Genomic DNA, 65,536 nt, shown 5'->3' with positions numbered 1-65,536 from the left:
CCCCACCAGAGGTGTCCCCAGACCACAACTGACAGTGGTGACATGTGAAGATATAAGGCTGCTGCACTCACCTGTGCTCTGCAGGACACCATGGCTACACAGAACCACTGAAGCTCTCCACACAAGCCCCTTCAGAGTCCCTCTTCCCCCAGCATACAGCACTAGTACCTCAGCCCTCCCCTCCAATTGTCTCCAGACCCTCCTCAGCTGCAGGGTAATTACCCCTCCTCCTCATGAACCCTCCCCAGCCAGACCACCTTTCTCATCAGCAACACCCAAAACACCTGGGGAAGGCTCTTCCACCCTTCCAACAGAGTCAAACCTTCTTTCTGCATCAGCAACACCCAAAACACCTGGGGAAGGCTCTTCCACCCTTCCAACAGAGTCAAACCTTCTCTCTGCCCTGCTCTCCCTGGCTGCCGGGGGTCACCACCCTGCCATTTGCCTAATTGATGGGTTGTAATCACAGCCACCTGCCCTCACCAGCCTCCCAGAGCAGGAAGCCTTCCCCCAAGAGATGTCACACACACCCTGGCTGCCCCTCTGCTGGCTCTGTGTGGAACTCAGGCTTAGGCTCTGCTTTGGACTGGTTGTTTTCTCACTGGTGTGTAAACAACCCCATGACCCAAACTGGAAAGCTGAAAGGAGAAGATTCACGTGGGGGGGGAAGAGGGGCTGATGCCTTGAGGTGATGTCTTGCTCCTCAAATCATCCTCTGACTTCTGCAAAGGCTGTGTGTAGCCCCAGATGCTCAGAGGAAAACACAATGACTTGCAGTGAATTGGTTCAAGAGAGCCTGGAGAAAAGGAGGGAGGAGAAAAAAAAAAGTAAAAGAGAGAGAGGAAAAAAAAGGAGTAGGGAAAGAGGGAGAGCAGCCTCCACCCCCCTGAGCCATCCCTCTCTTGCGCTGCCTGGGACACAGTTCCTGGCCAGATTGAACCCCCCCCACGCACACCCTGCAGGCAGCTGGAGCTTACCTGCAGCAGGCTAATTGCTCCCAGGTCATCAGCCAAAAGTCTCCAGACAGGTGAAGTAATGGAAAAGCTGAACCATTTCAGAGTCATTCCTCCCAGGGAGCAAGGGTGGGGGCATGGGAGGCTTCACAGTGCTGTGGTTAAAACATCAGTGATGCAAAACCTTATTCCACGGAGTTCAAGCACGTGAACTGCTGCTTCCCAAGCTCACAGAATCACAGAATCAATGAGGTTGGAAAAGACCTCATGACTACTAAACCATGGCACCAAGTGCCACATCCAATCCCCTCTTGAACACCTCCAGGGATGGGGACTCCACCACCTCCCTGGGCAGCACATTCCAATGGCTAACAACTCTCTCAGGGAAGAACTTTCTCCTCACCTCCAGCCTAAACCTCCCCTGGTGCAGCTTGAGACTGTGTCCTCTCCTTCTGGTGCTGCTTGCCTGATACAACCAAGAGTGGTGCAGGGACCTCTGAAGAGCTTCTAGTCCAACCCTCCCTGCTAGAGGAGAGTAAACCAGCCAGGAACATGTCCAAGTAGGTCTGGAATGCCTCCAGAGAAGGAGACTTCACAGCCTCTCTGGACAGCCTGCTCCAGGGCTCCAAGCACCCTCAAAGCAAAGAAGTTTTCTTTCCTTATGTTCACATGGAACCTCCTGTGTTCCAGTTTGTGACCATTGCCCCTCATTCTGTTACTGGACACCACTGACTCTCAGTCTGGCTTCATCCTCCTCACACTTGCCCTTTAGCTATTGATCAGCATTGAGAAGATCCCTCCTCAGTCTCCTCTTCTCCAGGCTAAACAGCCCCAGGTCTCCCAGCCTTCCTCACAAGGTGGATGTTCCAGTCCCCTCAGCATCTTAGTAGCACTCTGCTGGACTCTCTCCTTGATTCTTCCTATCAGTGTGGTTTGGGATCATATTCCTGCATGGCAGTGAGGGATTAAATCACTGCTGGGGGGGCATCAGTGGATTTGCCTCCACCAGTGCTGTGCAAATCTCAAAGGATGAAGTAGAGAGTTCAGAGGATGAAGGAGGGAGCTCAAAGTGTCAAGTGGAGAGCTCAAAGGGTCAAGGAGGGAGCTCAAAGGATGAAGGAGGGAGCTCAAACGATCAAGGAGGGAGCTCAAAGGATGAAGGAAGGAGCTCAAAGGATGGAGCTCAAAGGGTCAAATAGAGTGTTCAAAGGATGAAGGAGGGAGTTCAAAGGATGAAGGAGGGAACTCAAAGGATGAAAGAGGGAGCTCAAAGGGTCAAGGAGGGAGCTCAAAGGGTCAAGGAGGGAGTTCAAAGTATGAAGGAGGGAGCTCAAAGGGTCAAGGAGGGAGTTCAAAGTATGAAGGAGGGAGCTCAAAGGGTCAAGGAGGAAGTTCAAAGGATGAAGGAGGGAGTTCTCCTGAATCTAGAGGGCAAAACTGTAAGACACAAAAAGAGGACTGTGGTGGTGTTGGGTGCCAAGCACAAAGCTACTCAGCATTCCAGCATCTAGCGTTGAAACAAGTCAGTGGCACAGCCCCACAATGCCCTCAGCAGACCTGGATCGAGGGCTCAAGAGACCTGAATAAAGCACACAACCCCCTGCTGAAGGTCCAGTATCAGATAAGCCTGTGAGTAATCACAGGGACTGTGTTATTTGAGGCATCACCACTCAGACTTTCCTGAGTGACCCCAGAATCTGCACATGAGAGAGGTTCCAGCAAGCAGCTGCAGGGGTGGCTCAGCTATCAGACGAAGAGGAACAGCCGTGTCAAGCCCTCTTTGGCAGGGGTCAGAATGCTTCTCCCGGTACAAGCTGCTCCTTCTGTGCCTGGAAAGTTACAGAGGTGACTCCCATTTATAAAAGATGATGTACCAGGGCCCCTGCTACAAGCAGGGACCCAGCTGGTGGCTCTCCAGCCCCGGCGGGGCTATGGGTTCGAAAAGGCAACAGAAACGAAGGGTTCCAACCAGCGCTCCAGCAGCAAGCTAAGCCTGCAAGGAACGTTGGCAGCCCCCACAGCCACTTCTCTGCAGCCTGGGGTGGGGCTGGTCAAACCCATCAGGTTTGCTGCCAAGGGCAGGGCTGGAGGTTTTGTGCTCCGTGGTCATCTGAACCTCAGCATTTCCGTCCCCATCCACGTGCTGCTTCCCAGTGCTGCTTCTGCTGCCTGTTGGATCCCAAACAGATGTGGGGGCAGGAGGCAGCTTGAGGTCTCAGGGCTCTCTGCCTCTCCTCTCAAGGCATATGCTCCAGTTTCTTCATCATCCCTGTAGCCCTCCCTTGGACTCTCTCCAGCAGATCCCTGTCCCTCCTGAACCTGGGAGCCCAGAACTGGATGCAATATTCCAGGTGTGGCCTCACCAGGGCAGAGTAGAGGGGGAGGAGAACCTCCCCGGATCTGCTGGCCACACTCCTCTGCATGCCCCCAGGATCCCAGTGGCCTTCTTGGCCACCAGGGCACATTGCTGTCCCATGCAGAACTTGTTGTCCACCAGGACTCCAAGGTCTTTATCCATGGAGCTGCTTCCCAGCAGGTCAGGCTCTAATCTGTACTGGTGCATGGTGCTGCTCCTCCCCAGGTGCAGGACTCTACACTTAGAATCACAGAATTGTCAGGGTTGGAAGGGACTTCAAGGCTCAGCCAGTTCCAACCCCCCTGCCATGGCCAGGGACACCTCACACTACAGCAGGTTGCTCACAGCCACCTCCAGCCTGGCTGCAAACACCTCCAGGCAGGAGGCTTCCACCACCTCCCTGGGCAGCCTGTGCCAGGCTCTCACCACCCTCATGGGCAACAGCTTCTTCCTCACATCCAATCTCAATCTCCCCACTTCTAGTTTAGCTCCATTCCCCCCAGTCCTATCACTCCCTGACACCCTCAAAAGTCCCTCCCCAGCTTTCTTGTAGCCCCCTTCAGATCCTGGAAGGCCACAATTAGGTCTCCTTGGAGCCTTCTCTTCTCCATTTGGCAGCAGCTCAAGGGACCAAAATTGAATTCCTCATCCTGCTACAAACTTCTTGCTTGACTTTGGCTGGGTCAGAGAACATCAGTCCCTCAGGCACTGCCTGGCTCCAGGGCTGCTGCCTACGCTGTGGAGGTGCTCCAGAGAGGAGCAGTTGTGCTCAGTGCCTGCAGCCCCTTGCTCAGCCAGGCTGTGTGTGTCATTGCCATCTCAGAATCACAGAACCATCGAACTGTTGAGGTTGGAAGAGACCTTTCAGATCATCAAGTTCACTGTTCCCCTAGAGCTCACAATCTCACCACTGCTGCTAAGCCACCATCACTGAACCACATCCTTCAGCACCACATCCACCAGTCTTTTAAATACCTCCAGGGATGGTGACTCCTCCACCTCCCTGGGCAGCCTGTTCCACTGCCTGAGAACTCTTCTGTGGAGATCTTTTTTATTCCTAATATCCAAACTGGACTCCTCTGGCACAGCTTGAGGCCATTTCCTTTTGTCCTATCACTAGCTGCTTGGGAGAAGAGGCCAACCACCACCTCTCTCCAGCTTCCTTTCAGGGAGCTTTAGAGAGCAATGAGGTCTCCCTTCAGCCTCCCCTTCTGCAGGCTAAACAACCCCTGCTCACTCAGCTGCTCCTCACCAGCCCTGTTCTCCAGACCCTTCACCACCTTCATTGCCCTTCTCTGGACCTGCTCCACCACCTCAGTGTTCTTCTTGCAGTGAGGGGCCCAAAAACTGAGCCCAGTATTCAAGGTGTGACCTCACCAGTGCTGATTCCACGGGCACAATCGCTGCCCTGCTCCTCTTGATCAAGCTGCTCCTGATCCAGGCCAGGATGCTGGTGGCTGCCTTGGCCACCTGGGCACACCCTGGCTCATGTCCAGGCCAGGATGCTGGTGGCTGCCTTGGCCACCTGGGCACACCCTGGCTCATGTCCAGGCCAGGATGCTGGTGGCTGCCTTGGCCACCTGGGCACACCCTGGCTCATGTCCAGGCCAGGATGCTGGTGGCTGCCTTGGCCACCTGGGCACACCCTGGCTCATGTTCAGGCCAGGATGCTGGTGGCCTCCTTGGCCACCTGGGCACACCCTGGCTCATGTTCAGGCCAGGATGCTGGTGGCTACCTTGGCCACCTGGGCACACCCTGGCTCCTGATCCAGGCCAGGATGCTGGTGGCTGCCTTGGCCACCTGAGCACACTCTGGCTCATGTTCAGCCAGCTGCCAGCCAGCACCCCCAGGTCCTTCTCTGCCAAGCAGCTTCCCAGACACTCTGCCCTGGTAGGGGTTGGAGATGGGGATCCTCTCACCACCTTTCTGCCTGTGCTGCTCCTTCCTCATCTCCAGCAGCACTGGCTGCACCAACATGTTCACTTCCTCTGCCAGATGAGTTTTCCCTTTGCTACAAAAGACCACAGTGAAATGATGAGGCTGTTGCAGCAGTCACAAATCAGGCTGGGGAGGGTGTTTTCATTCCCTGCTGTCAAACAAACCAAGTGAGCAGTAATAATCTTAAACAAGATGCTTCATGGTAGCCTCGTGGGTAGGCAAGAAGTCAACCTCTTTGTGTGCCTCTCCCAGGCTTTTATTTCACAAACAGCAGCAGCAAAGAAAACCCCCAACCCACAGCAGCAGCATAAGAAATAGGCATGGGAAAGTGTCAGCCTGTTTGGCACTGAGGAAATTATGAATGCAATTTCCTGAGCTCAGTGTGCTGAAGGAGCTGCAGTAAATAGCCCTCAGGCAGCTTGCCTCACCAAACAAGATTCGAGGCAGGATATTGAGCTGTGAAGGAGCTTTGCCTGTGCTGGACTTCTGCTCCCCTTCCCAGGTCAGATGGGGCTGGGAACAGAGGTTAAGTGCAGCTGGCAGGGGGGAAAAGCACGGGTGTGGTCTCTTTGGTGTGAACCATGCTGCTGGGAATGGTCTCATGTGAGAATGGAATGGAATGGAATGGAATGGAATAGGATAGGATAGGATAGGATAGGATAGGATAGGATAGGATAGGATAGGATAGGATAGGATAGGATAGGATAGAATTAACCAGGTTGGAAGAGACCTTCGAGATCATCGAGTCCAACCGATCACCCAACACCATCTGATCAACTAAACCATGGCACCAAGTGCCTCATCCAGGCTCTTCCTAAACACCTTCAGGGATGGGGACTCCACCACCTCCCTGGGCAGCACATTCCAATGGCCAATCTCTCCTAACATCCAGCATAAACCTCCCCTGGCACAGCTTGAGACTGTGTCCTCTTGTTCTGGTGCTGGGTGCCTGGGAGAAGAGACCAACCCCCACCTGGCTACAACCTCCCTTCAGGGAGTTGGAGAGAGCAAGGTGGTCTCCCCTGAGCCTCCTCTTCTCCAGGCTAAGCAACCCCAGCTCCCTCAGCCTCTCCTCACAGGGCTGTGCTCCAGACCCCTCCCCAGCTTTGTTGCCCTTCTCTGGACACCTTCCAGCCTCCTGTCCCCCTTGCCAGAGCTGCTGGGTGGGTGCTGCTGTGACGTGGCACCACAGCCAGAAGCAGCTCCCAGTGGTTGCCCTGGGTGCTGCCAGGCTAGCCAGGCTGCCACAGCAGTGCCCTGGCTCCTTTCAGAGAGGTCCCTGCCCCTTGAGCAGCCCTGTGAGTGTCCTTGGCAACTCAGAGCCACAAACACCAAGCAGCAGGAGCCAAGAGGGACTGGCCAAACATGAAACCTGGTAACTGGGCTATAAATATTTACACACTGTGCCTCAGCTTTACTCACTGGGCTGCATCAGGAGCACAGAAGTCCAGGTACTAACTGTCCTGCTTGCTGTGGTCCAGGATGAGAGGAGGCTGAGAGAGCTGGGGCTCTTTAGAAGGAGGAAGAGCAGCCTGAGCGGGGATCTGATCATTGCTGATCAATAGCTAAAGGGTGGAGTCCAGAGGATGGGGCTGGGCTCTTTTCAGTGGTGCCCAGTGACAGCACAAGGGGCAGAGGGCACAAACTGGAACCCAGGAGGCTTCACTCAAGCTTAAGGAGCTTTGCTGTGAGAGTGCCTGAGCCCAGGAGCAGGTTGCCTGGAGAGGCTGTGGAACCTCCTCCTCTGGAGGCTTTCAAAACCTGCCTGGATATTGTGATCCTGAGTAGCCTGCTCTGGCAGTGGGGTTGGACTGGATCACAGAATCAACCAGGTTGGGAAAGACCTCAGAGATCATCAACTCCAACCTATCACCCAACACCTCCTGACAACTAAACCACGGCTCCAAGTGCCACATCCAATCCCCTCTTGAACCCCTTCAGGGATGGGGACTCCACCACCTCCCTGGGCAGCACATTCCAGTGGCAAATTACTCTTGCAGGGAAGAACTTTCTCCTCACCTCGAGTCCCTTCCCAGCTCGGGCTGATGCATCATGGAATCAACAAGGTTGGAAAAGACCTCAAAGATCATCAAGTCCAACCTGTCACCCAACACCTCCTGACTATTAAACCATGGATGGTCTTCAGAGGCTCTTCCAGCCCCCGCCATCCTGTGATTCCATCACCACAACTGCTGCAATGCCATCAGGGCAGGACTGCCTGACCCCCAGCTGGGCTGTCCTCCTCACAGCCACCAAACTCCGCAGGCGGTGCTGGCTGTGGAATCCCACATGCAACACCCTGCAGAGCCAGGCTGATGCAAGCCTTTTTATTTTCCAGGGGAATTTTTCACTCAACCCTTCCACCCATTTCAGGTGTGCCATCAGACTCCTACCAGCTCTGTCATCAGAGCCCAGACAGATTGCAGCTGAAGCAACGAGTCAGCGATGGGGCTGGGTTTGAGATGTAACCGTGCCAAGTGGTGAGGACTTCTCTCCAGCAGGCCAGCATCTGACCCGGAGTTCAGGCATTTTATTGACAGCAAATATCTCAGCCACAAGGCTGCAGCTGGCAAACCAGCCCATGCAGAGCAGAAGGAATGTCATGAAGGACATTCTTTAGCCTATTGTAGTCATTTGGGCATTCTCATGTGAGCAGGAGGCACAGTTCTGAAGACCCAGGCTGGAAAACAAAGCCTGGACACAGCTTGTGCATTTGCAGTGGTGGTATCACTTGAGGAGAAAGGTCTTCACAGAGAGAGTTGTTAGCCATTGGAATGTGCTGCCCAGGGAGGTGGTGGAGTCACCATCCCTGGAGGGGTTCAAGAGGGGATTGGATGTGGCACTTGGTGCCATGGTTTAGTCATGAGGTCTGTGGTGACAGGTTGGACTCGATGATCTTTGAGGTCTCTTCCAACCTTAGTGATACTGTGATTTCTTAGAGGAGGAGGAAGGGCAGGGGGAAATGTGGCTGCTGCTGTCTCAGCCTAAGCACATCTCCTCTGTGAGCTGCTTTGCTGCTCAGCTGGTTGGGCTTTCCCTGCTCACAAAGCATCCCCTGCACCGCGCTGCCTTCCCTGCGCAGCCCGTGCGAGCAGGCTGGAATCAGGAGCCCTGCAGCTGCAGGTAGCAACGCTGGCAGGCTGGCTAAAGCTGACAGCTTGAATTGAGGCACTTTTCCCCTCTTTGTCCACATTCCTGGGAGCTGATGCCTTAAGGATAAGGGAGCACTGTTCACACATAACCTTAAAAGTAGCGATGACCACACTATTCTGTGAAACACGAAGGGTTAGGAGATTGCAGCCATATATGGAGCCCCTGGGGCTGGAGCATCGCTGGCACCCAGCGAGGGACAACAGCTGGAGGCATTTCCTATGAAAGGCCAATGAATAAAGACCAAATCCTTTTGTATATACAAGTGTCTAAATGTTGAGCAACAACATCAAGCCTCTGCTACCCCACAGTCCTGAACCTTGCAGAGTCTCCTGCACTCATTAAAGGACCTTGTAGCCTCTGACCAAGGCTCTAAGCACCAGAATGAGAGGACACAGTCTCAAGCTGTGCCAGGGGAGATTTAGGCTGAATGTTAGGAAGAAGCTCTTCACAGAAAGGATGACTAGCCATTGGAATGTGCTGCCCAGGGAGGTGGTGGAGTCATCATCACTGGAGGTGTTTAGGAAGAGACTGGCTGGGGTGCTTGGTGCCATGGTTTAGTTGATCAGATGGTGTTGGGTGATAGGTTGGACTTGATGATCTTGAAGGTCTTTTCCCACCTGGCTTATTCTATTCTATTCTATTATTCTATTCTATTCTATTCTACCCTACCCTATCCTACCCTACCCTATCCTATACTATCCTAACCTAACCTAAAGTGCCCAGCATGGAGTCTAAGACCTGGAGTAAGGAAGAGCCTTGAGACAGGCTGTGCAAGTAAGATGCTTTAGAGCCCCTGGTTCCCAAACGCCATTCTGGGAGCAGACCTTTGCACACCTTTGGTATCATCCTGCAACACCGAGTGGTGACAAACTAGAGTTCTGCTTTCCCCAGCCTTGGGCTTTCCAGTCACAGCCTCACCCCTGACATCCCAGGATTTTAGGGGTTGGAAGGGACCAGAATACAGAATTAACCAGGTTGGAAAAGACCTCACAGATCATCAAGTCCAACCTATCACCCAACACCATCTAATCAACTAAACCATGGCACCAAGTGCCTCAGCCAGGCTCCTCTTAAACACCTCCAGGGATGGTGACTCCACCACCTCCCTGGGCAGCACATTCCAATGGCCAAGCTCTCTTGCTGGGAAGAATTTCTTCCTAACCTCCAGCCTGAACCTCCCCTGGTGCAGCTTGAGACTGTGTCCTCTTGTTCTGGTGCTGGCTGCCTGGGAGAAGAGACCAACCCCCACCTGGCTACAACCTCCTTTCAGGTCATAGAGTCCAACCCTCCTGCCAGAGCAGGACCAGAGAATCCAGCACAGGTCACACAGGAACACATCCAGATGGGACTTGAAAGTCTCCAGAGAAGGAGACTCCATCTCACCTCTGCAGTGGCCAACCCATGAAGGCTTTGCCTTGCTTCTTGTCAGGCTTGCCCAAGGGCCAGGAGCCTTCAGGATCATCAGCCCCACCGCACTGCTGTGCTGCTCCCTTTTTAGCTGTGGGAGTCAGGGCGCTGGGAGCCAGACTGCCTCGAGGGCTGCTCCTGCCAGCAGGGTGCAAAGTAGCCTCTGATGTTGATATGGCTGAAGGCACCAGGAGGGCTGTCAATGCCTGTGCACAGTGACACCCCCAGGGCCCCTGGCTCAGAGGAGAGCAGGGGAGCTGGAAGGCAGCAGGGGCAGGTGGTGTTCATGCTGGGCAGTGTTGCTACGCTCCCACTGGACACACAGAGTACACAAACACTGCCTCTGGGTTCTCTCACCAGCCTGGCAGCTCTTCTTCTGATTGTCAGCAAGGACATCACTTCTTCATCTCCCTTTTACTTGCCTGGCCTTCCAGTCATTCCCCAGTCCCAGATACACATGGCCAAAAGATGCTTTGGCCATTTAGTGTTCCAAGAACGCATCGGGGCCCACAGGCATCCCAAAGCCGCTTTCACCCCCAACTCCTCGCTTAATCATAGAATCATGGGATGATGGTGGTGGGAAGGGACCTCTAGAGATCATCCAGTCCAACCCCCTGCCAAAGCAGCATCACCCAGACCAGGTCACACATGAACACATCCAGATGGCTCTTGGAAGTCTCCAGAGAAGGAGACTCCACAACCTCTCTGGGCAGCCTGCTCCAGGGCTCCAGCACCCTCACAGGAAAGAATTCTTTCTTCATGTTGAGATGGAGCTTCCTGTATTCCAGTTTGTGTCCATTGCCCCTTGTCAGGACACCACTGAAAAGAGCCTGGTCCCTTCTCCTTGACACCCACCCTGCAGAGATTTGTAAACACCTCACCATAGACATCTTGCCAAGATGCTTCCTCCACACACCTGGTGACAAGCACTGTGCTGGGGCTGTGAGGAACGAGAGCCAAGCAGAGGCAAAAGCCCTCTTGCCAAGAGTGCAAACCACCATCATGACCACAAATCCACTGCAGATGTCAGCAGCTTCTGCTGCTAGGAAAGGCTTAAAGGCCATGTGAGAGCTGGGGAGCCTGGAAGGAGAAGCACTGCAGAGGAAGGTGCCCTTGCAGGCTCACAGAACAGTGGGGGTTTGGAAGGGACCTCTGAGTCCAGCACCCTGATGAATCAGGGTCGCCCAGACAAGGTCAGACAGGAATGTGTCCAGGTGGGTTTTAAAAGCCTCCAGAGAAGGAGACTCCACAATCCCTCTGGGCAGCCTGCTGCAGGACTACCCTCACAGCAGCTTCTCCTCAAGTTCAAGTGAAGCCTCCTGTGTTCTAGTTTGTGCCTAGCCTGATGCTGCGTGCAGGGTTTGAACCAGCTCTCACACTTGTCACCAGCTCCTGCAAGGTCTGCAGCGAACTCTGAGGGTCTAAAACTGATCCTGAAAGCAGCTTGCGGCCACCAGCCTTAAACTTCCTGATTATAAAACCCTAAGAGGGGAAGAAAAAAAGGAGTAAAGCCAACAAGCAGCTGGCCTTGAGGGGGAAGCAAGATGCAGGGCAGCTGGACAGCCTCTGAGCACAGGCTCACCTCAAGTGCCTCCAGACTGTGGGGTGTTCCAGAAGGTGGGCAAAGGGGCTCGAGGGTGTGAGAGCAGTCAGTGCTGCACTGAGGTGGCACCAGGGGAGGGTTAGGTTGGATATTAGGTGACAATTTCTCACAGAAAGGGTTCTCAAAGCCTGGCACAGGCTGCCCAAGGAGGTGGTTGAAGCCCCATCCCTGGAGGTGTTTAGAAGAGGCAGAGCTATGGCGCTGAGGGACGTGGTTCAGCACCAGGCTTGGTAGAGCTAGAGAATGGTTGGGCTTGATCTGAAAGGGCTTTTCCAGCTCAAACCATTCCACGAGGGTCTCTTCTTTCTGCAGATAAAGACTAGAGCTGGATGGTGCCTAAGGCATTGCAAAGGTGGCAAGGGATGGAGAGAGTCTCCGGAGCAGGGGTGAGCTGTCAGCCTCTGCAGTGCCCGGGCCTGCAAGGGCATGGAGGTGCTGGACAATTACTTTCCAATATTGCCATCTAGAGGACCCAGCAAGGACAGGAGCTCCTTGCAGGCCAGAATAAGGAAGGAGAATCAAAAGGGGGCTTGGTTAGGTTTAGTTTGTTGGGGTTTTTTTACATTTAGGCTCAGACAAATGAGGCTTCCCCAGCCTGATATGGAGTCAAGAGAGCCACACAGAATCATAGAATCACTCATGTTGGAAGGGACCTCCAAAGGTCATCTAGTCCAACCTCCCTGCAGTGAGCAGGGGCATCCTCAACTGGATCAGGTTGCCCAGAGCCCTGTCAAGCCTCACCTTGAATATCTCCAGAGAAGGGACCTCAACCACCTTCCTGGGCAACCTGTGCCAGTGCTCAACCACCCTCAGTGTAAAGAACTCCTTCCTAACATCCAGTCTAAATCATCTCCTCCCTAATTTCAAACCACTGCTCCTCAGCCATTCCTTGGCCAGGAGAAGACAGGATTGCTCTAGAAACAGCCCTGTCACTTCTCTGAGGCTGTGGATACCTCGTGCTGGCCCACATCCCAGCGCCAAGAGAAGATGTCCTGGTGGTATGACAGCTTGACTGAAAGCTGCCCTTCATCAGCCCCAAATGAACCAAAATAATCAGAGGGGCACTACTTGGCAAGTCATGACTCTAGGCACCTACCTGTGGTGCAAGTGCCTCCCCTCAGACTATGCAGGGACCTGCCCTGTCCCTTCTTCGAATCATAGATAGAGTCACAGGTGGGAAAAGACCTCTAAGACCAAGTCCAATTGTCAACCCAACACCACCATGCCCCCTGAACCATGTCCCCAGGTGCCATGTCTACACATTTTTTAACACCTCCAGGGATGGTGGTGAGCCTACTTGTTGCAGTGCCTCTGAGCAGCACCTATCCAAACTCTGTCTGCACAGCACAGTGAGCCCATCCCAGGGGATGCCTGCCTGCAGCCACCCACGCTGGAGAGGGTGGTTGCACCCTGGGATGATCCCACCTGTGTTCTAGGCACCAATGGTGAGCCCAAGGGCCTGAATCAAAGCTTATTGCAACAAAACAATTCATTTGTGAGGGCTGTGATGCACTTCTGTGGAGGCTTTGTGAGGGTAAGGAGCTGCCACATGCAATTGTTCTTGCATGAGTCTGACACAAGGCTGGGCTGGAGGGTGTGCAGACAGTCGGGTCAGAGGTGTTTATTCCAACTGTCAGGGCACTGAGGAGGCTGAGAGGAGACCTTGTTGCTCTCTGTAACTCCCTGAAGGGAGGCTGGAGTGAGGCTGGTGCTGGCCTCTTCTCCCTGGGAACTAATGACAGGATAGTAATGGCCTCAAGCTGTACCAGGGGAGGTTTAGGTTGGGTATCAGGAAGAATTTCTTTGCTGATAGAGTGGTCATTGAGACTGGGCATTAGGAAACCTTTTTCCCAGCAAGAGTGGTCAGGGATTGGAATGTGCTGCCCAGGGAGGTGGTGGAGTCCCCAGGCTTGGATATGTTTAAAGGTGGTTTGGATGTGGTGCCTGGGGCTATGGTTTAGGGGTGAACCTTGTAGAGTAGGGGTCTGGGTTGGACTGGGTTGGACCTGAGGGTCTCTTCCAGCCTGAATGTTTCTGTGATTCTGTGGTCAGGCACTGGAGCAGGCTGGCAGGGAGGTGGTGGAGTCACCATCCCTGGAGGTGTTCAAGAAACAAGTGGCACTTTGAGACATGGTCATCGAGGTGTTGGGTAGAAGGATGGACTTGATGACCTTAGGGTCTTTTCCAACTTGAATGACTCTGATTCTGTGCTGCTGAGGTGTGAGAGTGCACTGTGGAATGAGCATCATTTCAGTAAGAACACCAGGCTGGACGTTAGGAAGAGTGATTGCCCTTTGGAATGGGCTGCCTGGGGAGGTGGTGGAGTCACCATCACTGGAGGTGTTTAGGAGGAGACTTGATGGGGTGCTTGGTGCCATGGGTTAGTTGATTAGATGGTGTTGGGTGATAGGTTGGACACAATCTCGAAGGTCTCTTCCAACCTGATCTATTCTATTCTATTCCTATTCTATTCTATTCTATTCTATTCTATTCTATTCTATTCTATTCTATTCTATTCTATTCTATTCTATTCTATTCTATTCTATTCTATTCTATTCTATTCCACTGTTTCTTGTCCTGCTCCTGTGACTTCTAGTAGCACAGGCCACCCACCACCAGCATCGCCCTGGGCAAGCCCTTCTTGCTCACAGCACCTCTGTGGGCTGCAGGCAATGCTTTGATGAAGGCCAGGGTGAGAGCTCAGGTCTCACCACCCTACCTCAGGTCCACAGCCCTTTCAGAAAGCAGAACAGATGTCCCTTTGGTCACTGCTGAGTGGGAGACAAGTGTGTTCACCAAGCTTTCAGAGGCTGTCCTCCTGCAGCCATACAGAGCTACCAAGAATGGGTTTCTATACCAAGGGCAAGGTGAAGGTTGCCCTTTGTGAATCAAATCTCTCCAGAAGCAGATCCCTGATGTTTCCAAGGTGCCCTCTGCATTGGAGGACTGTAAAGCATGTGAACAACAAACCTCTTCAGCTGCTCCAACAGCACACAGCACCAAAACTCCAGGTGCAGCCAGCAGAGATGGAGGGCAGGATCACCTCCAGAGGATGGCAGCTGCCACCAGCCCAACTGCAACTGCCACAAAAGCACAGGACATAGAAGCTCAGCAGCCTTGACTTTGAACAGCCCCTAGAGATGCCACCCATGCAGGTCCACCCCACAGAATCACAGAATGTTAGGGGTTGGAAAGGACCTCTAGAGATCATCCAGTCCAACCCCCCTGCCAAAGCAGGATCATCTAGGGCAGGTCACACAGGAACACATCCAGACAGGTTTGGAAAGGCTCCAGAGAAGGAGACTCCACAACCCCTCTGGGCAGCCTGCTCCAGGGCTCCATCTCCCTCGCCCTAAAGAAGTTTCTCCCCATGTTGAGGTGGAACCTCCTGTGTTCTAGTCTGTACCCACTGTTCCTTATCCTATCACTGGGCACCACCAAAGAGAGCCTGGCACCTTCATCCTGACACCCACCCCTCAGCTATTGATAGACATTGATCAGATCCCCTCTCAGCCTTCTCTTCTCCAGACTCAAGAGCCCCAGGGCTCTCAGTCTTTCTACACAGGAGAGATGTTCAAGTCCCCCAGTCATCCTTGCAGCTCTTTGCTGGACTCCCTCCAGCAGATCCCTGTCTCCCTTGAAGGAATGTGGCAGTCAGCACTGCTGCCCCAGCTGGGTTTTGCTGGTCGTGGAGGAGCCCAGGAGGTGCAGCTGCAGCTTTCAGTCGACATCCACGTCTCCAGTGCCAGATCCTCCAAGGGCCAGGTCGTGTCCCAGGAGCTGGAGTGAAGGCAGGAGTGTGCACCCCAGCCTGGCTGCCCTCCACCCACCAGGCTGAACAGCCTTTACCCCCTGGAACAAAGTGGTCTGAGAAGGTCAAGCAGCAGGGTGTCACTTTGCTACAGATTTATTTCTGTGTGAATGAACGAAAACGGTGCACACAGGAATTCCAGAGGGAAAACAGGAGGAGAAGAAGAAATCTTTTGACAGGCCCAGAATCCTTCTTTCACAGTACAATGCAACAGTAAAGGATTTAGCCAGTGTAAACAGAAGGTCCAACAGTGATCTTCAGCTATCACAGATCAGCTGCACAAACACCACAACTACAGAGTTAATGCCATTGCCACACAAATTGACAGTACCAGGACAAGTCAGAGCTTTAACCTAACGAGGCTTTTTCATGTGCAAAGCCCATGGAAACTCAATTTACAGGAGAAGGGCACCTTCTCTGCATCATGGTGGGAGCTGTGAACTGCTTCCTTGGGGCTCTCTTACCTATTTGGCAGAAGGTCTCAGGGTACCCTTCCCTCCATCAACAACATGGGAGCCATGGGGGCTCTGCACCCGAAACCCAGGCACCCCTGTGCTCTTCTGCTACAGCAGGATGGAGGAAATAATCAACTGAGAAGGAATCTGAGCCATTTGTTAAATCACTCCTGAACTTCATTCATTCATTCATTCATTCATCCCCCCAAGATTACTCCAAACAGTCCTGGTTCTGTGCTGGATCAATCACAAAAGGTGACAGGTAACCTATAAAAATCAACGTCGGTTAACTTGGCTTTTATTTCTTTAGTGTACTGAGCTGTCACTGGCCTCAAAAGCTGAGGCTCAGGGTAATGTGCTGGCAAGCTTAAAGAGAGTGGAGAAATCATCCTAGGCCAAAGAGTCAGAGAAAGAGAGGAATGCCACCAAGGCTGGGGGGAAACCTCAGGCTGCGGGCCATCTCCCAGCGCTCAGCCGCTGAGCTGCGCCACAGCTGGGAGGGAACCCTGCGCCCAGTGCCTGCTGATGGGACCTTGGGCTGGCGGGGGGGGAGCAGAGCCAACTCTGCACCTCCAGCTGCACCAGTGCCAGCTTTGTAAACTGAATTCATAGATCAGACAGGAAAAAGAACCCAAGAGGCAGGCAGTTCCCATACCTCTTCCAGAAGGCAAAACAAAACCCAGGATGCTGAAGTGATGCAGCACAGCTAAAGTCGACAGGTACCTAAGTTGGGGGGGTGGGGGGAAGGGAGTTACCTTGTTTTGGGGGGGGGGGGGTAGTTTTTTGGTTGCTTTTTTGTGTGTTTTTTTTCTTTTGACACATGAAGTTAAGTTACAGACATCATATAAAATGCACACTTTATGGAATTCCTGCATAGCAGGAAACAAAGAAGCTAATGCTAATCCAACAGCTACATGAACAGCAAGACTGCCACTTACCGGTGCAAGGAAGATGCCCTGCCTGAATTAAAACACAGCCTGACACCCCCCCCCACCCACCCCCTCCTTCCACTTCCAGAGGAGTCCTATGGCAACACTTAAGACATTTTGTTCAGAAAGGAAACAAAAACCAAACCCAACCCAAACCCAAACCACAAACAAACCCAAACATTTCCTCGGGGGTAAACTGCCCAAAGCATTAAGTTTCACGACTGGTAAATTTAAGGCAACAGTTACTTTAGACCTGAGAAAATGAAACAACAACAAAGAAGTGTGAATTTCTTTTCTCAAATGTACACACGTCCTTGAAATTTCCCTATTGGTGGTGGTTTTTTTTCTTCCCCTGGCTCCTTCCAGCTCTCCAGTGGTGCTGAGGAGAACAGCCACGGGGATGCTGCTCCGAGGTCTCAAGGGTTGGATGCTGAGAGAGGCAGAGTCGTTTGCAAGGGAAGCTAACAGCAGCTGGGAGTGCCTGGCCTCACCCACCTTTTCCCCACCCCCCCATGTATTCTCTTTTCCAACACCTCTGCCTCAGCCCTCTAGGAGAGGGTTAAACCAACCCCCTCCAGGACAAGCCTGTAGTGCACCAGCAACACTCAAAGGTTTGGATAGCAAAACTGCAGCTAAAACAGGCAACAGAGCTACAAACAGCAAATTCCTGGGATTCCCTCCCCCCCTTTTCAGGCCCAACCTCACAAACCCAGAAGGTTAACGATTTCATTGCACCTTTAACCATGCCTGTAACTACAGAGTAAATCCTTTCAGACTAGCAGGGGGGAACTGCTAATTGTTCTGTGCTCTTCCTTGCCCTGTGCTCCCCTCCTTGCCACGGGGATGCTGCTCCGAGGTCTCAAGGGTTGGGTGCTGAGAGAGGCAGAGTCCTTTGCAAGGGAAGTTAACAGCAGCTGGGAGCTGCTGGCCTCACCCAGCTTTTCCCACCCCCCATTTATTCTCTTTTCCAACACCTCTGCCTCAGCCCTCTAGGAGAGGGTTAACCCCCTCCCAGGACAAGCACCAGTAACCCTGAAAGGTTTGGATAGCAAAACTGCAGCTAAAACAGGCAACAGAGCTACAAACAGTAAATTCCTGGGATTCCCTCCCCCCCTTTTCAGGTCCAACCCCACAAACCCAGAAGGTTAATGATTTCACTGCACCTTTAACCATGCCTGTAACTACAGAGCAAATCATTTCAGACTAGCAGGGGGGGTGGGGAAATTGTTCTGTGCTCTTCCTTGGAAAATGAGGAAAAAAGAGGAAGAAAATCGACACTAAAATAACACAAAAGAACAGAACATCAAATAAAATGAAACCAGCAACTTGCAAACGTTTCTCCTTAAATGATCAGAGGGATGAGAGAGGGGTGGGGGGGTGGAGGTTTGACACACACAGCATGCTGAGGAGCTATTAAACAAAAGTGCAATGACTTTCTGACTGTACAGGAGGAGGGATGGACGGACAGACAACTCCCCCTTAAGTCCCTCCCCAACCCAGATGGCTCAGTCCCTCTGGAGAGGTCCGTGTCCAGCTGTAAAGCTTTGTGTTGGAGGTTGGCTGGGCTCCACGGCCCCACATTCAGCTGTGGCAGCAGTGCCTGTGAGCACAGGAGATGAGATGGGCTCACGCCGGGCCGCAGGCGCTCCCCGAAGCTGGAACTCAAGTCGCCAAGCTGAGGGTTTGATGGCTGCTTCTGGAAAAGCTGGCATGATGGACTCGACCCTAAAAACCTGTGCATACCTGCTGCAGTTGCTGTGGGATCTCACCTCCTTCTCCTGAACGTGACTCCAGGTACAAACCATCCCCTTCCTCCAGCTCCCACCCCAGCGGCCAGGCAGCCGCAGTCCTGGCTCGCAGCTTTGGCCGGTGCCTGCCGTCGGCCAGGCTGGGGCAGGAGGGTCACTGAAAAGCACAAAGTCTCCAGCTCCTGGCTCAGCTTCCCACGGAAGTCAAGGAGTTGATCACTGTCCACCGCCCTGCGAAGAGGCTCTGGCAGGCAGATCTCTTGCTGCCAATTCAAACGTGGCTATCCAAAAACCACAGGAAAGAACAAAACCAAAGCAAGGGCACAAGCCTCACCCGGCCAGGAAGCGACTCCCACCGCTCCTACCCTCCTCTCCCAGGCTCCAGGGGCGATCAGGGCAATCATCTCCTTTGCTTAAGCCCGCTGGGAACTCCACCCTCCAGCAAATCCCACGTTTCAAAGAGAAGCTCACCGTGTGCAAAAGACTCTTTAGGCTAAAAACAGTTCCACCCTAACACAGTGCAGTCCACAACGGTTTGGTAACTGGGGGGGGGGGGGGGGAGGAGGGGGCAAAAAATAAACCAACCCACTTTGCAGCTTGTTCTTTTACAAGTGCCTGGCAGAGAATATTGAGATTCTTCTGACACCATATAAATAATAATCGATACAGCTTTTAGACATTTGTGGGGGGGCGACATGCATTAAAGACTTTTAGGTAGCACATACTTCTGGATCATAGATGCAAATACCGAGCGTCGAGAGTCAGAGCCGGCAGCGCCCTTAGGCGGGGCCGTGCCTGGCGTTGTCCAGGATGCTGGAGGGCGGCTCCGAATCGTCCATGGGCAGGACCAGGCGTGTCCCCCGGATTACGAGTTCGTGGTCCCCGAACGCCAGCTCCCGGTCCAGGGCGTCCTCGGAGGAGCTGTTCCCCGCCAGGCGCCGCGAGGTGCCGCCCGGCACCGCCGAGTCGGGGCCGCCGGTGGAGTCCCCGTAGGTCAGGCTGATGTCTCCGTCGTTCAGAATGAGGTCGGAGTCGTCGTCCTTCAGCTGCTCCTGGTTCTGGGCAACGGGCGGGAGGAAAGCGCCGGGCGCTAGGTTAAGCCCAGCCCAGGAGGGGGCGGGCTGGAAAGAACCCAGCCTCGGATGGGCAGAGACCTGGCCCCGTCCCGGAGGAAAGGGGTTCCCAGCTCAAAGTCTATTCCACTCCCACACCCTGTCCATGACCCTAATTAAGGGGAAATCATTTCCTGCCTCCCTCTCTTCTCCTGCCCCTCGGCTTGCCAATAACCTCCTGCTGCTGCTAACCACATGGCTGGGCCTGTTCCACACACTTCCAGACTCCTAAGGGGACTGCATCTAAAGAGAATCCATCTTCCATCTAAAGAGAATCCATCTTGCATCTAAAGAGAATCCATCTTGCATCTAAAGAGAATCCTTTGCCAGCTGCATCTGGTTTTGCATATATTTGTAGTTACCTTTTTTCCTTATACCTTTGTAACCCTCCTTCTCCTCAAATGCCTTTTCTATTTTGCCAAACTTGTTACTTCCAAATCACTTCAAGGCTGTTCTTTCATAGATTTAGAAGCACAGAATCAATAAGGTTGGAAAAGACCTCAAAGATCATCAACCTATCACCCAACACCTCATGACTAACTAAACCATGGCTCCAAGTGCCAAGTCCAATCCCCTCTTGAACACTTCCAGGGATGGGGACTCCACCACCTCCCTGGGCAGCACATTCCAACGGCTAACAACTCTCTCTGGGAAGAACTTTCTCCTCACCTCCAGCCTAAACCTCCCCTGGCACAGCTTGAGACTGTGTCCTCTTGTTCTGGTGCTGGGTTCCTGGGAGAAGAGACCAACCTCCACCTGGCTACAACCTCCCTTCAGGGAGTTGTACACAGCAAGAAGGTCTCCCCTGAGCCTCCTCTTCTCCAGGCTAAACAACCCCAGCTCCCTCAGCCTCTCCTCACAGGGCTGTGCTCAAGGCCTCTCCCCAGCTTTGTTGCCCTTCTCTGGACACCTTCAAGTGTCTCAATGTCCTTCCTGAACTGAGGAGCCCAGAACTGGACACAGGACTCAAGGTGTGGCCTAACCAGTGCTGAGCACAGGGCAGAATGACCTCCCTGCTCCTGCTGGCCACACTGTTCCTGATGCAGGCCAGGATGCCATTGGCCTTCTTGGCCCCCTGGGCACACTGCTGGCTTCTGTTCATCTGCTTTCAACCAGTACCCCCAGGTCTCTCTCTGCCTGGCTGCTCTTCAGCCACTCTGTCCCCAGCCTGTAGCACTGCCTGGGGTTGCTGCCAGCAAAGACAAAATGCCCCTTCCTAGCAAGCTGCCCTCTCTCTTCTCCTCCTGCCTAATTTTGCTTTCCCTAACAGGAAAAGGGGAGAGGGAAGGCAACCTAAACCTGTTCCACTTTGGGCTCTGGGAAAAGCTTAAATCACAACACTGCATTAGACACTCCCTGAGGAGCTCCAGGGAGGCTGTGGAGTCTTCCTTCTCTGGAGTGATTCCAAACCCACCTGGACATGTTCCTGTGCAACCCGCTCTGGGTGGCCCTGCCTTAGGAGGGGGGTTGGCCTAGATGATTTCCAGAGGTCCCTTCCAACCCCACAGATGCTGTGATTCTGTAAACACTCCAAACTGCACCGACACCAGGACAGAAAGGACCCTGATGGACTCACTTCATACGCCTGTGGACTCGTCAGGCACCGGGCGATAGGTCCACAGCACCCCGGGAGGGTGGTCGTCAGAGGAGGACCACTGTGTGTCAACAGAGGCTTTAGATAGCTGCAGAGAGGGTTAAGGAAGAAAGGGGAATAGGGTGATGCTGGCCAGACAAGGGGTGGGATGCAGAGGCAGCAGCTGAGGGACTCAGTGTCTTGAGGAAATCACAGAGAGGAAAGAAACACAAATCCCTGGAAGCACAAAACTTACAGGGATGAGCAAGGCATGAATGGAACCAAACAGTGGGAAATGAGTCAGGACACAGGCCCAGTGAGAAAAGGCTTAGGAGCATCACTTGTCCCATCATCCTGCACTGACTCATGGCAAAGCACTTGCAAGGGAAGGGAGGCATGCACCTAGCAAGAGGGCTTCAAATGACAAGACCCCCTGCCCTTCCTGCCCACCCACCACCAGAATCAAGGGACCCCTGGGCTTCCCACCACCAGAATCAAGGGACCCCTGTGCTTCCCATCACCAGAATCAAGGGACCCCTGGGCTTCCCATCACCAGAATCAAGGGACCCCTGGGCTTCCCACCACCAGAATCAAGGAACCCCTGGGCTTCCAGCCTCGGAGAACCCAGCTTTGAGCTGAGCTACTGCTGCATTCCCAGCTCACAGCAGGTGAAAATGGCAATTTCCTATAACCCCAGACATGAAGAGGTGCAAATCCAAACTCAGCAGTGTGACTGGAAAGCAAACTGGGTCAGTGGAGCTGCAGACAGGCTGTGGCACCAGCTGCCACTCAAGGATACTTGTGATCAAAGTTGTACCACATGCGGAAGAGCCAGGCGCTTTCTGCCTTCGTGCTCCTCCTCTCGCTCTCAGGGACACCCTGGGGGAGAGAAACACATTCAACAGCAGCACAGCAACCTGCCACAGCCTGGATTGGGGCAGCACAGCAACCTGCCACAACCTGGATTGGAGCTGCAGAGCAACCTGGATTGGGGCTGCAGAGCAACCTGCCACAACCTGGATTGGGGCAGCAGAGCAACCTGCCACAACCTGGATTGGGGCAGCACAGCAACCTGGATTGGGGCAGCAGAGCAACCTGCCACAACCTGGATTGGGGCAGCACAGCAACCTGCCACAGCCTGGACTGGGGCAGCACAGCAACCTGCCACAGCCTGGACTGGGGCAGCACAGCAACCTGCCACAACCTGGATTGGGGCAGCAGAGCAACCTGCCACAACCTGGATTGGGGCAGCAGAGCAACCTGGACTGGGGCAGCAGAGCAACCTGCCACAACCTGGATTGGGGCTGCAGAGCAACCTGGACTGGGGCAGCACAGCAATCTGGATTGGGGCTGCAGACCAACCTGCCACAACCTGGATTGGGGCAGCAGAGCAACCTGGATTGGGGCAGCACAGCAATCTGGATTGGGGCTGCAGACCAACCTGCCACAACCTGGATTGGGGCAGCACAGCAACCTGCCACAGCCTGGATTGGGACAGCAGAGCAACCTGGATTGGGGCTGCAGAGCAACCTGCCACAACCTGGATTGGGGCTGCAGACAAACCTGCCACAACCTGGATTGGGGCTGCAGACAAACCTGCCACAACCTGGATTGGGGCAGCACAGCAACCTGGATTGGGGCAGCACAGCAACCTGCCACAGCCTGGATTGGGACAGCAGAGCAACCTGGATTGGGGCTGCAGAGCAACCTGCCACAACCTGGATTAGTGCATGGAGCCCCCATGGGGCACCAGGTTATCTCCAGGGGACATTAGGGCACACACCTTCCCTCTGCCCCTCCAGAAGTTTCTGGATTGCAGCAAGCACAAGGACACCCACACCATGAGAAGCTGCAGGTGCTTCCAGCACCACACTCTGCCTCTAGCAGCCTACAACAGCCTTATGGAGGTGGTACCAAAGCACAGCCTGATCGCTTCTCTGCTACAAGCTTCCAGGTTTAAAGTGCCTCAGGGCCTGCTGCTGCATCCAGACATCACATTTAACAGTGACTGACAGGTCCAACCTCCATCAGAGCTCACCTGAGCTTTCTGTTTGCCACTGATCAGGTGTTGTGGGGACTCCTGTCTTCTTTTAAATTGGGAGAGGAAAATATGACTGTTTGGAGGTGACTGTGAACACAATCACACATTTGGCTTTCCTATTTATGGCTCTGGGTTGCCTTGAGCACAGGAGGCTTTCTCTCCAGGAGGTGAGCAGCCCAATAAATGGCTCTGAATGAAATGAGGCTCCAAAGTGCAGAACCCACACTGAAATCAAGGGGAGCCACAGTACGACTGGGCTGCAGAAGCATGAGTGAGGCAGCCTGGGGCTACTGGGCAGGAAAACTCCTGATGCTGCAGGGCTTCAGCATTTATCTCAGCATGGGCAATGGTGCATGGGCTGCTAAATAACTACCCACAGGAAACACAGGGGCGAAGGAGAGGTTGAAGGCACCCGCAGGTTAAAAGAGGATGGAGGGTGCCACCTAAAATGGGGCAGTAAATGGCACATCTGTGCTGCCCTGGGCACTGGGATGGGCAGAAAGCCTCCAGGTCATGCCCATTCTGGTCTTTACGTCAGGCTCAGCAAGGGACAGGCTGAAGCTGCTGCAGCAGCAACGTGGGCTGACTCAACAGCCCAGAGCTGCATCTCCCCCAGGGAACAAAAGCGAGGCTCATTGTGACCACAGAGGGCAGAGAGAAGCCACGGCTCCCACTGACTGCAGAGGCTTTCACCAGGGCAGATGAAAAGCCTCCCACAGCTGGAAGGGAGCAGAGCACAGAGAGGCATTCAGAGGGTCACCGTGCCAGCAAGCACAGCACTCACCACGTTCTCCTGATCTGCATCCACACCCACCCTGCAGAGGAGAAAACAAGCAGAGGGTTAGCACAGGCAGGGCCAGGCAGCCACACCCCAGGGCCCGGGTGAGGGGAACCAGCTCCCCCTCCTGCTTCTTCAAATCATCAGAGAGCTGTCCAGGTTGGCAGACACCTCTGAGATCAGCAGGTCCAACTGCTCACCTAGAGCTCACCATGCCACCACTGCAGCTGAGCCACTGCCACTGCACCACATCCCTCACCACCACATCCCTCAGCACCACACCCCTCAGCACCACATCCCTCACCACCACACCCCTCAGCACCACACCCCTCACCACCACACCCCTCCCGTTTTCAAATCACAGGAGCACAGTTCACAGGGTGTCAGGGATTGCAAGGGACCCAAAGATCATCAAGTCCAACCACCCTGCCAGAGCAGGACCATAGCATCCAGCACAGGTCACACAGCAACACATCCAGATGGGGCTGGAAAGTCTCCACAGAAGGAGACTGCACAATCTCTCTGGGCAGCCTGCTCCAGGGCTCTGGGACCCTCACAGGTAAGAAGCTCCTCCTCATGTTGAGGTGGAACCTACTGTGCTGGAGTTTCCATCCATTGCCCATTGTCCTATCCCAGGGTGCAACTGAGCAGAGCCTGTCCCCTCCCTCCTGACCCCCAGCCCTCAGATATTTATAGACATTTATTAGATCCCCTCTCAGTCTTCTCCTCTCCAGACTAAACGGCCCCAGGGCTCTCTGCCTCTCCTCACAGGGCACATGCTCCAGTCGTTTCAGCATCCCTTGGACTCTCTCTAGCAGATTCCTGTCCCTCCTGAACTAGGGAGCCCAGAACTGGATGCAATATTCCAGGTGAGGCCTCACCAGGACACAGTAGAGGGGGAGGAGAACCTCCCTGGCTCTGCTGGCCACACTATTCTGAATGTCCCCAGGATCCCATTGGCCTTCTTGGCCCCCAGGGCACATTGCTGTCCCATGCAGAACTTGTGGTCCACCAGGGCTCCCAGGTCCTTCCCCCCAGGGCTGCTCTCCAGCAGATCCCCTCCCAGCCTGTGCTGCTGCAGTTTATTCTTCCTTCCCAGGTGCAGGACTCTGCACTTGTCCTTGTTGAACCTCATTAGGTTCCTCTCTGCCCAGCTCTCAGTCTGTCCAAGTCTCTGTGAATGGCTGCACAGCCATCAGGCATCTCAGCCAAGCCTCCCAGTTTGGTATCATCAGCAAACTTGCTGAGCAGACTCTGTCTGTGACCTCATCAATGTTATTGATGAAGATGTTGAACAGGACTGGACCCGGCACTGATCCCTGGGGGATGTCCACTGGTGACAGCTCTCCAGCTGGATTCAGCACCATTGATCACCACTCTTTGCACTCTATTGTGTAGCCAGTTCCTAATCCACAGAATCACAGAATCATAGAATTGTCAGGGTTGGAAGGGACCTCAAGGCTCAGCCAGTTCCAACCCCCCTGCCATGGGCAGAGACACCTCACACTACAGCAGGTTGCTCACAGCCACAGCCAGCCTGGCTGCAAACACATCCAGGCAGGAGGCTTCCACCACCTCCCTGGGCAACCTGTGCCAGTCTCTCACCACCCTCATGGGGAACAACTTCTTCCTAACATCCAATCTCAATCTACCCACTTCTAGTTCTGCTCCATCCCCCCCAGTCCTATCACTCCCTGACACCCTCAAAAGTCCCTCCCCAGCTTTCTTGGAGCCCCCTTCAGATACTGGAAGGCCACAATTAGGTCTCCTCAGAGCCTTCTCTTCTCCAGACTGCACAACCCCAACTCCCTCAGTCTGTCCTCACAGCAGAGCAGCTCCAGCCCTCTGCTCATCCTTGTGGCTCTTCTCTGGGTACCATCCAGCACCTCCAGAGCCTTCCTGTGCTAGGGCTCCAGAACTGGACACAGAGCTCCAGCTGTGGTCTCACTGGAGCAGAGGGGGAGAATCCCCTCCCTGGCCCTGCTGGCCAGGCTCCCCTCGATGCCCTCTCACCATCTGCTCTCCATGCCACAGTTCCTGCCGGGGCGGTGAGTCCCCCCGGCAGCCGGCGGCGGGAGGGGCAGCGGCGGCGCCGGGCGGCAGGCCGCGGGCGGGCAGCACTCACCGGACGTTGAGGCAGGAGAGCATGGCCGTGGTGCCCCCGCCGAACACCCACACCGTGAAGAAGACGATGAGCAGGGTGGTGCTGAACATCATCTGCCGGGCGTAGGTGGCCGTGTCACGGATGGCCAAGGCGAAGGCCATGGCTCCTCGCAGCCCTGCCGGGGAGCCACGCGGGCAGAGTCATTCCGGTGGGATCACCTCACGTCCTCGAGCCCAGCACCACCGTGGCCACTAAGCCACATCCCACAGTGCCATGGCCACAGGGTTCCCAAACACCTCCAGGGGTGGCAACTCCACCCCCTCCCTGGGCAGCCTGTGCCAATCCCTGACCACTCCTGCAGCAAAGGCATTTTTCCTCACCTCCAACCCAACCCTCCCCTGGCACAACTTCAGGCCATTTCCTCTTGTTTTCTCACCTCCTACTAAGGAGATGAGACCAAGCCCCACCTCACTCCAGCCTCCTCTCAGGGAGCTGCCTCACCACTCTTGCAGCAAAGGCATTTTTCCAGTATCCAACCTAAACCTCCCCTGGTGCACCTTGAGGCCATTTCCTCTCATTCCATCACTTTTTACTTGTGAGAAGAGACCAAGCCCCACCTCACTCCAGCCTCCTTTCAGGGAGCTGTAAAGAGCAATGAGGTCTCCTCTAAGCCTCCCCAGGTCCCTCAGCTGCTCCCACCCAGCCCTGTTCTCCAGACCCTTCCCCAGCTTCATTGCCCTTCTCTGGACCTGCTCCAGCTCCTCAATGTCCTTCTTGGTGTGAGGGCCCCAAACAGAACCCAGGACTCAAGGTGTGCTGAGTCCAGGGGGATAATCACTGCCCTGCTCCTGCTGGCCATACTATTGCTGACCCAGGCCAGGATGCTGTTGCCCTCTTGGCCACTGGGCACACCCTGGCTCATGTTCACCCAGCTGTCAACCAGCACCCCCAGGTCTTTCTCTGCTGGGCAGTTTCCAGCCACTGCCCCAATCCTGGAGCATTCATGGGCTTGTTGTGACCCCAACACAAAGCTCCACACTTGGCCTTGTTGAATCTCATACAGCTGAGCAGCTGTGTTAGGCCATGGCACAAGCAGCCATCCCCACTGCAGGCTGTACCCAGGGTTCACCTCACACTCCCCTATGTGTGGGCCTGTTTCTCTGACAGGACATCCACCACTGGAGGAGGCCACAGTGCTTCAACAGGGATGATTCAACAGCAAATGCTGTCAAAGTTGAGGCTATCACTGCTCCTTCCCAGCCCAGAAAGGCAAACCCTCCTCCTGCCCCACACCACACACTCAGGCGCAGCGCAGGAGGAGCTCACTCCTACACCTCAAAGCCAAGGCATCCACACCAGTGAGCCTGAGGGAGCTCTTTTCCTTCCCAGCCTCTTCTCCAGGCACTGCCAGGCAGAGGTTTAGAGCTGTACACTCCCAGGTGCTCAGGGGCCAGGAAGTGCAGGTGGGGCCAGGGGGCCGGAGGCGGTAACGTACCAGCAAACATCATCATGTGCTGCAAGTTTGTCCCAATCTTATTTCTTCTCCCCAAATTCAGTAAAAATGAGAGTGGGTAAATATTGGCAGCTCTTCCTAGGAAGATAGCAAGCTGCATTTGCACTTGTTAAGGAAATTGCTCTTCCTCTCTGTAGAACCAGACCATCGCCTCTGAGGTCATCCAGTCCAATCCCCAACCCAGCACCACCATGCTCACCAAACCATGTCCCCAGGTGCCATGGCCACACATCTTTTGAACACCTCCAGGGATGGTGACTCCACCACCTCCCTGGGCAGCCTCTTCCAATGCCTGACCACTCTTGCAGCAAAGACATTTTCCCTACTATCCCACCCAACCCTCCCCTGGCACAATTTCAGGCCATTTCCTCTTGTCCTGTCACCTGATACTAAGGAGATGGGACCAAGCCCCACCTCACTGCAACCTCCTGTCAGGGAGTTGTGGAGAGAAAGCAGCCCCCTCTTCTCCACAGTGAACAACCCCAGTTCACAGGCTCACAGGGTTGGAAGGGACCTCCAGAGAGATCCTTGAGTCCAAACCCCCCTGCCAGAGCAGGAGCAGAGAATCCAGCACAGGTCACACAGGAACACATCCAGATGGGGCTTGAAAAGTCCCCAGAGAAGGAGACTTCACAACCTCTCTGGGCAGCCTGCTCCAGGGCTCTGTGACCCTTACAGTAAAGAAGTTCTTCCTCATGTTGAGGTGGAACCTCCTGTGCTGGAGTTCACATCCAGTGCTCCATGTCCTAGCACAGGGCACAAGTGAGCAGAGCCTGTCCCTGTCCTCCCTGTCCCTTCCTTGCCTGACACCCAGCCCTCAGGTATTTATAGCTATTGATCAGATCCCCTCTCAGTCTTCTCCTCTCCAGACTAAAATGGATTTCATAGTCATTTGGGGATAAAAAGCCCAAAGTTAAAGTTTGCATTTGAGGACCCAAAGCCACTGCTCATAAGACTTCTCCTCTAGACCTTCACCACCTTTGTTTCCCCCATTGCATCCCACCTCTGCAGAGCCAGCTTCTGCTGCCTGGTGGAAAGGCTGAGGAGCCTCAGGAAGGCTGGTCTTCTAGATGCAAAGACAATAACCCAGCTCTGAGTGCTACAGCAGTGAGGAAAGAACATGCTGCTGCCCCACTGCAGCAGAGCACACAGTGCAATTCAGGAGCAGCACACAGAGCCAAGCACACCTTAACAGGGGAGATGACAAGGGGGCATGTGAGATGAGAGAGAAGTGAGGAGAACCACCACTTCCCACTGCATGCTCTCCCCTACTGGGTCCATTCTCCACCCCAAGGAATACTTGTCCTCTGTGAAGCTCAAGTTCACCACAGCTACCCCAACCCCTCTGACACTCCCCAGCACACCACGCTCCACAGCTGGGCTGGCAGCTTTAAGCCAAGTCCCATTCCCCAAGATTATTCAGCAAAAAGAAAGCAGCAGCAGCAGCAGAGAGGGGGACCAAAAATAAATGGAATACTTTCCCTGCTTTTATAGCCTGCAAGATCCAAGAGCCACCAGCCCCTTCACACTGCTTTTAGCTTTGAAGCTGGGGCTTTATAATACCAGCACCCAGATGGCAAAAATTATCTTGGAGCCACTATTCAGTGCAGCCCTGAATGATGATGTGGGAAAGGCTTCCAGCTTTTATGTTGGTTGCTGAACACCCTGAATTTGCATAAGAGATGGATTTCATGATCTTTCTCTCTCCCTCTCTCCTGAATGAGCTATTTCATCACTCAGTTTAGCCCCTTCTGACTCGAGAGGCGCAGCACAAAATTGCCATCTAACCACCCAGATGACATGTCCCTGCACTTCCCCTCCCTTCACCCCACTGCAGCCCTGCAGAACTCAGCAGGGAGATTCAGCAGCTCCTGCTGCAAACCCTGTGGCCCAGCAGGGCAAAGACAACAGTGTTTTATTTAGCAGAGAATCACAGAATTGCCAGGGTGGGAAGGGACCTCAGGGATCAGCCAGTTCCAACCCCCCTGCCATGGCCAGGGACACCTCACACTACAGCAGGTTGCTCACAGCCACAGCCAGCCTGGCTGCAAACACCTCCAGGCAGGAGGCTTCCACCACCTCCCTGGGTAACCTGTGCCAGGCTCTCACCACCCTCATGGGGAACAACTTCTGCCTAACATCCAATCTCAATCTACCCACTGCTAGTTTTGCTCCATTCCCCCCAGTCCTATCACTCCCTGACACCCTCAAAAGTCCCTCCCCAGCTTTCTTGGAGCCCCCTTCAGATCCTGGAAGGCCACAATTAGGTCTCCTTGGAGCCTTCTCTTCTCCAGACTGAACAACCCCAACTCCCTCAGTCTGTCCTCATAGCAGAGCAGCTCCAGCCCTGCTCATCCTCATGGCCCTTCTCTGGGTCAGGTTCCAGTATGTCCAGATTCCTCCTGTAATAGAGGCTCCAGAACTGGACACAGTGCTCCAGCTGTGGTCTCACCAGAGCAGAGAGGGAGAATCCCCTCCCTGGCCCTGCTGGCCATGCTCATGGGGAACAACTTCTTCCTACCATCCAATCTCAATCTCCCCATTTCTGGTTTTGCTCATCCCCCCCAGTCCTATCACTCCCTGATAGCCCCCAGAGTCCCTCCCCAGCTTTGTTAGTAGAAACCTGCTGCAGACCAAAGGGGCTTGAAAATGATTCTGCACATCTGAACTGGCTCCCCTGTTGTAGGAAGAAAAGTCCTCCCAAATCCTTGTTTTCCTGGGACATGCCAGTCCCAATGGCCTGTGTCCATTAGCATCAGCATGTAGAAGGGGAAATCCTTTCTCATGACAGCATTCAGAGGCATCTACTGTAGCTCTAGTTGGGCTATTTGACCCCCAAAAGATACCCCAAACCAGCTTTTCTCAGGGTCTAACAAATGGAACAGCAGAGAAAAGAGGAAACAAAGGGCTACACCAAGCAGGTCCCATTTGTAAAGCCACTCCTGGTGCCACACTGCCACATGAGGAACAAGGCCTGGGGCTTCACCACCACCTTCACATCAAACACCCAGTCTCTGCAGCAGCTGATTGGGATGTCCAGAAAAGGAGAGGAGACAGGGAGAAGAAAAAAGAACAGAAGAGCTGGGAAAAGAACCTCCTTCATCCTCTTACAAGAAGGATCTGGAGGTGCTGGAAGGTGTCCAGAGAAGGGCCATGAGGATGAGCAGAGGGCTGGAGCTGCTCTGCTATGAGGACAGACTGAGGGAGCTGGGGATGCTCAGTCTGGAGAGGACAAGGTTCTGAGGAGACCTAATTGTGGCCTTCCAGGATCTGAAGGGGGCTCCAAGAAAGCTGGGGAGGGACTTTTGAGGGTGTCAGGGAGTGACAGGACTGGGGGGAATGGAGCAAAACTAGAAGTGGGTAGATTGAGATTGGATGTTAGGAAGAAGTTGTTCCCCATGAGGGTGGTGAGAGACTGGCAGAGGTTGCCCAGGGAGGTGGTGGAAGCCTCCTGCCTGGAGGTGTTTGCAGCCAGGCTGGATGTGGCTGTGAGCAACCTGCTGTAGTGTGAGGTGTCCCTGGCCATCGCAGGGGGGTTGGAATTGGCTGAGCCTTGAGGTCCCTTCCAGCCCTGACAATTCTGTGATTCTTAATCCAAGCAGCAAAGGCAGCACCACACTGCAGCAATCCCCTTTGCAAAATACAGCCAGGTTGGCTGAAAAAAGAAACCCCAAAGCCCAGGCCACACACTGGAGTGAAAACCACAAATGGGTGGTTTGTTCTCTTCTGCAAGGGGCTCCAAAGGATACAAAAGCCCCCACCACAAAGGTGGGATTAAAGACATGGTTCTGGAAGGTGAACAGTGCAAGTCCCATGTAGGAGAAGATGAAGTTTTCTGCCAAGAAATTCAGCAGCTCAAACAACTGCAAGAGAAAAACAAATGAGAGAAAGGCAAGTTAGGCATAAGAGACTGAACAAGAAAAACATGTTAGCCCCTCCATCACCCCTGCAAGACATGCTTCTGCAGAAGCAGCCCCAGTGAAATCCAGCTGTGGAGAGGCAGGTGCACTTAATTCTGGCTAGAGGGAAGGGAAAAATACTGAACTGGAAACTCAGAGAGGCTGAAGAGGGCTGAGGAGCTCTCACCTGTTTAGTTCTGTGTTGGGACTCTGTAGATAAGTTGTTGTAGGTGTAATGGGCCTGTGTGATCCCACAGAAGAGTACAGCCACCACACCTGGGGAGCAGAGCATCAGGTTAGGCTCCTGGTCAGGAAAAGGGAGCTGACCTGCACCTCAGTACTGCAGAGGACAATGCAACACCCCCAGAGCCCAGAGCAATTAAACCTCTGCAAGCCGAAGCAGAGGCAGAGCTCCAGCCCTAGTTGATACTGGGAGAAACAAACCCCCCCCAGCCCATCACCCCTGCAGATCCCCATGCCAGATGCAGGGCTGTGCTGCAGCTTGCCTGTAAAGCCACAGGCTTCAGCCAGCAGGAAGGTGCTCCAGGACATCAAGAAGAACAAACCAGTCTCCAGCAGAGGGAACTCCCGAAGCTTGGTGAACTTGGTGACGTTGCAGATGGTTAAGGACAGCCTGGAGAGAAGCTGGAGGCTAAAAGCATATCATGTGTGCCTGAGGCCCTGAACCCAGCCCTGTGCTGGGCTGCAGCAAAAGCAGCACAGGGAGGGGATTCTCTCCCTCTGCTCTGCTCTGGGAGACCCCACCTGCAGCACTGCCTCCAGCTCTGGTGCCCACAGCACAAGAAGGACCTGGAGCTGTTGGAGAGGGTCCAGAGGAGGCCACAAAGGTGATCAGAGGGCTGCAGAACCTCCCCTACAGGGACAGGCTGAGGGAGCTGGCACTGTTCAGCCTGGAGAAGAGAAGGCTCTGGGCAGACCTTAGAGCAGCCCTCCAGTACCTGAAGGGAGCTACAGGAGAGCTGGGGAGGGACTTTTGACAAGGGCTGGGAGTGACAGGATGAGGGCAATGGCTTTGAGCTGGGAGAGGGGAGATTGAGACTGGAGATTTGGAAGGAATTCTTTAGAGTGAGGATGAGGAGACACTGGCACAGGCTGCCCAGAGAGGCTGTGGCTGTCCCCTCCCTGGAGGTGTTCAAGGCCAGCTTGGATGAGGCCTTGAGCAGCCTGGGCTGGTGGGAGGTGTCCCTGCCCATGGCAGGGGGTTGGAACTGGATGATCTTTAAGGTCTCTCCTAACCCAACCCACTCTGTGATTCCATGATACCAAATGCAGTTGGGTACCACAGCAACACTACACAGCCTGCCCCTAAACAGGCTAAGGCTCTGCCTGGCATTAATTTAGACACAAAACCATGAAATACTGCATCTGAGTGTGATGTAGCACAGACAACCACCAACAAAACACCACAAAAAGGATATTAAAGCTGTCACAACTCCAGTAGCTGCTCCCATGGCAAAGGATCCACTGAATATCCCCAGGAATATCCCAATGGACTTGAACATGGCTGTGACATCAAACGTGTGGCTGTTGTCTCCTGCTGGCTGGTATGCAACAATGGAACTGAAAGAGGAGGCGGGGAAGAATAGAATAGAATAGAATAGAATTAACCAGACTGGGAGAGACCTTCAAGATCATTGCATCCAACCTATCACCCAACACCACCTAATCAACTAAACCATGGCACCAAGCATCCCATACACTCTCCTCCTGAACACCTCCAGGGATGGTGACTCCACCATCTCCCTGGGCAGCACATTCCAGTGGCAAATCACTCTCTCTGGGAAGAATTTCTTCCTCACCTCCAGCCTAAACCTCCCCTGGCACAGCTTGAGACTGTGTCCTCTTGTTCTGGGGCTGGTTGCCTGGCAGAAGAGACCAACCCCCACCTGGCTACCACCACCCTTCAGGGAGCTGTAGAGAGCAAGAAGGTCTCCCCTGAGCCTCCTCTTCTCCAGGCTAAGCAACCCCAGCTCCCTCAGCCTCTCCTCACAGGGCTGTGCTCCAGACCCCTCCCCAGCTTTGTTGCCCTTCTCTGGACACCTTCCAGCATCTCAACATCTTTCCTAACCTGAGGAGCCCAGAACTGGACACAGGACTCAAGGTGTGGCCTAACCAGTGCTGAGCACAGGGCACAATGACCTCCCTGCTCCTGCTGGCCACACTGTTCCTGATGCAGGCCAGGATGCCACTGGCTTTCTTTGCCACCTGGGCACACTGCTGGCTCATGTTCAGCCTGCTATCAACCACTACCCCCAGGTCCCTCTATGCCTGGCTGCTCTCAGCCACTCTGACCCCAGCCTGTAGCACTGCCTGGGGTTGCTGTGGCCAATGTGCAGAACCTGGCACTTGGATGTGTTCAATCTCCTGCCCTTGGTCTCTGCCCATCTGTCCAGCCTGTCGAGGTCCCTCTGCAGAGCCTCTCTACCCTCCAGCAGATCAACTCCTGCCCCCAGCTTGGTGTCATCTGCAAACTTGCTGATGATGGACTCAATGCCCTCATCCAGACCATCAATAAAGATGTTAAAGAGCATGGGGCCCAGCACTGATCCCTGGGGGACACCACTAGTGCCTGGATGCCAGCTGGATGTGGCACCATTCACCATCACCCACAAGAGCAAAACACTCCTTAGTCTGGAGGGAGAGGCACCTCTGTGGTGCTACATTAGCTCTGAACAACTGCTGCAAACACCAAGCCTGAGAAATCAGGGAGACAAAACCTGAGTCCCTCGCTGCAATCTCCCCCGGGATCGTGGCATGCACCAGCAGCAAGTCCACCCTGCCCCCAGGAGTTTGGGATCTCCTTCACTGCCAGTCAGCTTTCTAGAGGTATGGCTCTGCATTTGCTCCTTCTAGATGTTAGAAAGCAGCAGACCACAGCCCTTCCCTTGCATGATCTCCTTGCAAATCCATCTGCTAGGTGACAGTCCATCGTTCATGGAGGTATTTGGGAGGTTTGGCATCAGCTCTCTACAAAGCCAGGCACCCTGGGACCACAAAGCATTCAGCTGAGAAGCCCACATGTCTCTGTCAACTCCACAGAGCTGGCTGAGCTGAACAGCCCCTGGGGAGCCCCGAGTTCTGCTGGTTTACCACATTTAATGCACACCACATTGCTTGAGCACTGCTCTGAGTTCTGGAGGGGAGCCTCACGGGGTGCCAAACGGCACAGTGCCGGCTCACTGCAGCAACACTTCTGTCTTCACTCACCAAACCCCAACAGGCCTTTGTCATCAGATGGCAAATGGCTCTGCAGCACTCAGCCTGCTCCCTCCTAGCTCCTGATGAGCTGAGCCTCCCATCAGCCATTCCACTGTTTCACTTGGAAAGGTTGAAACACAGGGGTCTCCCCCAACCATCTCCAACCTCCTGTTTTAACAGCAACTCCTTAGGCTGCCTTCATCAACATAAACTTCCCCAAACCATTAACTTCCTGGTTAGCAATCCCTTGGCTGCCTCTTAGAACTCTTGGATGTGACCTTTCAACAGTTGCTCTTTAACCTCCCCAGATATGTTGGAGTGGAAAGTTACTGCCTCGTGCACACACCCTGCAGCTTTCTCCCCCAGCCGCACACCGACCTTTTCCTGCAGCACCAGTGACAAACCCTCCCCAAGCGATCCAAGAGGTCACTTCCCCTGCTAAACTTCCCTGCTTTCAATGCATTTCACTTCCCTGCACTGTGTTTTACACTGCAAGCCACAGTTTTAAGCCCTGTGGTTTGGTTTCCTTTGCCAGCCCCGTCCTCTACTTCCCATTCCCCAGGGTGCTCTCATTATGGGGTTTGGGGCTTGCTTTAAGATCCAGGCTGCTTTTGTTTCCTCCTCCATAACTGACTGTTTGGGTGTTGGGTTTGTGAGTTAACCTCTTACAGTTTTCCTTCTGCTTTTGCATCTCTCCTGGCTAACCAGGCATTGCTGCCAGCTGCCCCTGCTGTGCTTCACCTCCGTGCTTTTACACCCCTGTCTCTGGAGGTGTTCAACAAAGGCTTGGATCTGCTCCCCAGGTTAGGAGATGCAGGGGTGAGTTGGGAAGATGGAGATCTGGGTGATTCCTGGGCAGGTAGGTAGGCTGGGTTGATGGAGGAGCTGCTGCTCTTGATGAGGTCACAGCTGGTGGTGAGTCCTACCTTGTCCCAGGGGTGAAGAAGGGCTCCAGCCCCAGCTGGCTGAGGGCAGGGGTTCAGTGGTTGCCCCAGGTGTTAGGTATTAGGTAACAGGTTGGACCACGAGGATGAGCAGAGGGCTGGAGCACCTCTCCTGTGAGGACAGACTGAAGGAGTTGGGGCTGTTCAGTCTGCAGAAGAGAAGGCTCCCAGGTGACCTCATTGTGGCCTTCCAGTATCTGAAGGGGGCTACAGGAAGGCTGGGGAGGGACTGCTCAGGATCTCAGGTAGTGATAGGACTAGGGGGAATGGAATGAAGCTGGAAGTGGGGAGATTCAGGCTGGAGGTGAGGAGGAAGTTCTTCCCCATGAGAGTGGTGAAGCCCTGGAATGGGTTGTCCAGGGAGGTGGTCGAGGCCCCATCCCTGGAGGTGTTTAAGCCCAGGCTGGATGAGGCTGTGGCCAGGCTGATCTAGTGTGGGGTGTCCCTGCCCATGGCAGGGGGGTTGGAACTGGATGATCCTTGTGGTCCCTTCCAACCCTGACTGATACTATGATACTATGAGTTGATGATCTCTGAGGTCTTTTCCAGCCTGGTTGATTCTATGACTTTATTTCCCCTGCCCACAGGGCTCCCTATGGCATTTAGCCCCTCTGAAACATGCCCTCAGAAGAAGCAGGTAGAGACTCTACAGCTCCATTTTACTCCCTGCTCCTGAACCACAGCCTCAGCATCTCACTGCCCACAAGTTTTCGGTTCTGGGTTCAATTCCTCTTCATTCTGCAACCAAGCCAAGCCAGGCCAGGAGAGCGTGAGGCAGGCACAGAAAAATATGGATCCTGCTCCTCAAGCATGGGAATGGACATTTGTCCAGGTCTGAAAGCAAGGAGGAGCCTCAAAGGCACCCAGCTCCCACAAACTGGAGGAGTCCCAGCTCTTTGTCCTCCCCCAGCATGGGGATGGTGCCCACAGTGCCAGCTTTCACCAGGCACAAGCAACTGGTGGTGTTTCCTGGGGCAACCACTGAACCCCTGCCCTCAGCCAGCTGGGGCTGGAGTCCTTCTTCACCCCTGGGACAAGGTAGGACTCACCACCAGCTGTGACCCCATCAAGAGCAGCAGCTCCTCCATCAACCCAGCCTACCTACTTGCCCAGGAATCACCCAGATCTCCATCTTCCCAACTCACCCCTGCATCTCCTAACCTGGGGAGCAGATCTGCTGCTTGTGAGAGCTGAGTCATCCCCATGTGGTTCCCTCACTTGTGCCTCTGCTGTGAAACAGGCAAATGCCACCCTCAGTTTGAAAAAGGGGAACCATAAATAGGAGCCCTGGATTGCTCTTGGAGGAACACTCCCTCCCACAGCAAGAGGCCCTCACCTCCTCCTTGCACCCAAGATGTTTTTGCATCCAGGTGACTTGAGGCTGTCCCTGAAGCACCTGCACTGACCTGACACCTGCCATGCTGACCAGGGCCTCATTATGCTGCTTAAAGTGACCACAAAACCCATGGCAATGGCCTCAAGTTGCACCTGGGGAGATTTAGGTTGGATAGTAGAAGAAATTTCTTCACAGACAGAGTTCTCAAAGCCTGGCACAGGCTGCCCAGGGAGGTGGCAGCATCCCCATCCCTGGAGGTGTTTCAGAGGCAGAGCTGTGGTGCTGAGGGACATGGGTTAGCTCCAAACTTGGTAGAGTTAGCTAATGGTTGGATTTGATGATCTCAAAGGTCTCCTCTAACCAAACCACTTCTGATTCTATAAGCTTGAAAGCAGGCACAGAGTAGCTGCTGAGAAGCCCTTGAATGGGGCATGCTGCTGGGCCAGCCTGCACCTAAGCCTTTCAGCAAAACAACTTTCCACTGCAGCTTGGAGCTGCTGGTTTGCTGCAAATGGTCTTATTTCAGGGAGTGGGGTGGATTGAAGTCAGCTTGTGGAAAGAGGAGAGCAGGAAATTTGAGCACCAGCTGCTAAGGTGCTACTGAAACCATGCAAGAAGCAGGCGGCCGTGCACGGTGTGGTCACCCACGTGTGCAGGGAGTCACCACCAATGTCCCTGATGATGCTGAACCCATCTATTCCCACCCACAACCTCCTATCTGGCAGCCTTCTCTCCACTCAGGATCACTTCTTAAACACAACCTGGCTGTGCAGCACTTCCTCCTCTCCGTCATAACAGCCAGCAAAGCAGCACAAACCTCAACAGAAGCATTCCATCCAGTGAACACAGCTTGCTGCCTCCACCTCGGTCCAACCCACACAGCCAGCACACCAGAGGGACAAATATGCCAGAACCCTTTTCTGTCTCAGCTCTGTGTTCACCTGCCAGTGCTGCAGGTATCCCACACTTCCAAACCAATCCCCATGAGGACCACACAGTGAGGATGCAGACAGAATGCATCCTACGTGCAGAGGACACAAAGCCTTGGAGAGTATGAAACACTCTTCACAAAGCCAGCAAGTTTCCCATGCATTCAGTGAAAAAACAACCCATCTTCTTGTGGCACAGAAAGGGAGCAGGAAGAGGAAACAGCTGCTGGACCAACTATTCCCACCTCAACAAAAGGAGGTCTTTGTGGGTGGGAAGGGAGAAGAGCAGGAGCAGAGCCATCAGCAAAGGGTTGCAGTGGGATCCTGTGGCTGAAAAGCAGGCATGGTGCTTTTCCCATTTCAGAGGAACATAAAGGCTTCCTTCTGGCTGAAAAGCAGGCATGGTGCTTTTCCTATTTCAGAGGAACATAAAAGCTTCCTTCTGGCTGGGCCAGCTGGCCATAAAAGCAAACCAAAACCCATCCATCATGCGGGGAGAAGCTGTAAGGACGACCTGCAGTCCCCGAGCTGCGGCCTGCGGCGAGACATGCCAGAGGTGACTACGGGCTGTGGGGACACTTCAGAGGGAAATCTGCTCCTGCAAAGGCTGCAGGAGCGGGGGGCAGTGGCTCCCCTCAACACCTGACATGTAACACACAGCACAGTTAAAAATAAAACCAGGAGACACTTACGAGGACAGCACTATGGCAACGGCATCGTTGAGGACGCTTTCGCCAAAGAGAAGGGCATAGAGCTCAACATCGACCTGGAGTTCATGGAAGATGGCAAGAACAGTCACTGACAAACAGAAAAATAGAGAGACATTCAAAAAGGTGCTGTGGTTTTACAGAATACACAATACAGAACCAACCAGGTTGGAAGAGACCTCAGAGATCATCAACTCCAACCTATCACCCAACACCATCTGATCAACTAAACCATGGCACCAAGCGCCTCATCCAGTCTCCTCTTAAACACCTCCAGGGATGGGAATCCACCACCTCCCTGGGCAGCACATTCCAATGGCCAAGCTCTCTTTCTATGAAGAACTTCTTCCTAACACCCAGCCTAAACATCCCCTGGTGCGGCTTCAGACTGTGTCCTCTTGTTCTGGTGCTGCTTGCCTGGGAGAAGAGACCAACCTCTGCCTGTCTACAACCTCCCTTCAGGGAGCTGTAGAGAGCAAGAAGGTCTCCCCTGAGCCTCCTCTTCTCCAGGCTAAGCAACCCCAGCTCCCTCAGCCTCTCCTCACAGGGCTGTGCTCCAGACCCCTCCCCAGCTTTGTTGCCCTTCTCTGGACACCTTCCAGCACCTCAACATCTTTTCTAAACTGAGGGGCCCAGAACTGGACACAGGACTCAAGGTGTGGCCTAACCAGTGCTGAGCACAGGGCAGAATGACCTCCCTGCTCCTGCTGGCCACACTGTTCCTGATGCAGGCCAGGATGCCATTGGCCTTCTTGGCCACCTGGGCACACTGCTGGCTCCTGTTCAGCTGCTGTCAACCTGTACCCCCAGGTCCCTTTCTCCTGGCTGCTCTCCAGCCACTCTGTCCCCAGCCTGTAGCACTGCATGGGGGTTGCTGCAAGCAAAGACAAAATGCCCCTTTCTAGCAAGCTGCCCTCCTGCCATCTCTGTGCCACCCTGCTCCATGGTGCCAGCCACCCCTCCGTGCTCCCTTTGAGAGTCTTCCTTCTGCCCTTTCAGGTTTGGGTTTGCTTTATCACTTCCCCCCTCCTCCTTTTACTGAAACACCTCCTGAGCATTAGGCCTGTTGAGCTTTTGGAGGGCAGGCTTGAGCAAACTCTGCTCTGTGCTTCCTGGGGGGCTGAGCTCATGGGCTGGGCTGTGGTACCATGCTGGCACAGGCCACCCAGCTTTTGGGCTGCCACTAGCTCAGAGCATCAGGCAGGGCCTTGCTCCACCTGCAGAAAGCCAGGGGATGAGCCTTTTCCAGGACTATGGCTGCTGTCTTTTCCTTCCATCTCTGATACTCCAAGAGAAATCTTTGGATTCAAGGGGAAAAAAAAATAGCCAGGCATCAGCTCAAACCCTGAGTGAGGGTTTCTTGTGATTTGCAGCCAGATGGCAGAGACCAGAGCAGCCCTCAAGCTGTTCCCCAACTCAGCAGCTGCAAGAAGATAATGAAAACACAGCAGGTTCTGCCTATCAGCCTTGCAAAATAAAACCACAACCCACAACCCCCCAAGTGAGAGAGAGGTGGCACATGGGGCAGGGCCCAGGCTGCTGCAGGGGGCTGAGCTCATTCCCACCAGCTCCTCTGGAAGTCCTTTAAACCAGCATTCAGGGACTCATGTGTGCCCACTGCCCTGGCCTTAACCCCACTTCTGCAGGGGGATAGGCTCTGGCTTTGACCTGCCCAAATCTTCCAGCTCCTCTGTGGAAGCCTGAGGAAGGGACACGATGCCAGCAGCTCAGCTGCAGTATTCCTAAGCATCCCTTCTCCCTCTGCTCCCTGCCTGCCCTCTGTGCCTCTGCCATCCACATACCAACAGCAGGTGTGTGAGGTGCTCCCTGCTTTGCAAAGGCAGCCCCCTGGCCTGTTGGCCCCTTGCACAGTTACAAAGAGGAATCACACAATCAGCCAGGTTGGGAAAGACCTCAGAGATCATCAACTCCAACCTGTCACCTAATACCCAACACCTCCTGACAACTAAACCATGGCTCCAAGTGCCACAGCCAAGCCCCTCTTGAACACCTCCAGGGATGGTGACTCCACCACCTCCCTGAGCAGCACATTCCAATGGCCAATCTCTCTCTCAGTGAAGAACTTCTTTCTCACCTCCAACCTAAACCTCCCCTGGCACAGCTTGAGACTGTGTCCTCTTGTTGTGGTGCTGGGTGCCTGGGAGAAGAGACCAGCCCCCACCTGGCTACAACGTCCCTTCAGGGAGCAATAAGGTCTGCCCTGAGCCTCCTCTTCTCCAGGCTAAGCAACCCCAGCTCCCTCAGCCTCTCCTCACAGGGCTGTGCTCCATGCCCCTCCCCAGCTTTGTTGCCCTTCTCTGGACACCTTCCAGCATCTCAACATCTTTCCTAAACTGAGGGGCCCAGAACTGGACACAGGACTCAAGGTGTGGCCTAACCAGTGCTGAGCACAGGGCACAATGACCTCCCTGCTCCTGCTGGCCACACTGTTCCTGATGCAGGCCAGGATGCCATTGGGCACACTGCTGGCTCATGTTCAACCTTCCAGCCACATGGGAACAGCCCCCCCACTACAGGTGGCCTGAGACCACAACCCCACCCAAGATACATCCAGACAACTTGGGACACCATAGATACATAGAATGGTTGGGGTGGGAAGGGACCTTGAAGACCACCTAGTTCCAACCCCCCTGCCACGGGCAGGGACACAAATCATTTTGCTTTAGCTTTTTAATGTATCTACTTTTGGTTTTAATCAAAGTGTCAGCAGTAACAGCCACACCAGTACCTGACAAAGCTTAGGGGAACATAACCACCCCCCAAAAAAAAGGAAAATAGATGATTAATAAAAAGAAGAAAGCTGGGGAGGGGTCTGGAACACAGCCCTGTGAGGAGAGGCTGAGGGAGCTGGGGTTGCTTAGCCTGGAGAAGAGGAGGCTCAGGGGAGACCTTCTTGCTCTCTACAGCTCCCTGAAGGGAGGTTGTAGCCAGGTGGGGGTTGGTCTCTTCTCCCAGGCAACCAGCACCAGAACAAGAGGACACAGTCTCAAGCTGTGCCAGGGGAGGTTTAGGCTGGATGTTAGGAAGAAATTCTTCCCAGAAAGAGAGCTTGGCCATTGGAATGTGCTGCCCAGGGAAGTGGTGGAGTCCCCATCCCTGGAGGTGTTCAAGAGGGGATAGGATGTGGCACTTGGTGCCATGGTTTAGTTAGTCATGAGGTGTTGGGTGACAGGTTGGACTTGATGACCTTTGAGGTATTTTCCAACCTTGTTGATTCTATGATTCAATGATAGATAGAGAGCTTGGCCTCTGGAATGTGCTGCCCAGGGAGGTGGTGGAGTCAGCATCACTGGAGGATTTTAGGAGGAGACTGGATGGGGTGCTTGGTGCCATGGTTTAGTTGATCAGATGGTGTTGGGTGATAGGTTGGACTTGATGATCTCAAAGTTCTCTTCCAACCTGGTTAATTCTATTTCTATTCTATTAACTCCTGGGGAAGGCACATCTGGCATCTCCACCTGGCAGGCAGATGTGGCTACTGCAGGTCATGCTCTGCAGCATGGTTCTTGCCCTGATCTACATATACAATGCTCCTGGTTCTGCCTTTGAAAAACTGAAATGGCTCACTGTTAGGATGAGCAGGGAAAAGCCCAAAGTCCCAATTCATCTGGGAACAACAGCCACTGGCACTTGTTTCAAAAGGACAGAAGCCTGGGCTTAGCCAGACATGCAATGTGCAGAGTCTTGCATCTGGGGAGGAAGAATAAACTGCAGCAGTACAGGCTGGGAGGTGATCTGCTGGAGAGCAGCTCCTTGGGGAGGGCCCTGGAAGTCCTGGTGGATAACAAGTTATCAATGGGACAGCAATGTGCCCTGGAGGCCAGGAAGGCCAATGGGGTCCTGGGGTGCATTCAGTGGAGTGTGGCCAGCAGATCCAGGGAGGTTCTACTCCCCTTCTACTCTGCCCTAGTGAGAGCTCATCTTGAGTACTGTGTTCAGCTCTGGGCTCCGCAGTTCAGGAGGGACAGGGATCTGCTGGAGAGAGTCGAGCAGAGGGCTACTGGGATGAATACTTTGAGGGCTCTTCCAACCTCAGTGATACTGTGATACTGTGATAAGGGGACTGAAGCACTTCCTGGTGAGGAGAGGCTGAGAGCCCTGGGGCTGTTTAGTCTGGAGAAGAGTGAGAGGGGATTTAATAAATGTCTATAAATATCTGAGGGCTGGGGGTCAGGAGGCAGGGGACAGGCTCTGCTCAGTTGCACCCTCTGACAGGACAAGGGGCAAGTGATGTAAGCTGCAGCACAGGAGGTTCCACCTCAACATGAGGAGGAACTTCTTCCCTGTAAGGGTCACAGAGCCCTGGAGCAGGCTGCCCAGAGAGGTTGTGGAGTCTCCTCCTCTGGAGCCTTTCAAGGCCCATCTGGATGCATTCCTCTGTGACCTGATCTAGACTGCATGGTCCTGCTCTGGCAGGGGGTTGGACTCTATGATCTCTTTGGGACCCTTCCAACCCCTCACATCCTGTGAGCCTGTAAACCTCTCCCTTCCAAGCAAAGCTGGCCAAGATCTGCATTTAAAAAGATCCCCCAAAGCCACTGTAAGCTTGAGAGGTAGGAGTTAATGCTGTCACACACCCCCCAGCCCCCCCAGGCTGGTGCAGCCCAGGCTGCAAAGGAAGAAATTCAAGCCCTGTTCAGCAAAGGGCAGGAGGAAAGAGAAGGCTTTTTGTGGTGCTGTGTTTTCAGCTGAAGTTGGAACACACAAATAAACAGCTACTGTGTGAAAGCAGCCACAAACTAAGTGGAATCCAGCTGGGCAGGGCATGTCTCTCATAGTTTTGATGTACAGAGTGCATCAGCAGACCAAGGGGTCGCTCCTGTCCTCAGGACTGCTCCCTAAGACCCATTTCAAATCAGATTAGCACCTTCCAAATGGCAGCAGAAGGAAATAGCTGAACTGAAACCATCAGCTGAAGCCTCCCCACATTACACATCTTGTCCTGTTGACACAGGATGGCAGAGACACAGTGCAGCAAAGTCAAGTGGGAGACTGCTGAGACTGCACTGCAAACAATGATTCAGGGTAAGCAAAGGCTTGGGAGGGCTCTTACATGGTAACTGGGGGGGGAATCAAAAGGCATGGAGACAGAATGGACCTCTGAGAACCTTGCAGCTAAACTGAACTCCATGCCCCAGCCCCCAGCAAAGTCAAGGGGGATATTACTGAGACTTCACTGCAAACAATGATTCAGGGTAAGCAAAGGTTTGGAAGGGCTCTTATATGGTAACTTGGCAGGGGGGAATCAAAAGGCATGGAGACAGATTGGACCCCTGAGAATCTTGCAGACAAACTGAACTCCATGCCCCATCCCCCAGCAAAGTCAAGGGGGATATTACTGAGACTTCACTGCAAACAATGATTCAGGGTAAGCAAAGGCTTGGAAGGGCTCTTACATGGCAACTGGGGGGGGGGGGGGGGGGTCAAAAGGCATGGAGACAGATTGGACCTCTGAGAATCTTACAGCTACACTGAACTCCAAAATTCAGAAGGAGGGAATCACAGCACCACAGAATTGTCAGGGTTGGAAGGGACCTCAAGGATCAGCCAGTTCCAAGCCCCCTGCCACGGGCAGGGACACCTCACACTACAGCAGCTTGCTTGGACTTGCAGGGGATTTTCTTGCCCTCTTCACCACCACCCAAAACAGATCAAAATGTTTGTAAAATGAGGGGGGGAGGGAAAAACCCATGCAGCATACCTGGGTCAGTAGCTGACACAATGGCACCGAACAGGAGGCAGTCAGTGAAGTAGAAGTCTCCCCCCAGCTGCCCAGTGACTTTCATCAGCGCCACGCAGCCGTACACCACAGAGCTGGGGAGCAGAAGTGGCAGTTACTCATCTTTGCAGTGCACCAAAGTGACATTCAAATGGGCTCCAGCCCACTGCATTAACCCCTGAAGTTATCAACCACAGTGTGGTGAGGGTTGGAAGGGACCTCTACAGATCATCGAGCCCAACCCCACCCTGCCAGAGCGGCGTCACCCACAGCAGGCTGCACAGCAGTGTGCCCAGGTGGGTTTGGAAAGGACCTCTAGAGATCAGCCAGTCCAACCCCCCTGCCAAAGCAGGATCATCTAGGGCAGGTCACACAGGAACACATCCAGACAGGTTTGGAAAGTCTCCAGAGAAGGAGACTCCACAACCCCTCTGAGCAGCCTGCTCCAGGATCCAGCACCCTCACAGCAAAGAAGTTTCTCCTTAAGGTCAAGTGAAGCTTCCTGTGCTGTAGTTTGTGCCTGTTAGCCCTTCTCCTGTCACTGGGCACCACTGAAAAGAGCCCAGCCCCACCCTCTTGACTCCACCCTTTAGCTATTGATCAGCATTGATCAGATCCCCTCTCAGGCTGCTCTTCTGAAGGCCAAACAGTCCCAGGTATCTCATCCTTTCCTCATCAGACAGATGTTCCAGTTCCTTAATCATCCCTGTAGCCTCCATTGGACACTCTCCAGCAGATCCCTGTCCCTCTTGAACTGGAGGAGACCAGAACTGGACACAATACTCCAGACGTGGCCTCACCAGGGCAGAGCAGAGGAGCAGGAGAACCTCCTTCAACCTGCTAGCCACACTCTTCTTTGCTGCACCCCAGGAGACCACTGGCCATGAGGGCACACTGCTGGCTCATGGGGAACTTGTCCTGGTGCAGGAGGTTGTTCCTCCCCAGGTGCAGGACTCTACACTTGCCCTTACTGATCTCCATGAGGTTCCCTCTGCCCCACTCTCCAGCCTGTCCAGACACCAGAATACCAAAGAGCTGTACTGTGTGAGCTGAGCTTGGTGAAACCCTGGGGTCACAGCCTGGGAGGCAAATGAGAGATCAGGCTTGTGGCTAAAGAAAAGCAGCAGCCAGGCTCCTGGGGGCTCCTGATCCCCCTGCAGTGTTCACTTTTTCCATTAACACCTTTCAGTGGCATGACCTTGGCCCGACCTAGGAAGGGATCAAAGTTGCATTGAGGAACAGATAATGGGGATGCTGAGTTTGCTTGAATCCACTTGGACCCTCCAGTGGAAAACACTCTACAGCAGCCTGTGTGCTGCAGTTCAGAGTGGGAACCATCCAGCTCCCTCTGCACATGTGGGCAGATAATGTGGAAGCAAGCTGTAAGGACAGGATCCTGCCCTCTGCTCCTGTGTCTCACACTTGTCAGGGCTGTGCTTTCAACCACTTGAAGCTACTGACTGTTTCCATGGAGTCATACAATGGCTTGGATTGGAAGGGACCTTAAAGATCATCCAGTTCCAAACCCCCTGCCATGGGCAGGGACACCTCCCACCAGCCCAGGTTGCTCAAGGCCTCATCCAAGCTGGCCTTGAACACCTCCAGGGAGGGGACATCCACAGCCTCCCTGGGCAACCTCTGCCAGTGTTTCCCTCCCCTCACTCTAAAGAATCTCATCCAAATCTCCACTCTAAATCCCTTCTTTTGCAGCCTATTTTATCATGTCAGCCTTCAGAGAAGAGTGAAACTTTCCCTGCTATGTACTGAACTATTCTGTCTGGGATGCTGAGAAAGCACTATGCAGTCAGACAGCCTTCACCCTGTCCACACAGCAGAAGCTTGGATAGTAAACAGTATTATTTGCTGCTGCCAAGCAGCTGCACCAAAGAGCCTGTGAGATCTTTTAGGGCTGGGGTGAGCAGCCACAGCTGCAGGTTCAGAGCACAGCTCAGAACCCCATGGAAGAAGCAGACCAGCTCCAGCTACTCACCCAATGACCAGGCAGGAAATTGCAGTGCCAAGAAAGGCATATGCTAGGATGGAGCCCAGGTTTCTGAAGAAGTGCCTCTAGAAAGAGGAGAGAGAAAAAAAGAACAACCCAAAACCCAACAAACCCTGAATTATAATTTGCTAACAACTTCTTTCAAGCCTGCACAGGCAGCCACAGAGTGTCTGAGGGTATTTGGAGCCAGCTCAGACACCACCAGTGGGCAAGCATGGCTGAACAGTGCCCAGCACAAGTGCATGCAGCATAAATAAACATGAACAGGACATTTTCTGCTACCTGTGCACCTCATGAGGTGCTGTTCCAAGCCCTGGGAACTGATTTCCCAACTCAGCAGCATTCCTTCTTCCTTCTCCCACAAGCTAAACCTGATCACTTTCCTCTCCTTCCCTATCAGCGTGGCAGAGGGCTGCTGCTTTCTAAAAGCTTCCCACCCTCCCCTGTGCTTCCAAAGCAAGGATGGCTGAAATAGAATAGAATAGAATAGAATAGAATAGAATAGAATAGAATAGAATAGAATAGAATAGAATAGAATAGAATAGAATAGACCAGACCAGGTTGGAAGAGACCTTCAAGATCAAATGGCCCAGCTGACCTCAACCAGCCCTGCACAAACCCATGCTGGAAGCTGCTGACCCTTCCCAGCCCTGCACAAACCCATGCTGGAAGCTGCTGACCCTTCCCAGCCCTGCACAAACCCATGCTGGAAGCTGCTGACCCTTCCCAGCCCTGCACAAACCCATGCTGGAAGCTGCTGACCCTTACCAGCACTGCACAACCCCATGCTGGAAGCTGCTGACCCTTACCAGCCCTGCACAAACCCATGCTGGAAGCTGCTGACCCTTACCAGCCCTGCACAAACCCATGCTGGAAGCTGCTGACCCCTTACCAGCCCTGCACAACCCCATGCTGGAAGCTGCTGACCCTTCCCAGCCCTTCACAACCCCATGCTGGAAGCTGCTGACCCTCCTCAGGGCAGAGGGATGGATGAGACTGACAGGGGCATACTCAGCCCTGCTTTCCTTCAGTCCCAAGTGTGCTGAGCAAAACCATTCCCAGCTCTGCAGCCCTGGCCTGCTGAGCCAGCACTGAAGCACCCTCAAGTATGACAAACACTCTGGAGGGAGAGGAACTCCAAATGCAGGCCCTGCACGTACCCTTTTCAAGCTGTAGCCTGCATAAAAGATAATTGGAGGAAGCAAAATGTTGAAAAATACTTCAGGATCAAAAGTCACCTGGGGAGAAACACAGAAAGGAAGACAGGAGTCAGTACAAGGGCTTCTGAGAGCCTGCCAGACAAAACACAAACAGAAAGGTCACACAAAACACCTGGGGGGGGGGCACCCACCAGAGGCAATGCTCTTGGGGACAATACTGAGGATCTGTCTGGGATCTTTTGGAGACACAGGTCAGAGTTTAAGGAGCTTCCACTGAGATCAGCTGAAGCTAGAGTTTCATTCCATTCAGAGAGTCACAGAATCTGCTCACAGAATGGTCTGGGTTGGAAGGGACCTTCAAGCTCATCCAGTTCCAACCCCCCTGCCATGGGCAGGGGACACCTCCCACCAGCCCAGGCTGCTCAAGGCCTCAGCCAAGCTGGCCTTGAACACCTCCAGGGAGGCAGGATCTATAGTCTCCCTGGGCAACCTGTGCCAGTAATGTATAGCTGATCACACTGGACCAAACAGAGAAAGGAAAAGGGGGAAAGGGAAAGGGAAGGGGAGAGAAAAAGGAAAGGAAAAGAAAAGGAAGGGAAAAGGAAAAGGGGAAAAGGGAAAAGGGAAAAGGGAAAAGGGAAAAGGGGAAAAGGGAAAAGGGAAAAGGGAAAGGAAAGGAAAGGAAAGGAAAGGAAAGGAAAGGAAAGGAAAGGAAAGGAAAGGAAAGGAAAGGAAAGGAAAGGAAAAGGGAAAAGGAAAAGGAAAGGAAAGGAAAGGAAAGGAAAGGGAAAGGAAAGGAAAGGAAAGGAAAAAGAAAAGGGGAGGAGAGAGGGAGGGGAGGGGAGGGGGAGGGGGAGGGGGAGGGGAGGGAGAGGGAGGGGAAGGGAAGGGAAGGGAAGGGAAGGGGAAGGGAAGGGAAGGGAAGGGAAGGGAAGGGAAGGAAGGGAAGGGAAGGGAAGGGAAGGGAAGGGAAGGGAAGGGAAGGGAAGGGAAGGGGAAGGGAAGGGAAGGGGAAGGGAAGGGAAGGGGAAGGGAAGGGAAGGGGAGGGGAGGGGGAGGGGGAGGGGAGGGGAGGGGAGGGGAGGGGAGGGGAGGGGAGGGGAGGGGGAGGGGAGGGGAGGGGAGGGGAGGGGGAGGGGAGGGGAGGGGGAGGGGAGGGGAGGGGAGGGGAGGGGAGGGGGCCTCACCTTTCTGAGCATCTCGTTGTCCTGGACGTTGTTGAGCTCGTGGGCGCTGATCTCGCCCTTGAGGGTGTACTCGTAGTACTTGCCGCTGACGTTGACCAGCAGCGTGGCGGGGGCTGCCCTGCGCCTGGCCAGCTCAGCGTCACGTTGTTGACGTCGCTGGGGGGACGTGGATGCCGTAAGCGCAGGACGACGCCGACCAGGGACGCCTGCAGGGGACACGTGCCGGTGAGCGGAGCCCGGCCGAGCTCTCTGGCTCGCACCGGCCCGCAGGGTGCCTCGGGCCGGAAGGGACCCGTCAGCGCCATCCGGCTCCGGCCCCCACCGCCAGGGGCAGGCACACCTCCCCACCCGACCGGGCTGCCCAAGGCCTCGTCCAAGCTGGCCTGGAACGCCTCCGGGGAATGAAGCATCCACAGCTTCTCTGAGCGGCCTGTTCCAGCCTCTCACCACCTCCACAGCAAACAACTTCTTCCTCAGGTTCAACCTCCATTTGCCCTGCTCGGTTTTCAAATCATTGCCCCTTGTCCCATCACCACAGGTCCTTATGCAAGGGCTCTCCTCTAGCTCCCTTTGGGCACTGCAAGGCAGCTCTATGGTCTCCCCAGAGCCTTCTCTTCTCCAGGCTGAACAGCCCCCAACTCCCTCAGCCTGTCCCTACAGGAGAAGTGCTCCAGCCCTCTGATCATCTTTGCAGCCTCCTCCGGAGCCTCTCCAACAGATCCAGATCCTCCTTGCACTGGGGGCTCCAGAAGTGGACACAGTACTGCAGGTGGGGTCTCACCAAAGCAGAGCAGGGGGGCCAGAATCCCCTCCCTTGACCTGATGGATACACATCTTTTTGAGCCCACTCAGGACATGGAGCATGGATGCAGCATTAGGCATGCCAGGATTCCTGACCTCTGCTCACTGACTGAGTCCCACCTCCACCCAAAAAACTGCCCACACAATATTAAGCCTTCCACACCCTCCCATCAGCCCTGCAAACACACCATGCTCATGCAGAGCCTTCCAGTCCCTTCATCATCCTCATAACCCTCTGCTGGACTCTCTCTGCAGTCCCCCTGTCCCTCTTGAACTGGGCAGCCCAGAACTGGACACAGAATCACAGAACCAACCAGGCTGGAAGAGACCTCCAAAATCACGAAGTCCAACTGAACTCCCCAACCCTAGCTAATTAATTAGACCATGGCACCTAGTGCCTCATCCAGGCTTTTCTTAAATACCTCCAGGGGATGTCAACCCCACCACCTCCCTGGGCAGCCCATCCCAAAGGGCAACCTCTCTTTCTGTGAAGAATTTCTTCCTAAGATCAAGCCTTGATCTCCCCTGGCACAGCTTGAGACTGTGTCCTCTTGTTCTGCCACAGGTTGCCTGGGAGAAGAGACCAACCCCCATCTGGTCTACAACCTCCCTTCCCTTCAGGTAGTTGTAGATGGCAATAAGGTCTCCCCTGAGCCTCCTCTTCTCTAGGGCAGAGCAGAGCGGGAGGAGAACCATGCTGGCCCCTCAGGTCTGCTCCTCAGCCTCTGCAAAGCTCCAACTCCGCAGCAGCAGGCTCAGGGCAGCCCCGTGAGCCAACGCTGCTGCCAGCTCCGCTGCTGCGCAGGAGTTCGTGGGCTTCACTTGCAAGTCAGCAATTTTATGGCACTTGTGGTTGGCAGCAGAGCTGAGGAGCTGCCCTCTGAGGCTTCACATCCAGATCAACAGCACTCACACGGCGCTGGCTCCTCCGGCTCCTCCTGACCCGCACCGTGTGCCGAGCGCTCTCCTGGCAGAGCTTCCTGACATCTGCAGGCTGGGGAGGAGGGATGTCCCACAAGACACCTTTCCATGTAGCCTTCAGCACAACAGGGTTTGGAAACTCCTTGATCTGGGTGGCCACAGAAACCCTGGGTCTTAACCCCACCTCCGAACCACAGCTTTATGAAAAGCTTTCAGGCACGTGGGAGCTAAAGGGAGACTGCAAGGCTTGGAAGTCTTCTCCATTTGCCTCCCAGGACACTCCTGTTGCTTTACTGCTGCCTTAATTAAGGCCTGGCTCTGTGCTCTCCTACAGGCAGGGCACCACCCAACCAAAGGGAACAACAAACACTTCCTCCATCACCATCTCATGGGCACAGAGCCTGGCTATGAGCTTTGCCACAGCTGGGCAGGAGCCCATGGTGCATTCCTGGTGCATTCCTGGTGCATTCTACACCTCCTGCAGCCAGTTCCAAACCTACTGCCTGGTTTCTGTCTTCTCTGCCCATGAGAAACTTTCCAGGATAAGATTTGCTCATTTTGACAGCGGTGAAGCTCCCATCTCCCACGCCAGGGGATGTCCATGCACAGCAGGGCCACCTGAGCACACATCCAGGCCATGAACAGAGGCAGAACCGGCTGCAAGGAGACTCCCCACTGCTAAGCCATCACAGCAGCACCGAAGATGGCCCACCTTGAGGTGCAGGCTGACAGGCCCAGGAGCTGCCCCCCAAACCCAGGCCCTGCTCTAAGATGGCACTCCTGCAGCACGCCTGAGGTGCTCTCACAAAGGTCCCAGTGCCTTTAAGCCACACACACAGAGGCGTGCTCACCACGGAGAATCATGCAACCACAGAACCATTAAGGTTGGAAAAGACCTCTGAGATCAAGTCCAGCCTTCTACCCAACACCTCCATGACCACTAGACCATGTCCCCCAGGTGCCTTGTCTACCCATTTTCTGAACACCTCCAGGGATGGTGACTCCACCACCCCCCCAGGCAGCCTGTTCAGAGCCTTGCTTGGCTTTCCAACGCCAGTGCTGTGGGCTCTGTCCTGCATTGCACTGTTGGTGCAGAATCACCCTGACAGCAGCAGCACAACTAGGCATGGTCAACTCCAGCTAGGAGAGCTGCTTCAGGCAACACCACACTGAGAGCATCTGAGAGCTGCTCTCACAGCAGCATCACTAACAGGGGGAACCAAAGAGGAATCATCTGGCTTACTTTCCTGCTAGCTTCTTAGCTCCTGTGACTTTCCAGTGCTCCAGAAATACAAGCATGGAAATGAAGGCAAGGATGTCAAGGCATCAAGATGCCACAGCATGTATTTACATGAGCACATGGCAGGGGGATGCATGGCACCACTGGGACAAAACATCCAGCTTTCCTCTCACCCAGAGGATGATGTGGTGGAGGCCCCATCCCTGGAGACATTCAAGGTCAAACCTGAGGGGGCCCTGTGCAACCTGATCTAGCTGGAGATGTCCCTGCTTACTGCAGGGGGGTTGGACAAGATGACCTCCTTCCAACCTGACGCATTCTGTGAATCTCTGATTCTGTGATGACCATGGGAGAGGGCCAAAACTTCACTGGGATAAAGCAAGCTTCCAAGGGTTATTCACACCTGCTTCTGACCAGAGAGTTACTGGAGAGCTCATTTACCCTCTACCCCTGCAACTGCTCCTCCACTCCCCCAGAGCTGGCAGCACCAGGCACACCACACTGCAGCCCTCCAGAGCTACCTGGGGTGGCTTTTTCAATACCTTTGATTTTTCTAGAGCTTCATGCAGGCCTCAGAAACCTGCAGGAGCACCTGCCTGCCTTTGCTCGGGTGGAAACCCGTCCAGCGACCTCTGTAGTGCCCAGGCTCAGCACTCTGACATGAGAGGCTGGCAGGAGGAGAGAGGGACAGAGCAAGGGCAGGACATGGCTGCTGGGAATTCAGAAGGGATCCTGACTCACCTCTCCACTCTTAATCCCTGTCCCAAAGCAGCACTGCAGCTGGCAGCAGCCCTGCTTGTCCTCGCTGTCTCGCTTCCCCACGCAGCTGTTCCCAGCCCCACGGAGCCAACTTCCCACTCTGGCCAGGAATGGGATAAGGGAAAAAGGAGGTTAACCTGCAGTATCTGCCAAGCCCACTGTGCTTCAGGCTCCAAATCCCAAGCACTTTATCATGCCCTGTAACACACTCTCCAAACCCATGTGGGAAAAGACAACCATGGGCAACTACACATCCACACATGCCCCTCCTGGGCACTGAATGTGAAGCAGCCAGCCTGGCACCAGTGGCTCCCAACACACAGAACCATCAGTTACCTCCAGGGAGCACATGGTGCTGCTCTGTTTAAAGCCAATTCTTCTGCCAATTACTCTGCCAACATTAAGATGACCCCCCCCACACACCACCAGCCCCTCCTGCCCAACAGTGGAGCTCTAATCAGTCCTCCCCACCCAGAGAATCATGAAGGTTGGAAATGTCCACTGAGATCATCGAGTCAAACCCTTAACCCAACACCACCTGGAGCATTAAACCACATCCTGAAGTGCCATGGCCACACATTTCTTGAACACCTCCAGGGATGGGGACTCCACCACCTCCCTGGGCAGCCTGTGCCAATCCCTGACCACTCTGACAACAAAGGCACTTTTCCTACTCCAACTCTCCAACCTAAACCTCTCCAGGCACAGCTTCAGGCCATTTCCTCTCATTCTAGCACCTAATACTAGGGAGAATGATGCTCGCTGGAGGCTCTTGGGGCAAACCCAACTCAGATGCCAGAGGTTTTCAGACACTAAAACTGGCCCTGAGCCCAGGCTACTTCAACCAAGCTCAGGGGGACCATGCAGGATAGGATAGGATAGGATAGGATAGGATAGGATAGGATAGGATAGGATAGGATAGGATAGGATAGGATAGGATAGGATAGGATAGGATAGGATAGGATAGGATTAGAAGCAGGATTAGGTCCTGCTTCTGACAGTCTCATAGAATCAAAGAATGTTAAGGGTTGGAAGAGAGCTTGAGAGATCATTGAGTCCAACCTCCCTGCCAAAGCAGGATCACCTAGGGCAGGTCACACAGGATCACATCCAGGTGGGTCTTGAATGCCTCCAGGGAAAGAGACTCCACGAGTTCCCTGGGCAGCCTGCTCCATGGCTCCAGCACCCTTACAGCAAAGAAGTTTTTCCTCATGTTGAGGGGGGAACTTCCTGAGTGCCAAGTTTGTGTCCTTTGACCCACATCCTACCACAGGACAGCACTGCAAAGAGCCTGGCCCCTTCTTTTTGATGCCCACCCTTCAGGTATTTATGAAGAAGATCTCCCCTCAGCCTGCTCTTCCCCAGGCCAACCAGCCCCAGGTCTCTCACGGCTCAGACTCTCCTGGAGCTCGAAGGGTTGCTGTAGCTGCAACTGGTGAGCTGCTCTGCCAGTATCGACGTGCTGCTGCAGCCCCAAGTCTGACAAAAGAGAGGCCTGGGAGGGAGCAGGGCAGAAGGAACCTGACACCGAGGAAGCCGCCAGCCCAAAGCTGCAACCGGCGGAGAAGCTACGGGCAAAGCTGGGAAATTAATTGAGTTCTTTCATGCAAAGTGCAGGAGTTATTTTCATTACATCTGCCCCAACTTCATTAAAAAGAACAGAAGCCCATGGGCTTTTTCTGTCTTGGCTTTTTTTTCTCAGGTGCTGTTGAGCATTTCCGAGGCCAGGTTTTAAACGCAGACTAATCTGTTACCAGCCAGGCACTCTGCAGCAGTGGGAGCACACAGGATCCCCAGGCAAGCATTCACCTGGACACCAAAAAGGAGAGAGAAAGGTAGACTGCAACTGAAGACATTCCAAACCCAAGCAATTTAGACACAGGCAATCCAGGGGGCCAAGTGGAAACATGTAGAAGGAGGCTAAGCTTCTAGAGAGGTTCCTGCCACTACCACCATGAGACTCAAGAAGAACTGAAACAAAATGGTTCAGCTTGGGGCTGTTCAGTCTGGAGAAGAGAAGGCTCCCAGGTGACCTCATTGTGGCCTTCCAGTATCTGAAGGAGGCTACAAGAAGGATGGGGAGGGACTGCTCAGGATCTCAGGGAGTGATAGGACTAGGGGGAATGGAATGAAGCTGGAGGTGGGGAGATTCAGGCTGGAGGTGAGGAGGAAGTTCTTCCCCATGAGAGTGGTGAAGCCCTGGGATGGGTTGTGCAGGGAGGTGGTTGGGGCCCTGTCCCTGGAGGTGTTTAAGCCCAGGCTGGCTGAGGCTCTGGCCAGGCTGATCTAGTGTGGGGTGTCCCTGCCCATGGCAGGGGGGCTGGAACTACATGATCCTTGTGGTCCCTTCCAACCCTGACTGATTCTATGATACTATGATACTTCATCATCCTGAACATTGAGTACCTCAGATGTGGGGACCTCATTTTGAACACTGCAATGAAGCTCAGGGGCTACTAACCACCTGTTTTGCATCACTGTGAAATGATTCCAGCCTTCTGCCCAGCTCTGAGCTGACAGCAAGATCCAAATCCACTTGGAGCAAGAGCTTATAAAACTTAGAGGAACAGGAGGAAAAACAGACACCAAGGAAACTCTGGTGTATTTCAGCTAGAAAAGATGTAGGCAAAAGTTTGCTTTGACTTAGTTGTTTGGTTGGTTTGGGTTTTTTTTTGGAATCAGAAAAAGACAAGCTTTTACAAATCACTCTTCTTGCCCAGATTTCAGGGTCTGTTTGGCAGCCTGCCCACTGCAGCACTTCCACATTTTCAGTGGACTTCCCCCGGGCTGAAAGCAAAGCATCACAGCGGGGCGAGGACAGGGAAGCAGAAGTGGCACCTGCTCTGCTCCCTGCAGCTTTGAAGTGGCTGCTGTAAACCAACAGCATCTCTCCACTCCTTGGGAAATCACCCATCCCTTTCCCTGTGGCAGCTGTCACAGGCTGAGAAGCTGGGAAAACCTGGGGATTTTCTGCATGAGCAGGCAGGTGACGTGACCGATTTCGCCAGCGGTTCTCTAAGCAGAGCCTGCCAAAGAGCAGACAGAAAAGATGCCTCTTACAGATAGGCAGCAGACTGAAATGACCTGGGGTTGTCTTCTGAGAACAAGGGCAGCACTCAGGTGGGTCAGGGAGAAGAGAGGGCCAAGCAAAAGAAAACTGCAGGATTCAAAGAACAGGTTAAGGGCAAGTTGAAAAGCATGAAAGGAACAGAAAGCCCACGTGTCGGTGAGCTCCAGGGCAGCAGGAGAAAGAAAAGCTTCTGTGCTGGAAGCACAGCACAGCACAGCTCCCATCCCAGGGAGGGGACCACCCCTGCCCCGGGCAGGAGGCCAGCAGTGCCTGCACCTGCCTCAGTGGTGGCTTGCAGGAATCAGAAATGACAGACCAGTATTTTGTGCCTCTGGGCTGACACAAACGTCTCCACTCCTCCTTTTTTTATTCCTTTGGAAGGATGCTTGCAATTAACTGAAACTCAGGATCTTAAGATCTCAAAAGTCAACAGCACAAATGGGTCCAGCCACAGCCATCAGAGCAAAGCTTTCTGCTGGGCAGAGGACTCGGCCACGGAGCTGCACCAACCAAGCTTGGTCACACATCATCCAAACCTAGCAAGGGCAAAGACAGCGCTGAAGAGGGAGCACGGCACTGAGAAGAGAGAACAGCACTGAGGAGAGACACAGCACTGAGGCACTGAGGAGAGAGCACAGCACTGAGGAGAGAGACAGCACTGAGGAGAGACACAGCACTGAGGAGAGACACAGCACTGAGGAGAGACACAGCACTGAGGAGAGAGCACAGCACTGAGGAGAGACACAGCACTGAGGCACTGAGGAGAGAGCACAGCACTGAGGAGAGACACAGCACTGAGGAGAGACCACGGCACTGAGGAGACACCACGGCACTGAGGAGACACCATGGCACTGAGGAGAGACACAGCACTGAGGAGAGACACAGCACTGAGGAGAGGGCACAGCACCGAGGAGAGACCACAGCACCGAGGAGAGACCCAGCACTGAGGAGAGACCCAGCACTGAGGAGAGAGCACAGCACTGAGGAGAGACCCAGCACTGAGGAGAGACCACGGCACCCAGGAGAGACCACAGCACCGAGGAGACACCACGGCACCATGGAGAGACCACAGCACCATGGAGAGACCACGGCACCGTGGGGAGACCACGGCACTGTGGGGAGACCACGGCACTGAGGAGAGACCACGGCACTGAGGAGAGACCACGGCACCGAGGAGAGACCCAGCACTGAGGAGAGACCACAGCACTGAGGAGAGACCCAGCACTGAGAGACCCAGCACTGTGAAGAGACCACAGCACTGAGGAGACACCACAGCACCGTGGAGAGAGCACAGCACTGAGGAGAGAACATGGCACATGGAGAGACCACGGCACCGTGGAGAGACCACGGCACTGAGGAGAGACCACAGCACTGAGGAGAGACCATGGCACCATGGAGAGACCACGGCACCATGGAGAGACCATGGTACTGAGGAGAGACCTCAGCACCGAGGAGAGACCCAGCACTGAGAGACCCAGCACTGTGAAGAGACCATGGCACTGAGGAGAGACCCAGCACTGAGAGACCCAGCACTGAGAGACCCAGCACTGTGAAGAGACCACGGCACTGAGGAGAGACCCAGCACTGAGAGACCCAGCACTGTGAAGAGACCACGGCACTAAGCAGAAGACACCTTTTCCAGGCTAAACTCAACACATCTTGCCTAGATAAGGATCCATGGTTGTGTTAATCACTCCCCCCACCACAACTCCCAGTCCTACTTTGGTTGAACTCCAAGCCATGCTAGACAACCCAGGCAGAGCCACATATGGCATCTCCATACAGTGGTTCAGGCCACTTCAGAGGACACATCACCTCAGGAAATCACAGGCCACCAGCTACAAACCCAAAACCTCGACCCATAGCCTTGCTCCACTTCTTGTGCAAACTCAAGCAGGGCATCTCATCAAGAGGTCCTGTCACAGCAGGAGGAGGAACCCCAAAAGTAGGAGCTTGTGTGCATAGGTTCCTGAGCAGCATGACATAAGCTGCTGGCCCTGTGGGTCCCTAAACATGGCAAAAGGTGCAAGGATCTCCCTAGGCTGCCTCTCCATTCTTCATGGACAGCTTCTGGACATTCAGGAGCTCTGTAGGGTGAGAACACAACCTCTGGCCCCAGCCTGCAGGACACAAGGCTTCTGACCAGTGCAAGTCCCCACTCTCAGCCCCAGAGGAGGGAACTGGGACTTGCTGGTGCTTGGTGACAGTTTCAATGCCCCTTGGCATGTGGTAGCCCCAATCCCACCATCTTTACCTGTGCTGCAGCTGCCCCACCGGGCCACCCGAGAAAAGCCAACTAGATCCCCACTGCTGGAGATTTGGGAGTAACTCCACCCTCAAGAGCCCTTCTTATCTCGGGATTGGAAACCAACCCAGCCTCCTCCCAGCGACACCCAGGCATGGCTGGGGATGGGGAGAGCCGGTATGGGACACGCAGCCCAGCTGTGCCAGTGGGACCGGGAGGGGATGCAGCATGTCCCCGTGGCACCCCTTGGCACACACTGCCACCCACGCAACCTGCCCCGTCACAGCCCGCGGGCAGGGGGCCGCCAGGCAGCGGCGGGGCAGCCGGTCCTGGGCGGGTGGTGACACCGAAGCAGGCGGTCAGGCACCAACCCGGGCGCACCAGCCGGCCGAGTGCAGAGCCGAGGGCGGCTAGGATGGGGTGCCGGTGCCCAGGGCAGGACAAGGGCGGCACTGCCCACGGCGAGGGTGCCGGGGGTGGGAGGTGCGGTGCGTGGGGGTGCCCCTCACCGTAGATCATGGCCAGGCCGGTCTCATGGAGGAAGCGGGCACGGCGGTGCTTGAAGAGCCAGATGGTGAGGATGGTGAGGGTAAGCAGCAGGATGAAGACGAGCAGGTTGGCGCTGTCCTGCCGGTGGCTCTCCTCCGCCGCCTTCTCCGACACGATCTCCTCCTCCAGCGCCCCGGGACGCGCCGCCACCACCTCCCCGCCCGCCGCCGCCCCCGGCGCCCACAGCCCGGCCAGCACCGCCAGCACCGGCCCCGCCATCGCTCCGGCACCGGCTCGGCCCCGCCGCCACCACCAGGAAGCGGTGCTGGGCGCAGGCGCCGCGGGGCGGGGACAGGAGCTGCCGGGAGCCCGGATAGCAACGGGCCGGGGCGGGGACGGGCGCCGCCGGGCAGGGGAGTGGGACTCGAGGGGAGGGTGCGGCAGGGGAAAAGAGTCTGGGGGAGAAAGTGCGGCGGGGAGAGGGGCTGGGGGTACGTTTTCAGCCAGCGAAGGCCCGGGGGGGACGATGCGGGGTGCGAAGGCGGTGTCTGGAAGCTGGGAAGAGGGAAAGTGAGTTGAAAGCGAGCAGAGATTACAGGATCCCAGCGTGGTGGGGGTTGGAAGGCTCCTCCAGTCCAGCCCCTCTGCTGGAGCAGGGTCACCCACAGCAGGTTGCCCAGGATCATATCCAGGTGGGTTTGGAAAGTCTCCAGAGGAGGAGATTCCACAGCCTCTTTGGGCAGCCTGCTCCAGGGCTCCAGCACCCGCACGGCAAAGAAGTTTCTCCTTCAGTTCAAGTGAAACCTGAGTTCCAGTTTGCGTCCGTTGCCCCTTGTCCTGTCACTGGGTGCCAGCGAAAAGAGCCCAGCCCTACTCTCTTGCCTGCCACTCTTTAGCTATTGATCAGCACTGGGGAGAGTCCCACTCAGGCTGCTCTTCTCCAGGCTAAACAGCCCCACGTCTCTCAGCCTGTCCTCTTCATGGAGGTGCTCCAGTCCCCTCAGCACCTTTTAGCCTCCACTGGACTCTCTTCAGTAGTTCCCTCTCTCTCTTCAACTGGGGAGCCCAGAAGTGGACACAAGGTTTGCAAGAGGGTTGAAGAGGGGCAAGCAGCTTTCAAGGGTGCAAAAGAAGTTCCCAATGATGGAAGGACGGCCAGGGTCAAAGGAGGTTTGCAAGAGGGAAAAAGACCAAACAGCAGACTTAATGGAAGTAAAAGGTTTTGTACAGCCATGCACGGGAGCAGTTGGTGATGATGGGGGTGGGATGCTGTGGAGGGGTGTGTTGCCCCTGTCCCAGGCTCCTGGGGGGCAGCAGCAGCCTACACTGCACCCCCGGGGCTGGAGCTGGGAAGAAACCGGGAGGACAATGTTGCCTTCACACCGTGCCAAAGCGTGTGGATAGTGCCAGGAACTGCGGTCAGCCCTGAGGTGGGATCAAGTCTAAACTTCTCACGCACTTTACCAAGAAATGAGAGAGGATTTGTGCAGTGGATGGGGCAAGGGCTGCAGTAAATACCACAGCGATCATCTTAAAGGTGATTGCAGAATCTAATTGCCTTTGTGCACTTTGGCATTGAAAGAAACTTCTTCCCTGTAAAGGATTCTGATACATTTTGACAGCAGTGTTCCCAAGGGAGGTGGTTGGATCCCCATCCGTGGAGCTGTTTCAGAGAGGCAGAGCCGTGGTGCTAAGGGCCGTGGTTTAGCACCAGCCATGGCAGAGTTAGGGAATGGTTGGACTCAATGATCTTAATGGTCTTTTCCAACCACAAAGATATTGTGATCTTTGTGCCTTAGGTGGCATGGAGGAGCGAGGATGCTTGTCCCTGCAGCACAGCCGGGTTTCCGTGCTGTGCCCCATGCCTTGCTCAGTCGGGAGTCGGGGCGCGCACCCCTTGGCACCACTGCTCTTGCATGGGAGCTTCAAAGCTTTGAGGTTACCCACATGGAACGTGGGAACTGCCGCGGGCTCCTGTGGCCCCGCACTCTGTGCTCAGCCATAAGAGTGCTCAGCCATGAGGCCACCCTCCTGGCCCGGCCCTGCGGCTCGCTTGCCTCTCATTTGCCCGACGGGCGCATCCCTGCCACCGCTCCCCCTCCTACCCGCGGGGCGCCTTCCACGGCCCCGGCCCCGCGCGGGAAAGCGACGGCGCGGCCCCGCGCGGGAAAGCGACGGCGCGGCCCCGCCCCGGAAGCCCCGCCCCTGCGTGACGCCATCAGCAGGCGCCGCGGGCTGCGGGCGCCCCTGGCGGTGGCGGCGGCGGCAGCAGCGATGGCGGCCGCCTCGGTGTGGAAGGGGCTGGTGGGGCTCGGCCTTTTCGCCCTGGCCCACGCGGCCTTCTCGGCGGCGCAGCGTGAGTGAGCGGGCGGCGGGGGCTGGCCTGCATCGGCGGCATCGATTGAGGGAGGGGGCTGCGGCGCGGGGAGGCCTGCCGGGCCCCGTCGCCCTCGCCCGGCCGCCGGAGGAGCTCCGGGGCGGGGAGCGGCCCGGGCCGCGGCGGCATCGGCATCATCATCACCGTGCCCGCGGGGGGGCCCCGCGGCGCCGCCGAGCAGGCCGGCTGGGGCGCTGCCGCCCTTGAGAGCCGCGCTGCGGAGAGAGCGGAGTCGGTGCTCGCCGGGAACTCTGCGGGAGGAGAGCGGGGCTCGCCCCGGGCAGGCGCCGCGGCAGCCGGGGCAGGGAGCGGGGAGAGGGCGGGAGGGTGCCTGTCGCTGCAGCGCGGCTTCATTGCTTGCATCTGCCCTCCTCGCAACCATCGCCCAGGCGCCAGGGACGATCCTCCCTAGTGAGAAGTGACAGGACGGGAAGAAGCGTCCTCAAGTTGCACCAGAGGAGATTTCGGTTGGGTGTGAAAAGAAACTTCTTCCCTGAAAGGATTCTCAGACGCTGGAACGGGCTCCCCCGGGGAGATGGTTGGGTTCCCATCCGTGAAAGTGTTTCAGAGAAGCAGAGATGTGGTGCTGAGGGACGTGGTTTAGCACCAGCCTTAGTACAATTAGGGAATGGTTGGATCTCAGGGGGGTTTCCCAACCAGAATCATGCTACGATTCTAGAAGAAACAACTGTGCTAGAGTTTTGCAGTGCAATGAAGGGTCACAGGGAAGTCCCATGTCAGTTCAGTGGGGTGTTGGGATCAGCTGTATTCAGGGGGAGCAGAGTCTCAAAGCAAGACCAGCTGCCTGGGGATGGTTGGGTCTGGTGTCTGCCTGAGACCTACAGCCAGCTCTTGTGGGGTTTCTGCCCTGCTGCTCTGTGTGTTTGCTGGTGCCAGTGTTTGATGCCTGTGTGTCTTTCTGTTTTGTAGATCGTTCTTACATGAGATTAACAGAAAAGGAAGATGAAACGTTGCCCATAGATGTAAGTTCAAGCTCTTGCAGCCTTTGAAAGGTGTGATGCTGTCTGGGTAGCTTGGTCTTTCTCACTTCCATTTTTATGTGATAGGCGAGAACAAAGGGTGAAGTGGCTTTTTAATTGCACTTTAATTGGAGCTCCCTCTCTCAAAAGTACCTGCATTTGCTCTCCCAGCTTCCTGCACTGTGTCAGATCTGTCAGAGAGAACAAACCCCAGGTCCAAAAGCTCCCTCTCCTTCTTTAGAGCTACCCTGAAGCATCTTGGCCAGGAGTTCCCTGAACATAGCACAGGGGATTTTTGCATTCACCTCCTCCTTTGCAGCATAAACATCCTCCTCCCTCTGGCTTTTGTTGGCTGACATTTGTTTACCCAGAGTGGCTGCATGCCCATTTGATCCCAGCACAGTGTGCTTCAGGAGTGGGTGGAGGGTTGGGGTTGCAATTTGCATGATGTATTTGGAACATTTTTTTGGTGGTGGTGGTAAAATTCCACTTCCAGTTATTTCCTCTTGGGGTTTTTCTTTTGGTTTGCTTAATCAGCAAGGTGAGGAGATCAAACTCCCACAAGAAGCAGGGCCACTGCTGCACAGGGTGTGGTGGCAGCCAGCTCATTCTTTGGGGAGAGCATTAGATCCTGAGGTGCAGAAGAACCCTAAGGATCTTGCTGAGGAGCTGTGTGAGTCAGTTCAGTGCATCCAGGACAACCCAGGGTGTCAGGCAGCTGAAGCTCTGCTCAGCTCAGCCGTCCTCTGGCCGTGCTCAGTAGGCAGGGCACTTAACCTTGTGGCCCAGACAAGAGCCAGGAGAGTGATCAGAGGGCTGGCAGCCCTGCCATGTGGGAAAAGGCTGAGAGAGCTGGGGTTGTTCAGCCTGGAGAAGAGAAGGCTAGAGGAGACCTTATCACCATGTACCAGTACATGAAGGGTGGCTACCAGGAGGATGGAGACTCCCTTTGTACAGGGGGTGCCATGGAACAGACAAGGGGTGGTGGGGACGAGTTACTGCTGGGGAGATCCCATTGGACTCCAGAAGAAAGTGTTTCCTCATGAGAACAGTCAGGCACTGGCATCATCTCCCAAGGGCAGCAGTGCAGTCTCCTACATCGGGCAGTTTGAAGACAGCTTGGCAGTGTGCTGGGCCAGCTCATTTCAACCTCACTGTAAAGGTTGGAGCAGATGCTCCTTGAGCTTCCTTCCAACCTGGCATTCTGTGATCTTCTCATGCCTCAGTTTCCCTGGTGCTGAGCTGCCCCCACTCTGTAAACACTTGCTGTCACTGGACACTGCTTGGAAGATGAGCTCTTGTGGTAACTCTGCAGTAATGTGTCTGTTGTCCTGTGCTTCCCTCTCTTACAGATAGTCCTTCAGACTCTCTTAGCCTTTGCAGCTACCTGCTATGGGATAGTACATATTGCAGGAGAATTCAAAGACATGGATGCCACTTCAGAACTAAAGAATAAGTATGTTTTACTTCTTCTTGTCCTAAACACCTCTGTCTGCTCCCCTCTGTAGCTCACTCTTCAGCTCAGCTCTTAAATGCATGTTGCAGGCAGGGAGGCTGAGAGTGTCACACCTGGGAAGACCAACAGTGTCCTGAACTTCAGAGCTGGACAGCAGAGTGAATGAAATTCTTGCTTTTCCTCATCTAAACTCCTGCTCTGCAGTGTTGGTAGAGGAATGAAATACCTAGCTGGGAAGTAAGAGCTCAGCAGTTACCAACTGCTGTCAGGAGATGGTCTTATGGAGCACGGGGCAGCGTGCCTGGCTCACCCTCTCTTTGTCTTGGCTTCTTTGCAAGAGTCTGAGTTGTTTGACTCTCACACTGGACTGCATTTGAATCTCACACTGACCTATACAAGGCACTTGTCATTGTTGTATTTCATGGCATTTACCTGAACCCCCTGACCTCAGACACAGAAAGGGATGGAAAGCTGAAGGAAAGCTTGTCAAGGTGTTAGGACAAGCGAGAGCTGGAGTAAGGCTGGTCCCTCTGCATGCCCCAGAGCTCAGGGAAGGAAGGGGAGGTTTGCAGGCTGCTCAACTTCTGTATATTCAGCATCTGCCATTTTCCACCCTGGGCTTTGTATGTTCTCTGTGCTTTGGCTTAGGAAACCTCTAAAGTGAGCGAGTTTGGGATTCCAAACTTGTATTTCCATGCCTAAACCCTAGGCTTGACTCTTCTAAACCCCTATGCGTGAATCTTCTCAAGCTCAAGAGTCTCTGTTCTGGTGAGACCCCACCTGGAGCACTGTGTCCAGTTCTGGAGCCTCTATTACAGGAGGAATCTGGACATGCTGGAACCTGACCCAGAGAAGGGCCATGAGGATGAGCAGAGAGCTGGAGCTCCTCTCCTGTGAGGACAGATTGAGGGAGTTGGGGTTGTGCAGTCTGGAGAAGAAAAGGCTCCAAGGAGACCTCATTGTGGCCTTCCAGTATCTGAAGGGGGCTACAGGAAGGCTGGGGAGGGACTTTTGAGGGTGTCAGGGAGTATCACAGTATCACCAAGGTTGGAAGAGACCTCAAAGATCATCAAGTCCAACCTGTCACCACAGACCTCATGACTAGACCATGGCACCAAGTGCCACATCCAATCCCCTCTTGACCCCCTCCAGGGATGGGGACTCCACCACCTCCCTGGGCAGCACATTCCAATGGCTAACAACTCTCTCTGGGAAGAACTTTCTCGGACTCAGGGGGATGAAGCAAAACTAGAAGTGGGTAGATTGAGATTGGATGTTAGGAAGAAGTTGTTGCCCATGAGGGTGGTGAGAGCCTGGCACAGGTTGCCCAGGGAGGTGGTGGAAGCCTCCTGCCTGGAGGTTTTGGCAGCCAGGCTGGATGTGGCTGTGAGCAACCTGCTGTAGTGTGAGGTGTCCCTGGCCATGGCAGGGGAGTTGGAACTGGCTGATCCTTGATGCCCCTTCCAACCCTGACCCTGCTCTGGCTCCGTTAACCTTGTCCTTGCGTTTGCTGTCTCCTGTCTCCCGCAGGACCTTCGACACCTTACGGAACCACCCGTCCTTCTACGTCTTTAACCACCGCGGCAGAGTCTTGTTCCAGTCTCCAGACACAGCGAATTCTTCTTCAAACCAAGATGCTTTGGCATCCAGCTCGGCGCTGAAGTTCCGGAAGCTCGAACCTCTGCGCCGCTAAGACTTTTCCAGAGGAGCAGAAAGCACCCAGGAGGAGGAGGAGGAGACTGAGCTGTAATATCCAAGTCGGGGATGTCAACACTGTTTCTTTTCTTATTGCATTTCTGGAGCAGTATTTATATTGATCTTCCAGACTTTAGAGAGTTTTATATATATATATATATGTATAAATATATATATATATATATATAAACTAAGGAGGGACCTACTTTGTACACCACTGTTGGTGGAAGAGGGAGGGCCCCAGTGGCGGATTGGCAAACTGGGGTGTCAGAAGTACCCCGCCGTCAGTTCGTTTGTCAAAGCGGCTGACTCGACTTCAGTTCCCAAAACACCCAAAAAAAAGGGGGGGAGGGAAAAGGGGGGGGGGGAAAAAAAGCTGATTTTTTTTTTTTGGTTCTTAACTGCAGTCCATGTCCTTTGACAAGGTGGAATGTTTGGGAGGGCTATTTATTTGCACTACGGTTCGTGGCGCTCCCTCGCCGAGGCACCGCCGGGTGCGTCGCATCGCTGAGCAGCACAAGCAAGGGGCGGTGTCTCCTCTGCCTAGGGTGCCCAGGAGAGCTGCAGGGTTGCAGGCACAGCAAGGCCAAAAGGTTGCTTGCTCTCTTTCTCTCTTTTTTTTTTCCTCTCCTATTGGTTTTTTTTAACAACTAGTTGTGTGAAGGTTTGGGGTTTTGTTGGGTTGGTTTTTTCACCACCGCCACCCCCCCACCCCCCCCCCCAGTCTTTCGTTCTCACCTCATTTCCATGTTGCCCTTCTTCAGGCCTGTGTAGCCTGCCCTGTGTTGCCCCCCAGGTTGCCTGGGATGTGGCTGTCTGTGGGGTGCTGCTCTGCAATCACCCTTAGGGGTCTGGGGTCGGTTACAAAGGGTCGCTCTGCCAGCTGCAAACCTCTGAGCTGCCGG

At 54.5% G+C, this 65,536-nt stretch overlaps 2 protein-coding genes across 2 annotated transcripts; one reads left to right on the top strand and one right to left on the bottom strand.

Annotated features, from left to right (window-relative positions):
• Positions 1 to 15,294: 15,294 nt before the first annotated feature.
• SLC9A6 (solute carrier family 9 member A6) lies at positions 15,295 to 58,402 on the bottom strand. Its single transcript, XM_068151767.1, is given in 17 exon segments — positions 15,295 to 19,412; positions 21,043 to 21,148; positions 21,839 to 21,918; positions 23,865 to 23,895; positions 25,984 to 26,137; positions 27,458 to 27,569; positions 31,225 to 31,338; positions 31,562 to 31,650; positions 31,881 to 31,986; positions 32,814 to 32,955; positions 38,495 to 38,600; positions 44,232 to 44,344; positions 46,240 to 46,316; positions 47,412 to 47,489; positions 48,599 to 48,727; positions 48,730 to 48,800; positions 58,141 to 58,402. Coding segments are annotated over 17 exon segments (2,049 nt in total). The 3' UTR covers positions 15,295 to 19,133.
• A 1,963-nt stretch (positions 58,403 to 60,365) lies between these two features.
• Positions 60,366 to 64,990, top strand: MMGT1 (membrane magnesium transporter 1). The gene is made up of 4 exons (XM_068151765.1): positions 60,366 to 60,479; positions 61,431 to 61,483; positions 62,833 to 62,936; positions 64,467 to 64,990. The coding sequence occupies exons 1-4, from the start codon at positions 60,398 to 60,400 to the stop codon at positions 64,627 to 64,629; spliced, it is 402 nt and encodes a 133-aa protein (XP_068007866.1). The 5' UTR covers positions 60,366 to 60,397; the 3' UTR covers positions 64,630 to 64,990.
• The last annotated feature ends 546 nt before the right edge of the window (positions 64,991 to 65,536 follow it).

Source organism: Melanerpes formicivorus, unplaced genomic scaffold, assembly GCF_026170545.1.
Source record: "Melanerpes formicivorus ecotype bairdi unplaced genomic scaffold, bMelFor1.0.p_v2 SCAF_22, whole genome shotgun sequence".
Classification (NCBI taxonomy): domain Eukaryota; kingdom Metazoa; phylum Chordata; class Aves; order Piciformes; family Picidae; genus Melanerpes; species Melanerpes formicivorus.
The sequence above is the reverse complement of the archived record's forward strand: the minus strand, read 5'-3'. Positions and strand labels throughout refer to the sequence as shown.

Coding starts and splice junctions, on each gene's coding strand:
- MMGT1 (XM_068151765.1), top strand. CDS start 60,398: ATGGCGGCCGCCTCGGTGTGGAAGGGGCTGGTGGGGCTCGGCCTTTTC. Junction 61,484..62,832: donor ATGAAACGTTGCCCATAGAT/GTAAGTTCAAGC, acceptor CCTCTCTTACAG/ATAGTCCTTCAGACTCTCTT. Junction 62,937..64,466: donor ACTTCAGAACTAAAGAATAA/GTATGTTTTACT, acceptor TGTCTCCCGCAG/GACCTTCGACACCTTACGGA.